The sequence below is a fragment of the Dasypus novemcinctus genome, chromosome 13, assembly GCF_030445035.2.
Source record: "Dasypus novemcinctus isolate mDasNov1 chromosome 13, mDasNov1.1.hap2, whole genome shotgun sequence".
Classification (NCBI taxonomy): Eukaryota; Metazoa; Chordata; class Mammalia; order Cingulata; family Dasypodidae; genus Dasypus; species Dasypus novemcinctus.
Window position 1 is genome coordinate 91,320,889 of NC_080685.1, and position 62,501 is coordinate 91,383,389.

Consider the following 62,501-nt stretch of genomic DNA (forward strand, 5'->3'; position numbering starts at 1 on the left):
CATGGATCCCTCAATCCAGGTTTTGTCCCAGACCTCTGCTCTTCACCTAGAATAGAAACTTTTTCATTCCCAGGAATGGGAAACCAGAACCTGGAGAGAAGCTGGGAGACTCCCAAAGAAATCTTAGCTCCTCGCTTCCCCCAGCATAGGGTCAAGCAAGGCCAGGCTTCCCTGAGGGTCACTAGTTTTGCCTCTCTGGAAAACCATCCAAAACACATTAATTTGTTCACATTTCAAAACCACTTTATTACCAAAATGAACAAAAGAAGAATGGCATTTAAATTAAATAAATTACACATATAGCTCAAGAGTCCCGGTCCTCCCCGGGAACCACATCAAAACAGGTCAGTTTCACTAAGAACATTCAAAAGTATTGAAATTCTGGATTATTCCACTACCTTGTCCCCTCTTCCTGCCTCAATCACATCCTGAAGAGTGGTCTGTGTCAATTTGTGTTATTCCCAACGTTTTCCTGCAGTGATGTTTTCCTCAGTGCCCTCTCTGCCCTGGGTGTTCCCAATCTTGCCTCCATGGTGGACTCTGTATTTCTACCTTTGGACATGTTGCAGGGTCTCTTCTAAGCCCTGATCATCTCCAGGGCATGGTGAATCATAAACCCCTTCAGTTCTGGGACTGCCCTGCGGGTTGATGGTCACTTTAGCCAAGTTCTCAAGGGAACCTTGGACTTGGGAGGTCCTGGGGCTTTGTGACCTTCAGACCCCAGGGCCTGAGCTGGCCTTTGAAACATGTGGAGTAGGGGAGGGTGAATTGTCACTGACTAATCTTCCTGTCTTCCCGGGGCTTTGGCACTTTGGGTGCTGGGCAGTGGCGAATCCCAGATAATATTATCTTCTGCCTCCCAACTTTTGAGTTCCTTTGGCAGCCAGATGGCATAATGAATTCACAGAGAAGCAAATGCCTGTGGGCCAAGAATGTGTTGGCTCTTTGCCAGCACCCACTTCTTTAACTCTTGGAAGACTTGCTAGTTGACTCACTCACTCAACACACAGACATGCAAAGCAGGTGAGGCTGACGTTAGAACTGCAACGTTTTCCAGGCTGGGCCCGCCCAACCTGCTGGGGCAGGGGACATTTTGCTGAAGGAGCTTGGGAGAAGCAGTGCGGAGAGGTTTTCTGTGCACTTCCAGGGAAATTTTTCTAGAACACTTGCACATGGAACCTATTTATTTCAAGTCTACAGCGGGGCTTCCTCTAGTTACCTCGCCTTACAGGGAGAGCTCAACCCCTCTTCTCATCTTTCCTAGAGCAGATGGCCTCAGGACCTGAGTTTGTTTAGGAGTCCCAGGGGAGGAAGACTTAGTCTCGGTGTTCTGCAGCCAGGTGGGCCTCGCTGGTGCCTGGGGGGCTTCCTCCTTGCCTGACTGAAAGGGCTCCACGTGGTGCTGCACCACAAGCCGATAACAGAGTTAAAATGACTGGCTCTTTGCCAGATGAAGAAGGAAAAAAGGCAGATTCCCCAAGGAGAGGAGGCGCCTCCCTGACCAGCCTTAAGGTCTGGGGGACGGTCAGGTTCCCCCCAGTTTGCCTTGGGTGGGCACTAGCACCTTCCCGCCTCCGGTATCAGGTACAAAGAGGATCTCCAGCAGCCTTTGTGCAGAGTAACCGGTATCTGTCGCTTGGTTGCCCGAGGATTCTGGCCGCCCCTTGGGTTCCTACCAGCCTTGAGTGGCAGGGAGCAGCTCCTGAAGGCAGGGGAGTGATAAAGCTTCGTGAGGCAGACCCTCCAGGGAGGGCGCCCTGGCGGTCTTGAGCATCCTGGTCACCCCCAGGCCAGAGTCCAACGTGCTGCGTAGCAGTGACCGTCTTAGCAGCCTTGGATGAGGAGGAAGGGGATACAGCCACCAAGACACAGATGCTGGCTTGTGGGGAGCACATGGTTCCAGGGGTGCAGAGCTGCCAGGGACACAGTTGGGGCAGCTGGAGGGAGCCAGCCACAGAGTCCTGATGAATTCACTCCTGAGCCTAGCGGTGGCCTGACACCTCCGGCCCAAGGACGCTTCAGAAGCATGCGCCATGTCAGCACTCTGGTACTTTTCCTTCTGCTCTTGGCTCACTCTAAAGTCCTAAGGTCAAGGGATCCCATCAGCCACCACGGGCAGGGCCTGGGTGGGTCGGGTGGAGTCAGCGGAGGCTGCTGGCTCACTGGGGCCCAGGACCCTCAGCCCAGGGCCCTGAGGGTCCGAGGAAGCGTGGAGGGGTGGGGTCTCCAGGCCTGGTTCTGTAGGAGCAGGCTGGACATGGTGTTGCCCTCTAGAGAGGCCAGGAGGGGTCAGGAGCCAGGAGGAAGAGGGTAGAGAGGCGCCGTCCTGCAGGATGTGCTCTCCACTCCCCGCCACTAGCAGCGCTCCCGGGCACATCCTTCTCGGAGGTTCCAGGAGCCAGGCGCTCTGGAGGCAGCAGGGGAAGCAGCTGGGGCCTCACAGGGCCGTCAGAGTCTCTGCGTGAAACATGCTCCCAAACATCTCCTTCGGGGCCACAGGAGGGAAAGGTAAGGGAGGAAGAGCGTTAGACCTGCTGGGTTCCGAGGGGCTGCAGCCAAGAGGGGGCCCTTTGGAAAGAGGTAGTGTGTGTGTGTGAGTGCGAGAATGAGCTTGTGTGTGTGCACGTGTGCGTGTCAGTAGAAGCAGGCGAAAGCCTACGGCAGCCGTAGAGGTGGGCTGGTAGGGCAGAGACACAGGAAGATGCTTGCAATCTAACTCTAAATGGCCTGGGGTGTGCTGTGTGACCTTCCACGGGTCTCCTCCCCCTTTTAGCTTCAATTCTTCATCAGGTAAAAAGAGAAGGTGGGACTAGAAAAATTCGAAAGTCCGTCCTCTCTGTGATGTTGATGTGGGCTATGGGTGGAAGGCTCTTTGTCTCTTCAGAGATAACTAAGTTGTTTGACTTGTGGGTGTGAAACGGTAAGAGGCTGCAGTACTGCTCTTAGGGACCAGCAGGCTCCAGTCCCAGGAAATGTTTAACAAAGCAAGGGCTATAAACTTTAAGTATTTAGGGGAAATGCAAAAACCAAGGCTTATCTAAAATGTCTGGAGTCCTTGCTAAAAGCTTACCTAAGATGTGAAAGAGATATATGCTAATTGAAGCCTATTGAGAACTGAAACAAAGGGACCATTTGGCCTTTCCTCTCTGTATAAAAGACGTTTGAAAATCTTGTTCGGGGCTCGGGATTCAAACTGAAAGCTCCTGAGTCCGGCCGGCCGTCAATAAACCATTTTTCCTTCTCAAAATCATTCCTGAGTCCTGGCCTCTCTATACTAAAATAATTGAACTTCTCTTAAATTCCACAACATTAATGGCGACCACGGAGGGATAATAAATGAAGGCCAGAGACGGTAGCATTTTGCTGCCCCTTCCAAATCCCCGAGGAAGCCGGGAGGACTCGGGTGAACCCCAAATCTGGGCGCCCCTGGATTAAATTTAATCCAGAAAAGATGTGGGCTCCACCAGAATCTTCCCGACAAAAATCGAGGGCAATGGAAGGTCTGAAGAGAAAGATTCTGGGAACGAAAAAGAACTCCGAACATGGAAAAAGGTAAGACTCCCCGGGTGAGCACAGTCTGGAAGGCCCTAGCTTTAATTGCTAGGAAGGGGAGGCTGATCACCTCCCGAGAGAACCCTAGTAGCCCCAGAAGGCTGGGGGGAAGCCGTTCTCTCTAGGCTTGGGAAAAGGAGGAAAACCGGGGAAAAGCCCTGGTGTTTTGGGTTTGTCTAACTGCATGTTAGAATCTGGTACTGGTCTTATATCCACTGAAGGAGTGGAGTCTCAATTTTAATAGGAAGGGTATTTATAGGTTCGAGTCCTAATATCCTGGAAATTGGTCTAGATTAAGGAAAACAAAACTTGGTTACAGGAAAATGGATCGGCTTTTCTGGTGGAGCTTGGTCTGGGTGTAAAGTTTAAACAGTGGAAAAGTCTAGCTGAAATCTTTTGTTATGGTGCTAATTTGTGAATGAATTTGCTTTATACCAAATGTTAAGTGTTCTGAGGTTTGTGATGGCTGTGGGGGCAGCCGTGGTGAAAATAAATATATAAACTTGTGGGTCAGATTAGTGACCTTTGTGCTTCTGTCTGTGTCAGCTCAATGTTAGTGTTAGAGTTGTGTCCTTACATGAAGTAGAATTACAGCTGAGCTGGAGCCCTCCCTTGCCATTGGCAAGGGGGTGAAATGATTCTGGGGCAAAAGCTGAGGAGTCTAGATGTTTGTGCATGTTCTGGTGTCTTGTCTCTGGTCTGGCCCTTTGCCCCGGCTGGGAGGCCATCTGTGTCCGCGCCAAGCACCCAAGTCTGTTGGGAATGTCCCAGTCAGGGTGGCTGGGTTCCTGGGAGAGTTGCCAAATTTGAGTAGGTTCTGTCTGCCCATTTTGGCTGAAAGCTGGAAAGGGGGGAGCGGCTTGCCCCTTTCCAGTGAGTCCACCCTTCTATTCATAAGCCGCATTCCTGTTTGTTGTGCACCCGACTGCCTGGAAGGGGGGGAAGTGAAGGAGGTGAAAAGCAGAATCAGAATAAATGCAGTAAAGTTCCCTCCTTAGGGTGTCAAAGCCAAAATACGTTTGCATTCTGCTCAGGTTCTTAGAAGGTATTGTAGTAACCTTAAGTAAGAGAATGTTCTGTGAAGGTAAACTTTGTGTTAAGGGTATAAATATAAAAGTTTTACAAAGCATTGTTTAAGGTATTTAAGTGGCTAATTGCAGAAAGTCATTATTTAACAAAACTGAATTGATAATAATAATAATAAAAGGCAATTTTATAACAAACTTATTCGGCAGCCAATCTCCCCTGCCAACTTGCTTCCAAAAAAACTGTTTCTGGTATTACATGCTACTAAGTATTTAAAGTGAAGAAAAGTTCATTATTTTAACAAACTTGTTTAGTATTAATGGCAATTATATGTTGCAAGAAGTTTGCCTGGTAACTTAGTATGTGGGATATATGGAGTGTGTTTTTATTGTTAAGGCAACAGAAGATGATTTTGTCCTAAGATAAAATGATTGATTATTGGAAAGAGTAGAGTGTGGGACAGAACCTGAATGAATACTGAAAGTGTAGAAGGTTTGTGGAAGGGAAATTTTTATGATTAAATTGAGTAAGATCAATATACAAAGAAAATATTTTATCAATAGCTTCTTGTGCTTTAACCTCATCATATCCTCAATGTTTGAAGAAGAGTCTTACCTCTTTTAAAAGAACATTTTATGTTCTAGAAATCAAATCCTGAAAAGTAGCCTTTTATTTCAAACTAACTGCAAGAGATTTATTCTTTCACTTTAAAGGAAAAATTAAAGTAATGGTTAAGTTCATTTAATATGTTATAAGTTGAATGAAAGGTATTTAAAGGTGTTATAAAATTAATAGGTTTTAAAAAATTAATAAAAACTGTAACTAAGAGTTAAAATCATTTATAAATGCATTTATATTGTAAAACAGTGGAAAGACAATAACTGAGATTATAGCTGGGTGAATTTAGCCTGAAACTATTATTTAAGTGTAAATTCTACACTAACCTTTCCTTTGTTTATGGTTGCTTCAGGCCTAACCTCGCCCTTTGCCTTTGCCTGTGGTTATTTCATAATTGAGAAGAGCTGGGACATCACTGTCTCCTCTTCTGGTATTAGTAACCCTTTCTCTCATGAATTCAAGTGTAAACTAAATAAATTGCTGCCTGATAGAATAAGGTTAAATGGCCACTGGAGTTTTATTATCTCCAAAATCAAAAGGGGGGTGGAGGGGGAGAAGTCTCCTGCCTTGACGGTCAGTGTTCCTAAGAGTGGCAATTCATGAGAGAAAGCAGTCTGTCTCCCTGAGGCTTCAAATAGCCTCAGTAAATATATATAAAACTAATCTTGTTGCTTATCCAAAATTCTGCTAATTTCAAGGTAAAATATAAAGTTCTAAAACAAAATGGTGCTAAGGCATTGAGAACATTTTGGTTATTACAATCCATTAAGTAAGAAAGAAAATTCTTGTGGTAAACTGCATGGTCATAGTGCAAATTAAGAAGAGTTTCAAAAGTCTTTGAAAAGTTTAAAGTAACTAAAGTCATGTTGTTGTGTCAAACTATTCATGTCTGCCTATTTGCTCAAATTGTTAAAAATTAAATATGCAGTTATATTTATAAATATTCTTAAAGCCCAAATTGAACTAAGCAGGATGAAAAAGTCAGAAATCTGATTATGGAAACAATTGGGAAAGGGCCTCCTCTTTGCAAGAGCTTTTAAGGCAAGACTAGGTGTGGCAGATTAAACCTATCTACTAGGCTAGGGAATTAAGAATCAGTTTGCCTGGTAATTTCCCAGTTTAAACCTTTGTCAGCCATAAATTGGAAAAAAAAAAAACACACAAAGATTAGGTTAATTTTCACAGAAGAAAAATGTTGATGTAACCCGGCGGCCTGCTGCCTCAGTCTCCCACTCCCGGGTTGGACAGCAGTGGAGGAGACCAGTTTAGGCCAGTCCTATGGGCAGTGGAAGGATGCCCAAGAAGGAGCTAACTAAGTCGGTGCCATTTCAGCACTAAATTCTATTCCTTATTTGAAAAAGGGGGGAGCAGGTAAAAACTAAAATGGTTGGAATGTGATAGAGGAAGCAGTTAAATCAAACTTTTGCGTGGGAAAGTTAAATCTCAGATAAGCTGTAACTTCTGAAGTATCCAATCTATGGAAAAACAGGAAGAGCTTGCATGCTAGGCTTAGGGGTATAAATTGTGTCATTTTTCTTTGTTCGGGGCACCAGCCATATCTGGCTCTGCGCCCCTTCTTGCAAGATTGAGAATAAAGTATTTTCTTCTCCACAATCTGGTGAGCCTTATTTTCTTCCAGAAGATTTCTTTCCAACAAAATAAGGTAATTAGTGGCTCTATTAACAAATTTCAGTAAGTAAAGGAAAGTCCATAAAAACTATGGAGAGATCTTTCCTGGGTTATGATTTTAAAAAATTAAGTAATTGTGTAATGTGTTTTGAAACCTGGAAGTCAGTTATGCTTGTGTTTTAAAACCTGGTAGTCAGTTATGCTTTTAAATTAATAATTTTCATAACTTAAAGAAAAGAAGTTTTTAGCTTCCTGTAAGGGAAAAAGAGAACATTCCTTGCATAAACTATTATGGTTTCAATTTTATTTAACTTGAGTGTAATCTCCCATAGTTAATTTATAAACTAAATTAACATATGTACAAAATCTTTACAGTAATGAAAATTGTAAGTTCACATTGGTGAAATTAGGCTAAAGGAAAAAGATTGTAGATATGCTCTCTTAAATAAAGAGTAAATTTCTTTCATTGGTAATTGTAATTTAGTAAGTTTATTTAAACATGAGGTGTCTAGTCAATGCGGTTATAGTCAATTATAAAGAGTTTGTGAAACATCTTCCAAACTGAAAATGTTTAAATAGTTCTAGTTGTAGAAGTCATTGTTAACTAAAGAAACTTAGATTGGTATTGGTAGCAGAAATAACTTCATGATAATAAACCTGTCTGAAGGCCACTGCAAAATACACATTTAAGTAAATGGTAATAAAAGGTTGTCTTGATTCTATTGGAAATATTCTGTTTTCATTCTAACAATGAAAAATAATATTTTTCCTCTATTACTAAAGTGAAGTACCTACTGTTATCTTCATAGTAAAATTGTGTAAGTAGATGGTCATTTGATATATGTATTGCGTTAAGTTGTTTAAAATATATAAAACAAGGAATAGACTTTAACATTGTCAAACTCTTGTGCATTCGAACCAGGCCTTGTATACATTACAGGTGGCCTCTCCATGTGAGTTGTTGGCTGGGCTGGTCACTGACCCCTCAATTGAAAATATGTGCTATATCAGTCTCTGGTTCTGCTCCTGAAGTTGATGGAAACTATATTGCAGTTTCAAGCTCCTGCAGCCAATAATGACTCGGTACAGCCAAGTGTACAGTGGATATCGCTTCCAGACTGGCACTGTTCCATGGTGCCAGAGAGCGCTATGCACCAGGCTAGTAGAATACTGGAAAATCTCTGGAATACTGGAAGGATGCTGCAACTTGCTCACTGCGTTGAAGAACATGCTAAGTGGAGCCATGATACCAGGAGACTGTAAGTAAAACTTAAACAATTGGCATTATGGCCTGCTCTCATGGAGAGATAACATGTAAAGTATTACAAACCTGAAACTCAAAACTAATAATGGCAACTCTGAATCCTTATGCATTAAGTAATACATTAGTTAATATTAAGTGCTGTACCTTTATCCTGTACTAAATATATGCCTAATAATTGTAATGTTATCTTTTCTATTTTGGATCAAGTGCAGAAGTATATTAGACATGTTAAATTCCTGGTAAAATCATTTTCTAAACAGTTAATAACATGTCTATAGAATAAGGTGGCAGTCTCAGCCAGTCTCAGTTAGCAAAAGTGAGGCTTGCTTGCTGATGGTGAGTCACCTATTGAACAAGTCAAAATTGCTAGAAATTGTACAATGAAAACCAAGGTGTAAAAATCTTTATTCTGTAGTTCTGATCACTCCCACAGGTGAAAACTAAGAGTATTTCCAAATTAGTGTTCTAATCCTGAGTGAAGCCAGTTGCCCAAGGAGTACCAGTTCACCAGGAGCATCTGACAGAGCGAATGAGTGTCAATCATTGAACAGCTTGGAATGTGTCTTCAGACAAAGCTAAGTGTCTGTTGCAATTTCTCTCTAAAGATGGATAACTTAAAAAAGAATATATATGCTGTTCCCACCAGCTTTTAAGGAATGCCATCTTTATAGGTACCTAACCTTGTCTACCTCTGTAATCCAATGTGTCCTCTTTTAAAAACAGGTATTCCAAAATTTTAATTAAGTTTGTTTCTTTCAGAGTGAACATCTTATTAACCATATGAAAACTTCATCCAACTTCGTACAGAATGCCAGATCCATCTTCCTCCAGTTAGAATAAATTAAAGAGTTTTACACCTTATTAGGCAATGACTACAGCCCATGGCCAGCAGGAAGCAGTTACAGAAAAGAGATCCGTCTCCCTTCAGCACCCCTTTTAAATTAAAGGTGTAAACTCTTTAAGAGTAAAATAAAGGTAATAGATGGATCTGGAACCTCACTGGAAATCCACGTGAGTGCCAGTGGCAGCAGAATAACTGCAGGAGGCCCCTGCCCAAGATTCTGCTGTCCAGAATGAAAAGCTCTAAACTTCTAAAAACGGTCCTGGATGCTGTACTAAAGACTGATAAATAATCAATCAAAACAACAAACAGCCATCCACCTCATAGCTCCAACAATAATTATGCCAAAGCTTAGCAAGTTAATCTTTGGCAGAAAGGGGGGAATGATGTGGGCTATGGGTGGAAGGCTCTTTGTCTCTTCAGAGATAACTAAGTTGTTTGACTTGTGGGTGTGAAACGGTAAGAGGCTGCAGTACTGCTCTTAGGGACCAGCAGGCTCCAGTCCCAGGAAATGTTTAACAAAGCAAGGGCTATAAACTTTAAGTATTTAGGGGAAATGCAAAAACCAAGGCTTATCTAAAATGTCTGGAGTCCTTGCTAAAAGCTTACCTAAGATGTGAAAGAGATATATGCTAATTGAAGCCTATTGAGAACTGAAACAAAGGGACCATTTGGCCTTTCCTCTCTGTATAAAAGACGTTTGAAAATCTTGTTCGGGGCTCGGGATTCAAACTGAAAGCTCCTGAGTCCGGCCGGCCGTCAATAAACCATTTTTCCTTCTCAAAATCATTCCTGAGTCCTGGCCTCTCTATACTAAAATAATTGAACTTCTCTTAAATTCCACAACAATGTTATTTTGGTCTATCCAGGATTGTGGGAATATGCTGGAAATTCCCAGAGGGCACAGACACCAGCCTGCCAGTTTGATGTAAAGTCTCCTACCTGCCATAAACAGGTGTTCAAAGAGGTCTAGAGAACTCTGCCGAAAAGAATGGGGAGAGGCACAGGAAGAGAACGCTATTTCTAACAGATGCAAAGCCAGATTTTGCTAAACCTAGTCATCTGGGTTTCTTTTAATTCAGGGCACTGGGCTGGTGCTGATTTTCCTGTCAGGCCCCTAGGGCGCTGGAGGGATAGTAACGCCTCCCATCAGCCATCAGCACAGCCTTTAGTTCTTACCGCCGCCCACAGGCAGCCATATTTCATTTGAACCCCTAGAATTCACCTGAGGCTATCTGTTTTGCTCACTGCTGTTGAATTAATGACAGAACCCCCGCCCCCCACCAACTCTGTGGGGAAAGTGGGGCACTTATTACCAATATTTCCTTATTTTACGGATGAGAAAAACGGGGGCTCAGCAGAGTAATGTGACTTGCCCCAAATCAGGTGGCTGATGTGCTGGAGAGTTAAGAATAGACACTGGTGATCTAGGACCTGGCCCAGCGTCTCCCTTCCCCCACGATGCCTTTCAGGGAGTGAGAAGGAGAAAGATCTGCCAGTGAAAGAAAGGCGAGAACGACACTTTGTTGCCTTGGAGGTGGCTGCTCCGGCTTGGAGGCAGAGCACAGTGACGCTGTCTCCGCTGTCTCCGGGGGATCGGGGGATCTCCTTCCTCCCCCTCCCACCCTGCCAGCGCCTTTACTCCCTCCTCCCAGCCCCTCTCAGCTCACCTGTTCTAAGTCCCAGTAGCTGGGGCTGGCATCTGCGGAATCGTATGAGAGCTCAGGGTCGACTGGCGCCTGGAAGGGGGTAAACCAGCAGAGGGTGAGCTCCAGGGGCCGAGGAAACAAGCCAGGCGCTCCGTGGCAGGAAGAGGGACATCGGCACTGGGTGGGCACCACATTTTCCGATGTGTACCTCTCCCTCTTGCCCCTTCCTGCATCTCCCTCGCCTGCCTCACAAATAAAGCACAGCTGGGATCTTCCCCTGCCACCAGGCAGCTGGGCCTCAGGTCTGCCCTCCTTTACCGGGCATTTTCGAGGCAGGGAATGTTTACCAGCTTATAGGGAAGAGCCGCCTAACCCTGGAGATTTCATTTCCCTTTTCTGGAAATCTGTTTCCTCATTTGTGATCTGTAAAAGTAGGATAACCACATGTGCTTTGCCAGCCTTCTACTTCGTCATGCTGCTGAAAAGGTACGTGTGTGTGTATGTTTATATACATATACATGCATACCTACATGTATGTAATTTATATATGAATATTTTGTGAACTGAAACAGTTGGAAATTATTATGCAATAATAAGTGACCAGGATTCTTCAGAACCTCCCTCTTTTTGCTCTATGGACAAAGTTCATGAAGTAGCAAAGTCCATTGCTGCCCCCAGTTTCCCTCTAAGCGTGGCGGGCAGGCACCCAGGCCCTGTGTTTTCCTGGGCAGTGTTTCAACACTTAGAACAGATGGCTTCACCTTCATCAGTCTCTGAAAGCAAAGAGCAAATCGTTGCGCAAGGGCCAGAAAAGCCTTTCTTATGACTACAGAGGGCAGGGGAGGTGTTTTTATTGAGGGCTCCGGCATAAACAAGGTTTGGGAGGTCAAGGGCAGGGGCTGAGCTGGGAGGGGATCCTTAGGGGCTGGGCAATGGCTGGCAAGGCCTGGGCAGGGACCCCAGGGGGTGGGCTTTTTTGGGTTCCTCAGGTTTCTGTTATTTGAATCTCATTGGCATAGCCCTCGCTGAGCTAGAAGCTGGGACAAAACTCAGACCCAACCTCTTCATCGTCACCTGCCTGAGATCTTCAAGCTCTGTTAAATTAAAATGGGCAGGCTCATTCCCTTCCCTTCCCCAAACCCCTTTTAGGAAGAGTGAAGGAGCAAGAGGATGAGCTATCCCAGACACTAGGCAGAATGTAAAAAAAAAAATTTTTTTTTGCCTACGCTATACAGTCCCATGTTATACTTTTTAGCTTTCCTTCCAGTAATATACATGACCTTAGACTTTCCTTTTCAACCATTGTCATACCCATATAATAGCAATGCTCCTTACAAATACTATGTTGTGTTTTCACTTTTTCTATTCATTCCAAAGATTAGCAACCTTTTTAGAAATTCGGACAGAATGTAATTTGCTTTGGATGTTCCTGTGGCCAGGGAATTAATGTTTATACAGGATGTCCCAATATACAAAGTGCTTTCAAGTAACATGCGAGATATGCTTATCAGTTAATCCTAAAAACAAAAGCAGAAAACGAAAAACCCCATGGGGCAGGTAATGTCATTTTACGGTGCCCGATCTATAGATAAGGAAATCGAGATTCAGAAAAGTTAAATGACAGAACCACAGCTGAAACTCAAACTCTCTCCTGTGTTTTTTCTTATGCTCCTTGGTCCTGCTGTTTCATTGCCTGGGAGCCCAGGATTTCCCAGGTGCAGGGACCTTACCCCTTGGAAGTCGTGTCCTGGGTCCACTTCTCTGGCATTTGCTTGAGCAAAGAGGACTGCATCGTGTATACTGGGAAAGACGTGATTGCGCTCCAGGCCCCCATCGTCAAAGACACCTCCATGGCTAATGTCGTTGTACACCTGGGCTGGAAAGAGGAAACGACCACCTTCAGAAAGATAACAGCCGTGACGGGTGGGGGTGGGGGAGAATGAAGAGACCAGAGCAGGGAGGGAAGGAGAATCAGAAAATCCTGAGGGTTGTGTTCTGGCAGCGGCGGCCATCGGCATTGCAATACCAGCTATGGGCAGCAGAGGGCGACACGAGCTTGGGGATGCTGACGCTTCCACCCAGGGCAGGAGGAAGGGGTTTGATTCAGGGGGTGACTGGGGAAGGAAAGGCTTAAACACCCACTAGGAGGCCACTGCTAGTTCTATCCTGGAAAGTTACCCAGATCTTTCCTGCAATCTCCATGTGTGGCAGAGCCCTTACTCTCACCAAATTCTAGAAAATCTGAGGAAGCTTCCAGAAAGAGCTGAAGGGATTCCACCTGATTCTAACTCTGGAAGTTGTTGCCACCCCAGAACTGCTCTCCCTGAGCAAGGTCCCCACGGAGACGGGGACGTGATCAAGCCAGCTCTGAAGTCGGGCAGCCCCGCTGGAAGGGACCTGACCCTCTCTGGGAAACTGGGTGTGTGTTATGGGACCCTTAACGTTTTCTTGTGTATTGTGTGTGCTCCTGTTTCTGTATCCGCACGCTTTGCATACATGCTAATGAAGTCAGTGCATAGTGTTCTGTGGACATCTCCTTGGGGTGTGTACATGCACCCTCTGGAGACTGGGTGCATATACCAGTAAGTGTCTGTATGTCCCCTGAATAATTAGAATATCTGTGTGCTCTATGCTCAGAGAGATTCATGGACCTTCGGATTAGGAGAGGACCCCCAAGTTCATCCGTCAGTCCCCTCATTTATGGATGAGTAACTTGGTCAAGGTCCCTTGACAAATTAGGGATGGGGCAAATTGGAACCTGAGTTGTTCTTTCTCAAGTTCATGGCTATTGGGACCCCTAGTAGGTTGACATAATCTGGCCTCAGCCTGCCCTGACTGGTGTTTCTTTTTTTTCTTTTAGAAGGTATCGGGGATTGAACCCAATGGCCTCGTACATGTGAAGCAGGTGCACAACCACTGAGCTCCCCCTACTCGACCTGACTGGTGGCTGAAGCTCTCATGAGCATATAGTAGTTTGGGGGAATTTTGGATGCACTTATCCCCACCACCACCAGTATTCAGGGCCATCAACCTGCCCCCATCCCACACCCTGGCCAGCATTTTGGTCCCCTAAAATAGCCTCCTTCTCTTACCATGAATGTTCACCAAGAAGACTTTCACACCGATCTTCCCGTAGGTGGAACTCAGCTAGAGGTGTTGGAGAGGGTTTTGGGGTAGGGAGACAAGAGGAAAGGAATGTTCTGAGTGGGTCTCAAAGTGATTCACAAAATGTACTTCAGCGGGGAAGCCAAACAAATAAGCACCTCTGAGAGGCCTGGCAGCCCAGGATAAAAATAGCACAAAAGCACACCACTTTTCCCTGGAGTGTTGGCCGAGAGCTCCTCTGGGAAGCGGAAATGTGGCTTTGCCAATGTGGCAAGCACTTAAAATCACCGTGGCTCCTTCCTATGTGGTCAGATCTGTTCTTTCAGTAGCTCAGATTCCCAGACTCCACCTTTTCTCCAACTCTGTGGCTTCAGGCGGAAGCTGGAAGGGATGACCCAGGCTAAGAGAGCCTAAGACTTTCGGCTGAGGCTGCCGGGACTCCAGCTCCAGGCTGGGGAAGCAGGCTGAGGCCCAAGGCTGGGGCTGGATCCTCCTCTGCAGCACTCTCTTCCTCTGTTTCCCCTCAGCGGCCTCTGCAGGAGCAAGCTCTGAGACTTGCTGACTCTGCAGAGGCGGCCCTGATAACTTATCTGATGGAATAATTTATTCAAGGTGTCCCGTGGGCTGCCTGTTTGGCCTAAGGGTGTGGGGCACTGATATTATTTCTTCTTCTCTTCTCTGTTGGCCGGAACTGGCTGACTGCCAGACTGTCAAGGTGAGTGTGGGAAGGAAGCAGACCATGGCCCAGGGCCAAGCTGGACTCTGCTCCTGGCGTGGAATCCTGGCGGCCTAAGCCGGAACTTGTGATGCTTCTGCCAGGGTGGGACAGGGCCTGAGGCTCTGGTACCCTTTCCAGAGACTCATTCTCAGGCTGTTCCTGGCCTGCTCTGCAGAAAGCATTCCCCCCCTGGTTACACCTGGGGGAAGGAGGGATCCTAAGGAAACTTCAGCCTCCTTGGCGAGCTCCCTGCTTCAGCTTGTGGAAACGAGAGCTCCGAGGAAAGGCCGAGAGGGAGCGTGGGGGCCGGCCCATGCTCCATCTCCCCGAGGGACTCACCTTGGCCAGGGCTTTGATGCCCATCAGGTCCACGAAGCTGACCCCGCTCATGTCGAGGATGAGTGTGTGGAAGGTGACGAAGGGCGGGACACTGGCCAGGGTGTCGCTGGGTTCCCTGGTGGACTCGGCAGAGGCGGGTGGCTCACAGTGGGCGGTGGAGGAGGTGTCAGGGCTCAAGGTGATGTAGGACACGCGGGCGCCGTTGGCAGGCGTCTGGTTGTTGTTGGGGTCAGTGGGCGCTGCGTTCTCAAAGTCCTGCTGGAGCTCCTGCAGGGAGACGGTCTGGAGGGGTGGGGAGTGGGGAGCGCAGGGTGAGGGACCTTCGCCCTGATGCAGCAGGGGCCAGGAGGGCAGAGGTGGTGGTGGAGGGGAATAAGCAGAGTGGGGGGAATAAAGGCCCTGAAGACCCCACTGCAAAGGCCTCGCCCCAAGCCCCTTCCTTACGCAGGGCCTGTGAGCTGGGGAGGGGCCTTCTGAGAGAAGGACCACAGCCAGCTCTCTCTGTTCTGGAAGGAAGCCCCTTTGGAAATAACCCAGTGTCTTTTTGTCTTGGTCTCTGTCTACCTGCTTCTCCCCAGACCTCCCATGCCCACTCCAGCCTTGGGTTTGCTAGAATACCAGTTAATTCACTCCTGCCCCCCATGCAGGGTTGTTCATAAGTTCAAGGGCAAAGCCCTATCTTAGCCAGAAAATGAGGAGGAGCCGAGGAAGTTTCCCTGTTACCCTGGGAGCTGGCAGCCCCTCACCCATGGAGAAGAACCCCAGTGGCCGCCAGGCACTGGTCGCAGAGTCTGTCTTTGCCTTGTAGGATGCTGAGAGGTGGGACAGGAGGGGACAAGATCAGGACGGGCAGGGGAGCAGGACATGGGGGGCTGTTCCTAGCCTCAGTTTACCTTGGTCTTCATGAAGAGAGACTTCCTCTGTTGCGTGGCCATCTTTATCCCCTTGTCATGCTTCTTCAGGTATTTCTGCTTGGCCAGCAATACTTTCTGAGGGTCCACACCTGTCTATAGGGAGAGACCCAACAGCAGTTTTCACTTCTACTCTCTTTGGAGGTGGCCTGCTCTTGGTTCTCTGACCCCTTCTGCTCCCATCTTTGGGCCTTAATCTCCATCCAGCTCCTCTGGTCACCAGAGGACCGGGCCTTACCTTGGCAATGACCTTTTGCCTGAAGATCTCTGAGTTGGCAAAGTAGAGAGGGGAGCAGTAAGTGACGATCTTAATCCCATGAATTTCCTGGACCTATGACAGGGAGACTGAGCTTAGGGGGAGTCATGTCTTTACTGGCATCCTTAAAAACCTTTTCACCTGGGATGGGGAAAGAGCAAAAGAGGGAGATCATAAGCATGGGTTACCCACCCTATTGTAGGTCTTGGGATTCACGTAAATGTCAGTGTCCATGACCTGGGCCAGAGCGTGGCCATTTCGACTGGACGAAGAAGGAAAAGAAAAACATAAGAGGATGCTCATAGCATTTGGGCCTGGGAGAATGTTTGGAGGTGGTGGTGGTGGTGGTGGTGGTGGTGGAGGTAGGGCAGAGCCTGCCCGGGCGGGAGAGGGCCCCTTCCTCCTGCCCTGCCTTGTTTTGCTTGTCTTTCTGGACTGTAGGCACATGTCTGCCAGCCTGGGCTTGGACTGTAACTAGGGGATGACAGGCAGGCCCTTGACGCAGCTCTCAGACTGGGGCTCAGGGGAGAAGAGGGATGGAGGTATACAAGGTCACAAGCCTCAGTGGCCCCGAAGTCATCATTCCTGGCTCTGAATGCTCAAGAAGAGAAGACAAGCTTTCTCCAACATCTGGCATTCTGTCAGCCTGGTCTGGATCCCACTCCCCACTCCTCAGTTTGTACTGTTTAATCTTGTTCTAGGAAGGATATAGCCTCTGTCCTGTGGCCTGGTGTCTCCTGGGATGGGGATCATATTTGATCTGGGGTTCTGGCAGTGCCTTCGGGAGGACTTTGAGTCTTGCCCACCTGCTCTTCCCTACTTCCTCGGCCACTTTATCCCCCAGTCCCCAGCCCTCCAGGAACTCAGTGACTTCCTTCCAGGTATTCAGGGTATAGGAAGTCACACAGCCCAACCTGTGCCCATGGGCCTGGCTGCGTTGGGCTTGGGAAGTCACACAGCCCAGCCTGTGCCCATGGGCCTGGCTGCGTTGGGCTTGGGGAGTCACACAGCCCAGGCTGTGCCCATGCGCCTGGCTGCGTTGGGCTTGGGAAGTCACACAGCCCAGGCTGTGCCCATGGGCCTGGCTGCGTTGGGCTTGGGGAATCACACAGCCCAACCTGTGCCCATGGGCCTGGCTGCGTTGGGCTTGGGAAGTCACACAGTACAGCCTGTGCCCATGGGCCTGGCTGCGTTGGGCTTGGGGAATCACACAGCCCAGCCTGTGCCCATGGGCCTGGCTGCGTTGGGCTTGGGAAGTCACACAGTACAGCCTATGCCCATGGGCCTGGCTGCGTTGGGCTTGGGGAATCACACAGCCCAGCCTGTGCCCATGGGCCTGGCTGCGTTGGGCTTGGGGAGTCACACAGCCCAGGTTGTGCCCATGGGCCTGGCTGCGTTGGGCTTGGGAAGTCACACAGCCCAGCCTGTGCCCATGGGCCTGGCTGCGTTGGGCTTGGGGAGTCACACAGCCCAGCCTGTGCCCATGGGCCTGGCTGTGTTGGGCTTGGGGAGTCACACAGCCCAACCTGTGCCCATGGGCCTGGCTGGGTTGGGCTTGGGAAGTCACACAGTCCAGCCTGTGCCCATGCACCTGGCTGCGTTGGGCTTGGGGAGTCACACAGCCCAGCCTGTGCCCATGTGCCTGGCTGCGTTGGGCTTGGGAAGTCACACAGCCCAACCTGAGCCCATGCGCCTGGCTGGGTTGGGCTTGGGGAATCACACAGCCCAACCTGTGCCCATGCGCCTGGCTGGGTTGGGCTCTCCTCAGGTCTGGAAGCACCTCCAGCATCAAGCCCAGGAGTCAGGGTACGGTGGGCTGGGACTCCCCAGCAGCCTGGTCCCAGGGACCCTGCTGCTGTGCCATGGTGGGAGGAGAGTGTTACTTACAACTGGGTCTGGAAGACCACGACCAGGACAGAGAAGGCGACACCCACTGCCACACCATACGGCAGACTCAGGAAGAAGGAGGAAAGGAAGCTCACCACCCAGACACACTGTGAAGAGAGAGATGTCAAAAGCAGGCTGGGGAGAAAACTCCCTCTTTCAGGAAGTCTTCCTGGATTAGGCTGTTCTCTGCTAGTACAACCTTTCCTTTTTATTGCATTTTTGTGGCATTTTATCTATTTGTGCTTAGTTACACTCCTCCATTTTCCCTACATTGAGTGTGGCTCCCTGATTTTGTCTGTATTCTTGTTTCTAGACCACCCTGGCACATGCAGGAAGGTAGCGTGGAGTAAATCATAAGAACATGAACCTGGTCAGATATGCCTGGGTTCAAAGTTTGGTTCTCCTATTTACTAGCTCAATTCTTTTTTTTTTTTTTAAAGATTTATTTATTTATTTAATTCCCCCCCTCCCCTGGTTGTCTGTTCTCTGTGTCTATTTGCTGCGTCTTGTTTCTTTGTCCACTTCTGTTGTCCTCAGCGGCACGGGAAGTGTGGGCGGCACCATTCTTGGGCAGGCTGCACTTTCTTTCACGCTGGGTGGCTCTCCTTATGGGTGCACTCCTTGCGCGTGGGGCTCCCCTGCGTGGGGCGGCACTCCTTGCGCCCATCAGCACTGTGCATGGGCCAGCTCCACACGGGTCAAGGAGGCCTGGGGTTTGAACCGTGGACCTCCCATGTGGTAGACGGACGCCCTAACCACTGGGCTAAGTCCGTTTCCCTAGCTCAATTCTTAATCCACAATTTCTTAATTCACAAAGGGGAATAATAATATCTACTTCAGAAAAGGATTAAAGAGTTGAGGAATATAAAGGTCCTAGCCTAGTGTTGGGCACCAATGCATGAGCAATAAGTGCAATAAATGCGAGCTCCCTCTCTCCAACTAATCGTGAGCTCTGTGAGCCTCCACAGATGCTCAGTGACTGCTCCTCACCCTGACTGCCTGGTGCCAGGGTGTGTGGGTGGGTTGCAGGATTGGAGGCAGTTTTGATAGTTGCCTCTCACTTCCCCCGCTCAAATTCCTCTACATGAAATAAACCAGTCCTGACACCTGTATAGAATTGCTGTGAAGCTTAAACGAGGCCATAGAGACACAAAATGCTATGTGACTATAAGGAACGATGGCCATGTCAGGGGAATTGTTGCGTGTGTTAAAAGTAGATCCTTGGGTTGGGGATTGGGACATAAATTTTTCTCCCTATTCTCATCACCCATTACTCATTTGGGATCCTGGATGGGCTACTCAATTATCTGACTTTAAGTTCCTCCCCTTTCCCATGGCGGTAAGCCTCCCTCCCATAGAGACAGTACAACCCAGAAGTTTGGAATCTAAGATATTAGGTTCAAATCCAGACCCTACCACTTATACCTCTGTGGCTTTTGATGAGTTACTTAACCTCTCTGAGCCTGGGTTTCATCATCCTTAAATGAGGTTAGTAAATCCTCTCTCATAGTTGTGTTTAAATGGAACTAATGCAATGTCATCAATACATGGTAGCTTTTATTATTGTCTGGTGGAAGATGAGTGACAGATGTGACTAACCATAACAATAACTCATGTTTGCCGAGTGTTTTATGATTACATGGTACTTTCCCATTATGATCTCATTTAATCCTCAGAACCAGTATATGACGCAGTCATGACTGTCACCCCAATTTTCAGATGAGGAAAGAGCTCTAGAGAAGGTCAGTAACTTGGTCAAAACTCTGGTTCTCTGACTTTATGTTCTGGGCTTTTTTTTTTTTTTTAATGATATCCCTCTGCCTTTCTGGAACTATACATCACAAAAATAATAGTAGCTAAAATGATAGCACATAAGATACAATTCAGACAATGTGCTGTTTACTTGTATTACCTCATTTCTTCCTCATAGCAACCCTAGGGGAGAGGGAATATAAAATTCCCATTTCACGGATAAGAAAGCCATGACTCAGAGAGGTTAAGGGACTTGCTGTTGGTCACAGAGCCAGTGAATGGCTGAGCTAGATTTCAAACACACAGGATCTTACTCCAAAGCCTGGGCTCTTAACCATTCAGCTATGCTAATAAGGGAGCAGCGTAGGAACGGCCGAGTCAGGAGAACAGACACGGCTGGGCTGCGGGGTTGGAGGAGAGGGCAACGGTTTGGACGGGGACCCCGAGGCTGCCCAATACCTACACAGTCCAGCTTGCTCTTCTTCCACAGGTGGTAGGGGTCGGTGAGCTGTTTGAGCGAGTTCTTGAGGTTGACAGCTATCAGGGCTCCTAGCACAGACTGGGGAAGCAGAACCATGTCCCATGTCACCTGGAGCTTTCCTTGGCTTCTTGTCCTTCCCACAAACACCTGGCCCTGGAGCCTGGTGGAACGGAGCTGGCGTTTCAGAACACCTCCCCTGCGAGAAGCTCCCACACTTGTGCACCCAGTTTGGAGAACGTGGGCACTGGATTCGTGGGGCTCCATCCTATCCCCCTGCCCCTTCTCTTCCTGTTCTTCCCACATTCCTGACCGGCCCTTGCCTCGAGCCCTCCTGGCTGGGCCGTGAGCGTGCGCTCCCACGTGTACAGTACTTGCCAGCACTGCAGAGTGGACTCCAGGCTGGAGTTTGAGCCCAGCGCTGCACTTTTTAGCTGCCTCTCTATGGACAAACCAGCCTCACCTTCCCTCCCCTCTCAAACGGGGAGAATAAGTCCTACTTTGTCTACCTCTCAGGGTTGTGACTGGGATTCAATGTGACAAATGACAGCACTTCGTAATTTGTGAAGCAACAATCCCAGCGACTCTTAAGGATTCTTTCAGTCTCCAGCCCCCCCTGGCCCCCAGTCCCTTCCTGGCCTCTGCTAGCGCTCTGGGTTCTTACCTTGGGGAGAGGGTACAGATAGGACCCCAGGACCAGCATGGTGACCATCACCACCAGAGACACGCACAGGCTTGCCACCTATTCAGAGCCGGGAATGACAGGGTCGGTGTGAGGCCCCTGTTCTGGCCTTCCTTCCAACTGATGACTTTGGAGGAGTGGAGGGTAAGGGGGGGAGCAAGGTCGGGAGGCCGCTGGCCTGGCTTGCCCGTGTCGGGGGGTCCCTGTGGCAACTTTTCTGTATCCCCTTCAGCTCCCCGGTCCCTCCCTTCCCTGGCACAGAGCTCACCTGGGATTTCCCTCCAGCTCCATCTACAGCCAGAGTGACCGAGAGAGCACAGCAAATGACATGGATTTTAAAGAAGGAGCCAAAGAAGTTGCTGCAGCCCAGGGCGATCATCTCCTGCAGGGAGAGGGGCAGCATTGGAACCTGGAGGTCCGACGCCAGGGGCGAGGGCAAGGAGACCAAGCCCAGTCCGCCGCCCAGCCCGGCTGGCTCTCGGGCCCAGGACCTGGGCGCTTCCGGCTGGCAGTCCGCCTCTTGGGGTCGGGGGACCTCTCCACCCCCCCACCCCCAGCCCCTGCTGAACGGCAGCCTGCCTCACGTCAGGCTGAAGGGCCCCTCTCCCGACCTGGGCCTGCTCTTCCCAGTCTTGCCAGGGGCGGCCAGAGCTACCTGGTTAGGATCCACGTCATAGCCGTGCTTGTTGGCCAGGGTCCGGCCCATGGCCAGGTTGATGACATAGCCCACGATGGCGAGGGAGAAGGCTGTGCCCATCATGTCCTTCCACTGTGACACCACAGGCAGCACCGCAGTGGGGAACCTGCCAGGAGCCAGAAGAGCGTGTGAGGGACGGGAGGGCGCTCAGCCTTCATCAACCCCCAGGGAGCAGCCCCACGTGCCAGGGCCTTTACATCAATCGTCATCCGCACAGCCCCGGAGGATGGGTACCGTCACTCCTGTGTACCCAGGGGGGAAGCTGAGGCTTAGACCTAAACGACTTGTCCGGGGTCACAGAACCGGGAGGAGGTGGGGCCTGGTTTGTTCAAGTCCAAATTCTGGATCTGCAGCACTCACTAGTCCACAGACCCTTTCAGGGCCACGGCACTGCCATGGGCTCCCCACCCCCCCGTGCCTGCTCCGGCTCTACAGGGCAAGCCTCGTCCCTCCTCCCAGCATGGTGCTTGGCAGAGAGCGGCTGCTCTGTGAGTTCTGTTGATCCTAGTAGATTTCTCTCCACGGGGATAAAAAGAGCCAATACATCAGCGCAAGGCAAAGAACCCGCAAGGGCTGACCAGAGAGGCTCCAGTAGCCTGGGTCTAATGAAACTTTAGCGGGGAGGGCGGCAGTGAAGATTGACTTTTCATCAAACCACCAGCATTGGCCGGCTCTTCTTAATAATACATGATAGGAATAATTCACATCTGACCAGTGTCACGCAGTGTAGAGTGCCTTTTCTAGGGTTCGTCTCATCTCAGGCTCTCTGAGCCCGGGCTGAGGTGGGGGGTCTGGTGGGGGCGGGGCCTGGGCTCCTGGGTTGCCTGGACTCACCCATGTTGGATCTCCCCCACGATCTGCATGTGGTACTTTTGGGGCATCTTACAGCCCCCGGAGATAGCTGTCGCAACCACCACCTGCAAACCCCAAAGTGCAGAATGGGGATTGGCCCTAAGTTGGCTCTGGGGCAAGGGTCCTTCCTAGGCCTCCCTTTCCCCCAAGGGCCCCAGCCCCACTCCCCTGGCTTCCTGAGAGGGAACGATCTGATGAGCGGGAAGAGCGGGAGCCGTATACAAGGGGATGGAGGGGAGGGCATCAGGCCCCGCTTCCTGTTCTACCGGCGCCCGGTGGGGTAGGGAGGGGGGTGGGGCTGGCCTGGCCCCTGCTGGGTCCTCTCTCACTGCCTGCCCAGCCAGGTTCTCACCACAATCATCTCCGTTGGGATGGGGAAGCGGATCTTGTGCATGTAGCGGGCGTTGAGCTCCTTCACCAGCACCAGGAAGGCGCCGCTGATGAGGGCGAAGACCAGCGAGGCGATGTTGGTGTGCGGGAGGTTTTTGCAAATGTCAATGAAGGTCTAGGGGAGAGAACACCACAGTCCCAGGCTCCCACCCCTTCTTCCCATACTGTCCCCATCCTTGGGTGCCTGGCCCAGTGAAGGGATGTTAACGATACCTATGGGACACACAACCAAAGCAGAATTCAGGCTCTGGTCAAGAACACTGTCCCTTCTGCCACCCCCCTCCCCCAAGGGCACACCAGGAGCTCATGCTGGGATGGGGAGGCTGACTCCCTTTCTCTTTTTCTAGCTAGAAGAAGAGGAATGGGTTCAAATCAAAGGGGGGGGGGCGGATCAAGATGAGATGTATAGAAGAACTTCCCAGGCAGGGAAGGGTTGAAGCCCTGGAATGGGGCACTGATGGAGGGTGAACATGGTGTTTCCTGTAGGGACTAAGCGCAGAGAACCTTGGCCAGCCCTCTACGTCACGTGCTCGACTCTCCCTCCCAAGGTGGGACCCTCTCGCGTTCTTCTCTGAACCATGGGTCAGACAGCCCTTCCTGAGATGGCCTCACCACGCGGCACTCGCCCCTTCTTCAAACAGCAAACTCTGTTTGTGCGTCTCCCCAAGCCCCTTCCTGTGCACAGAGGTGCGTCCCCAGACTCACAAAGACGATGGACCCTGGGCCGGCGTAGGAGGGGATGGTCAGTCCGAAGATGTACTTAAGCACTGAGATGAGGATCTGCAGGCCAGCGGCTGTCATGAAGCCCCGGATGAAGGACTCGGAGAGGTAGATGGCCACGAAGCCGAACTGCACGAAGCCCAGGCCCATCTTAGGAGAGGAAGCGGGGCGGGAGGGGAGCCAAGTCGGGTCGGCAGCTCTCAGAGCCTGTCTGACCGAAATCCCAGCAATCTCTGGGACAAGCGGTAGCTCTAGGGAAATGAGCCTTTCTTTGACCTTGTCCTGCCCTTTTACTGTGTCCTATGTGCCCTGCCATCAGACTTTCTGTTCCTTTAAGGCAGAGGACTCTGCCCCTTCACCTCTCCGGCGGCTTCAGTTTCCTTATCTGTAAAATGAGTGTGTTTCTCCTCCAGTTTTTCTTCCCTCAGGAAGTGACTACCCACCCAATTGCCCAACCAAAACCTTGGAGTCGTCCTACTGCCTCCCTCTCCTTCCCCTCCCACATCCAGTGTATCACCAAGCCCTGTTGATGCTGCTGGCAAAAATGCTCCTTAAACCCACACCCACGTCCCTCTTCACCGCCACCTCCCTGGTCTGGGCCCCCTCTGCCTTGATTCTAATCTAGCCTCCCATCCAGCATCTTCTCTGCTTCCTCCACGAGTCTTAAAAACTACTAATCCGACCCAAATCCACAGACCCCAGACTTCATTGTCTGACCCTTGATTACCTCTCTAGTCTCGTCCCCGGCCTCTCCTGAAATGGCCCTCTACCCTCCAGCCGCACAGAGCGCCTTGCCACTCAGCTCAGATGAGAACTTCTCAGGCCTCGGAGCTTTGGGTTCTGTTCCTCCTGCCTGGACCATCCTCTGCACTGTGTTCATTTGGTTATTGATTAGCTTCTCATCCTTTAAAACTCAGGCCAAATGTCACCTCCTCTTGGACGCCTTGCCTGACTTTCCCTTCTGTGTTCCAACAGCTATTTGTATAAAGCTCTATTATGCTGCATATCTTATCGCACACAAATTTATCTGTTTACATGGCTACTTTCTCTGCTAGGCTGTGAGCTTCTGGAGAGCTGGGTCTCTTTCTTATTTATCTTTGTTTCCCCAGGGCCTCATCTAGTTCCTGGCACCATGAAATAACAACAACAACAATAACAACAAAACCCATAAAAATTAGACTTTGGCAACCAGGGCTTCCTTATACACAATACTTAAACTTTGTGTCTTTGATTTTTTCAATCCTCATTTCTTTCACTGGGTAAATAGATTTCTATCACTTCCAAGTCATTATATTTCATTCAAAAAGAGCACTTGGATACTTTGGAAAAAAACCCTCAAAAAAATGTGAACTTATATCTTAAAAAAAATACAATTTACAAAAATGATGGGGGTTGGGGGATGGGAGTGGGTTATATGGGAACCTCATATGTTTTTTAAGGTAACATTCTTTGTGATCTATTAACTTTAATTTAAAAAGTGTAAAAGAAACCCAAAAACCCAAAAATCTGTGGAATGAATGAATGAATGAATGAATGGCTGCATGAAAGGTGCTCTTTGAGCTTGCTCCTGGCTTTTGGCATTCTGTCATGCGGTGCTTCCCAGCAGAGCTCGCTGCACCTGGAGGAAGCTCAGTTGATATTGGGCAGCTAGTGTGTGGCTGGGAGCAGAGGAGGCTGGAGGGGGAAGAGGGCGGTTGAGTAACCTGGTAACCTGGGAGCATAAGAAGGCATGGAAGGGAAGCCTGTGCTGGCAGAGGGAACTGCTGGGCGCTGGGAGAGTTAGTGGAGAGAGTCTTTTTGTCAGTCTGTAAGTCTGGAAGAGTTGTACCAGGTGTGAAGTCTGGTTTTATGGTCCTGCCTGGAGGTGAGTGAGGAGCTAACCCTGATCTTTCAAGATTCCTTTTTTGGCCCTGGAGATGGGGAAGAGGAAGGAAGTAGAATCCGAAATCAGGCGGCAGACTTGGCCCAGTGGTTAGGGACGTCCATCTGCCACATGGGAGGTCCACGGTTCAAACCCCGGGCCTCCTTGACCCATGTGGAGCTGGCCCATGCGCAGTGCTGATGTGTACGAGGAGTGCCGTGCCACGCAGGGGTGTCCCCTGCATGGGGGAGCCCCACATGCAAGGAGTGCGCCCCGGAAGGAGAGCCGCCCAGCGCCAAAGAAAGTGCAGCCTGCCCAGGAATGGTGCTGCACACACAGAGAGCTGACACAAGACGCAACAAAAAGAAACACAGATTCCCGTGCCGCTGACAACCACAGAAGTGGACAAAGAAGACACAGCAAACAGCCACAGAGAACAGACAACTGGGTTGGGGGGAGGGGGAAGGGGAGAGAAATAAATAAATAATAAAAATAAATCTTTTTTTAAAAAAAGAATCCTAAATCAGCTTTAACATCAAAATGAACTGGGGCTTTGAGGTAGGGGCAGGGTGGGCTGATGATGTGCCCCAGCCGGCCCTGCAGGGGTGGCCGCCCCTCACCTGGATGATGGCAGTCAGGCAGGCTAGCGTCGCTGACACGTGCAGCCTCTCCGCCTCCATGGCCGCCGTGTCCACGATGCTCTCATTGGTGGCGTTGTTGAAGACCCGGAATTTCGACTCTGGGGCCAGCTGCAGACAGATGTTACCCACCAGGATGCTGATAACGGCAAAGGTACCTGTGGTGCCCCACCCAGCCGGCAAAAGTCAGAGGTTTGGACCACGCCCATGGAAACCAGAGAGGGGCCCAGGAGTGCCCCCGACCCCCAGGGTGACGGATCCCCACACGTCCGACGCTCCTCTCCAGCATCACAGCCGCCATTCACACCCCTCCGTGGTGCGCACTTTGCAAGGTGCTTTCTCCTCCAGGGTTACTCTCACCTCATGGGACCACATGAGGAAATGAACTTGGAAATATAAGCGGAGCCTGAGCCAGAAACCAGGTCTTGTGACCAGGCCCTTTGTTTCGTCCCACTTAGTACCGGAGAGCACCAAATGTGTCCACAGAGGTCTGCTGGGACCAGCCTGGGAGTTAGAACGGTCCCTGGCATATGGTGTGCCATGTCCCACCCAGCCAGAGCCTAAGGAGGGAGGAGGCAGAGCAGGTAGCACTGAAGGAGCTCACAGAGGCTCAGTGGTTACACCAAGGTCACAGCGGGCTGGACAGACACAGTGGCGCTCCCTCCAGGACCGGCCTGCACCAACTCGAGGAGCATGCAGGTGGAAAGGCACCTGAAGCCCCTTGCCATGCCACCCGTCCCCAGGCTCCAGGGCAACCTGACCACCGGGAGGGGAGAGGCCTTACCTGGCACCATCTGGTGCACGCCCCCCAGGAAGAAGTAGGTCAGGAGGGGGAAGAAGGAGGAGTAGAGGCCGTTGACTGCAGGAAGGTTGGCCAGCAGGGCGAATGCCATGCCTGGAGAGGACACAGAGGTGGAAGGCTTAGCCACATGCCTGGGTGATGGAGGCCACGGACTGTAGGGGGAGAGGGAAGGGGAGCAGCAGGCCAGACCTGGCTGAGGGACCCCCGCACCTTGTGGGACCTGGATGGATCCACCACTGAGTCCGCCGAGCAGGTCCGGGACGAGGTAGCTCTTGATCTTATATTTGGGGAGCCAGGAGAGAATGGGGAGAAACCCGAAGACCGCGGTTTTGATCTTGGCTGAGGAGCACCTGGAGGGGAAGAGGGCAGGTTTCCATTCAACACTGCCTGGCTTGGACACCCGAATTGGGGAGGGAATTTTTTAATACCCTGCTCTTGGTCATTCATTCATTCATTCATTCATTCATTCAAAATTCATTTAAAATTCAAGTATGACCCTGGGCACCCACCCTAGGCTGTGTGCCAGGGATACTGAGAAGAAAAGCCAAGAACTTTCTTTTGAGAGTCTGTCACCCTGGGCATCAGCTGCAGGGCTTCAGATCTCTGGCTGTTCACCCTGGGATATCTATATGACTCAGCTTAAAGGTGGGGATCTTATGGTGGCTTAGCCTTCTGAGATATCAGGTCCGTCTCCCGGCTCACAAGGTGTTTCTCCAGAAAAGGCTTCTCTGAATCCCTGCCGGCATGGGCCCCGCTGGCTTGGGCTCCCACAGCCCCAGGTGCATCCTGTACCGTAGCTCGCCTTTTGCTGTCTCCACCACCAGAGAGCAAAGCCCACCATGGCAAGAAGTCCGTTTCTTTTGTTTGTCTTTGTTTAACTCGTGCATGTCACAGGAGTGCTTTGTAAATATTTGCTGAACAAATGCATGAAAGAATAAGTGAAATGATGGGCTGGTATTGAAACTCAGTCTGAGTGGGAGCTGCTGCCATTTTTCTTAGAACTTCCCCCAAAAGGATGGCTCCATTGTCCCCACAGGGTGTGCCTCCACTGACCTGCCATCCTTTATGAGTCCAGTACCCCAGTTCTTTGCCCTCTTAATTCACTGGCAGGGAAGGAAGAATGGGGGAACTGTTCATTGGTGAACTCAGGGCGGGGAGAGTTGATCCCTTCCCTGTTTGTTGAACACCTCGAGGTCCTTTCATAGAAACGCAGGAGCGGCAGGAACAAGGGCCTACAAACTCAAGGGTGACAGCTGGTGGATTGATGACCGGAGGGGGTGCCTTTCTTTTCTTCTCCCGGTTGAGGGAGCTCAAATATTTAGGCCCCATGTGGTGACTCATGGCCTGCTCTGATCAGGTCTCTTTTCTTTCCCGGCACCAATTCCTGCTCTTTGCTGTTGCTCAACAATAGTTTCCCTGAGACTGGGTCCCCTGGATGTCACCCAAGACTGAAACGAACATAGACAGTGCTTTGTACCCTGTGAAGTCTGAGCAGATTTTTTGTCCTTACCAACACTCTATGCAATGCTCATCACTGTCACCATCTGCCTCCTTGGTCTCTTCTGGGGCTGGTGGGTGCCCATCCCATCCTTGGGTTAGTGGAAGGGGAGTTGCATTGGTGGCAAATAGCTTAAAGCATTTCTAAAGTCTTGTCCTAAGAGAGAACCAGCCCTGCAGGGGCTCTATCGGGTTTTTGTTTTGTGTCAGAGAGAACTGAACTCATGAATAGAGAACTGGCTAGGGAAAGAAAACAACTCATTTGAGGGCTAGTACTGGCCCAGGCTTACTTGCAGGCCTGCCATATTTTGGGCAAAGCAATCTGAAGCCAGAAAGAAAAGCTGGAAACCAATGCCAAACAATTATACAGAGGCCCCAGAGGCCTTAAAGAGGGAAGTAGAGAGAAGGATTAGCTTTCTAGACATTCATTCACTCACTAGACAAATATTTATTGAGTACCTTCTGTGTGCCAGGCACTGTTTAAGGCTCTCGTGCCAGCCTATGGGAATTGTCAATTCCCTACATCCCTTTATAGCATTCATCGTGCTAATCATTCAAGGCAACAACAGACTCCTCCATGCCTCTAGCACAGAAACAACCCAAACTTAAACTCTTTGGGCACAAAAACTGGCAGAGTCTACCCACCCGAGGAGCGAGCTGTGGCTTCAGTGTCCACACTAAACATGCCTTGGGCTGTAACCGGACAGAGATGGAGCCTCCCAGCAGAAGCAGGGCTGGGCCAGGTTTTTAGTAAAGGCTCAAGTGGGTGATTCCCCTGGTCTGAACCTGTTCCACCTGCATCTCTACTTCAGCCATTGCCAGTGACCTCAATCCAGGTAACTGAATCAACTGTTTCCCCTGGGGAGTGAGGGAGCGCGAGCCAGCCCGGCTAGGGCTCAGTGAGGTCTGCCAGGAGTCTGGGGAGGGGGAGGGGGAAGCTCATAGCCTCAGGCTCCTGGGGGATGAGCAGAGATCACCCCACGGAGCCCCTTCTTAAGAGGCACGGCCTCACTAGCCATCCTCGCAAGCCAGGACACAGAGTGGTGGTCGGGGACCTGAGAGTGTGCAGAGCCCAGGGGCTAGCCGCACCTCATTCAGACCCCCTCGGGAGAGCCCAGGAATTTAGGGCCTCCTTTGGGTAGTTCTCTGGATCAGCAATACCCTGCAGGGAAAGAGGACAAAGGTCATGGGGTGGTGGTGGTTTCAGTTTTCCTTGGATAAGAAGGGAACATGACTTTGAAGCCCTGCCATGCCCACCTACAGCTCCCTTAAGAACCCCAGGAAGTCTTGGGTAGGCTGAGAAAGTGGCGGTTCCCCATGTGGGGGCTTGGGCAGCCCTACGTCGCTTCTGGAGCTGTGGATGGTTCTTGGTCCTCCTTCTCTCCTCCCTGGGGAGTCTCGCAGGACAGATGGGGCTGCAGGATCTTAAATCCCCTCCCCAGGGCTCCCCCATGCCTGTCTTAGGGTTACTGGCGTGGGAGCCATGTCCTGGTACAGAAAGGATTTTGGAGGGAGAGTGGGTGAGGGGAGCAGAGGAAAGAGGAATCTGGGCTCTGGGCCACGTTACCTGAAGGCATGGCGAAGTTTCTCTCCTACTGGGTAGGTCCGGTCCTTCTTTTCAAACTCATCATCGAAGAGGGTGAGAGAGTATGCGGCTCTGTCTACCACGTAGCGGGGCCTGGGCTGGCTCATATCTGGGGCATTTACAAGCTTCGGGAGAAGCAGAGTAGTGGAGAGTGAGGGGGCATCCCTCCCCAGTGCCAGCCTGGGGCCTTCTCCCTCTGGTCCTTGCTGCAGCAGTTTTATCCTGGTCTTCCCCGCCCCCATCCAGGAAGGTGCCTCCCTTCCCTCTTTCAGGTCTTTCCTCCAGACTCGCGTCTTCGGGTGGCCTTCCTTCCCCGGCACTGATGATGCACACACTTGCTCTGGCTGTTTTGCTTGGCGCCCGGCACGTGGCTGGCACTCCACACCTGTGACATCACCATCACCCCCGCCGAACACCAGGCAAAGAGGAGGTGGGAGTTCAAGGGCAGGACAGCTGGGACTCAGCTCGTTGAACCTATTCTCCACTGGGCCCCGGGTGTCCCCGCAAGCCAGTTTCTGTCTCCAGACCTCAGTTTCCCTGGCAGAAAGGCTCATACCAAGTCAACCAGTCAGCTGGGAAGAAACAGAGGAAAGAGCCTGCCCGGAGGCAGGGGGATGGCCGAGGTGACCTCAGGAGGACCCTTCCTGAACGCGATGTCTGAGACTTCACCAACAGGTTTCCCTGGGGGGACGATGGGGCGTTTGGGGAAATTGGGATGATCTGTTGCCGACTCTCTCTCCCACGGCTTCCTGTGCCTAACTTTTCCCCCACCCTTGTGTACTGGCGCCTCTCTCCTCCTCATTTTTGCGCAACCTTGCTGACATTCCGGGAGCTGAGAGGGACAGAGCTAAGTGCCAGGGCCCCTGAGGCCCGGAGGAGCTTCCTGTGGGAACCTTCCGCTCCCCTCTCACCTCCAGTTCCTCCTCTAGCTCCCTGCCCCTCCGAGCTGGGAGAAGCCCACTGACGGGCCTCAGAGGACAGAGGGAGAGATAAAGAAATGGGGCAGGCTCAGAGGGAGGGCTTATGTTGGGGAGGTAAGGAGTGTAGGGTGCCTGGGGCCCATTTGGAAAGACATTTCAGGTGGGGTTGAAGGTGAGTCAGCACATAGGGGTCGGAGAGGAGAACCTGGGTGAACGGGAGACGTTATCAGAGGGAAGCAGGCTGGGGGATGCCTTTTGGGGAAGAGAGCACTGGAGAGAGATAGAAAGAGCATTGACTAAGGGCTCAGAAACCTGGCTTTACTGGTGAGGAGGAGCAGGTGGCACTACTGCGCTGAGCCTCAGGCTGCCCCACGGTAAAATGGGGGTAACATACATTTCTCACAGGGTAGTGAGGACCAAGTGAGTTAATGGATGAGAAAGGGTTATATGAATGAAAAGAATGATGCAAATGAGTAGTTGCTATTTTTTTTTTTTTTCTGTTTCAGTTAGGCCAGTTTATTATGGTACTGAAAGAAGAGAAATGGGAGAAAATAACAGATTATGGGTCCCTGGAATCCTTATGGGTTAGTCCTGGCAGAGAGAGGAAAAGGGCTAAAAAAGGGCTGAAAGGGCTGCTTTACAGAGTACAAGCTCCCAGTACAGATTACAAGTCCCCAGGTCTATTTGCATGCTGAGTCCAAGAAGGGAAAGAAAGAGCATAACGGGGAAGAAGGGTAAAAAAAAAAAGTAGTTACTAGCAAGAGGATTGTGCTTGAGTTGATGAAGGTCAGGCTGGGGCGTTCCGTTCTTCTGGTCTTGGGACCCCGAGGCCCATAGAGAACTATGAGCAAGGGCTGGATGCCTGGCTAAAGCCCGCGGCACTGCCCAGGCTGGATGGCAGGGTGGGGGAATGAGCCCACCCACAGACCTGTGCCCACTCCAGTGCCTGGCACTCAATAAATGCTGGTTGAATGAATCAATCAGTGACGTTTTGGAGCAGACATGGAAAGAAATGAGTCAGAGCAGTGCCCTGTGTGCCATTTCGGTGGGAGAGGTAAGAGGCTGGAAGGCCTAAGGGGCACAGCACAAGTTTTGGAGCTCGAATGACTGGGGTTCAGAGATTCAATTTCTTCATCTGTCAATGGGGATAATAACAGTCCTGCAGGTTTCTGTGAGGACAAAATGAGATCATATGGGCTGAGTGACTGGCCTTTAGAGGCACCCAATAAATGGTAACGGCTATGATTACTATGTTTAAGACGGGAGGGTGCTTCCTTCCTCTTAGGAGGGGCTACTCAGAGGCGTGCAGCCCTCCACTATCTAGGGGAGGTAGAGTGGCCTCGCTCCTCCCTCCTGCCCTCTCCGCGGTCCGGGGGGTCCGGCTGTCCAGGTGGTTTGTCTGGCAGGCCCCTTGGGAGCAACGAGTGGGTTCCTCCTTGTGGAGGAACCAAGAGCTCCAGGCTTTGCTCAAAGATCATGGCTTGGGAAGTCTGTCCCAGGCCACTGAACACAGAAAGGAATAGCCAAAAGTTTCAAGGGGGCGTGAATCAGCAGAGGGGAGCCTCCTGGAAGAAGGGTGCTGAAGACCCTGATGCCGACCCCAGGGGTTGTTCCCTGAAGACAATCCCAGGATGCTTTTAAAGCCTGAAAGCTCTGGTAGCAGATGTGTGGGGCAAGGGGGGTGCTAACATCCGAACCCCACAGGCCAGCTCCCCCTCCTACCTGGCCACTTCCTGGGTGGTACCTATTTCTCCATCACCAAGCACCCCACCCCCACCCCCAACCTCTGCATTCAGCCATTCCTCAAGTCCAATAGCTATTTCCTCCTAATTTCTCTCCTGCCCATCCCCTCCTCTATACGGTGTTTCCACCCTGCCCCCATGTCCTCAGTCTGCTCCAGTCTTTTCACCTCACACCTGGACAGTTGCAATAACCTTCTAACTGATGTCCCCAGCCTCCAGCTCTGGTCCCTCCAATCCAGCCTACACGTGCTGCTTAGAAATCTCAGCTTTCCTCCTTGCCAGAAGGATCAAGCCCAGTCTCTTTATTTCGGCATTTTAGTCCTTTCACCATTTGGCCCTGTTTTGGTAGATTCAGTAGATTTGCCAGCTGAGAGCCCCTATACCTTCCTGGATGGTTTGTCCAGCAGCCGGCAAACAAGCTTTGCTCAGTTCCACCTCCGGGTCTTTGTTGCCACTTTCCTCCTTTCCTGAGATTGCCTGACTCATCCCTGTCTTTCTAGACCTGCCCATCCTTAAGACAGACTTATGTTGCCCCCGCTCCTCCTTCCCCCTCCTTCTCTTCTACAAAGACTCTCCTGACTGCCCCAGCCTTGAAGGATCTCTCTTTCTCCTCATGTCTACTTTAGCAGGTACTGTAGTACTTCTCCAGCCTGAACACTAGCCATTCCTGGCTGACACTTTCAGGGGACGGAGAGAGGAAAGAGGACAGCTTGGTGGAAAACCCTTCGAGAGCAGGTGCATGACTCAGGATGGTGTCTGCTCCCCGGGCAGGCTTCCCTACGGATGGGTGGCTAGAAACCAGGGGAGTCCCCTCTGACACAGGGGAACAGAGGAGAAAAGCTGCCTTGCTTTACTGGAATGCAAAAGCAGCCCCTTTCCCCATACACTCTGCCCATTCCATTCCAGAAGTGAAGTTCGGGGGGAGAAGGATCTAGGCTTTTTCACAATCCTGAGTTTTAATACACGGAAAAGAAGAGTCCAGCAGCCACTCAGACTCAGAGAAAGTTTTGTCTAGAAGGGAACTTGAGGACTCTGCTAGTCCAGTCCTCTCGTTTTACAGATGAAGGAGCTGAGTCTTGGAGAGAGGCAGGATGGGACTCTGAGCCAGGCCTTGACTTCAGTTCAGGTCCTGCTGGAAGGAGCCCTTCCGGGACGATGCCGGTCCCTGCCATCACCTGGCGCTGGCTCCCTGAGCGGCAACCGGAGTGCTCCTTTCAGACCACCCTGGTGGCCTAGCTGTCCCAGCTGATGACGCTGGACTTCAGGTTCTGAATTTCCTTTCAAGGGCTCTGCCTCCCTTCCTGCCTCTGTTTTCCCAGGACAAGGGCAGCCTCAAATCTGCAGCCATAGCTCCTGGCGAGGAGGTGTCCTTGTCATACTCCCTTATTCCGAGAATAGAGGTTGAGGTGGGGCGGGGCTTAGAAAGCCTACTTCACCCCAGCCAGTCCTTCAGGCCAAGGAGCTGGTGGAGGAGAGGGGGATGGGCAAGGAGGAAGAGGAGAGCTCAGTGAGGGGAGGGCCCTGCTTCTTGTAGACCGGCTCCTGGGGGTCTCAAAGGGGGCCGTGGGATCCCAGGGACCCCCAGAGAGGGCTCCTCACGATGCTAGATTAGGGGTGGGAAGGCAAAAGGGGGAGCAAGAGAGGGAGAAGTATAGAGAGTGCGCGGACTTGATCCCCAGTTAAGCAAACACCCAGCCCTGCTGAGTGATGTCAGCAACGCTGAAGAACAGTCAAGTGCTCTGCTGCCTTTTTAGGTGCCTTACAGTGGGAATCAGCAAGCCCGCCACCGACCCCTCCCCCCACCAGGGATTAATAGCAGGTGCCATGTGACAATATGGAGGAACAAAAGGGTGACCCTGCCACCCTCCCCCTCTGTGGTGGAAAGGAAGTGTGGGTCCCGATGAGCTAGAGAGACTTAGACGGAAGCTGGGGGCCTTAAGGAAAGAAGAGGGAGAGAAGGCAAGGCAGAGGGGAGGAGAGGAGGGTGCTCGGGAATTCCTACGGCTTGGCGAGGAAGTGGGGTCAAATCTGGTGCAGAGGGGATCCAGGGATCTTGTAGAGCTGAGGATTGGGGGATTGGGGACGAGGAGAGATGGAAAAAGGGAAATGGACTCTGGGGGACAGCACAGACCAGAGGAGGCCTCCTGGGCTCTCACGCCCTCTCATCAGAATCCCAGGTCTTCCCACAATGAGCTCTCGCAAAAGAAAGCCCAGTGGCACCTCTTGCCCATCATTTTTCTGACTAGAGTTTGTCAGCATTATCAGAATGCTGTGGGCAGAGGTGGGCTTGGACATAGTGCCTGGGTTCATGCCAGGAAAATCTTGGAACAGTGCACAATAAGGTCTGACAGTATTGCTAATTTTGCTGCTCGCACTCGGGAGGATTCTCTTCCTGGCTCCACAATTTCAGGCAAGTCACTCTGCCTTGCCTCCTTCTCCCATGCGCCCCATGCTTCCCGTGCCCTATTCCCTCTAACGTTTCCCAGGACTGGCGAGGGGGAAAGGCAGGAAATCATTGTAGGAGAACATCTGGGAGCAGGGAGGTGGGGGCTCTGGTCCAGGCCTGGAGGTGATGCCCTCACCGTGGCCCTGGCTGACCTCCTCCCCCAGCCCTGCTCAGGGCGTGTGCATGGGGGGGTTCATTACACACCCGTGCCAGGCACGGGCGCAGCCCTGGCTTGGCCAACCCACCCCTGGCGTCCTTATCGCTGGCCCCGACCTGGGCGATTACTGCATTCTGGGGAAGGAAAGTCACTTTGAGGTTTCCCCTTTGCTCTAGCTGCCACCCCACCTTGTCCGGGCGGGGAACCACAGGGAAAGAGCGGTCTCTGAGGGGCCCAGGTGTGGTTGGGGGCTGAGGATGGGATAGGAGGGACAAGGGAGTCACCAAGCCATTTTATAAGTGCTCCTTTTCTTTCTATTATCCCCACGTTTCCTGGTCAAACCTCCTGCCCCTTCCTGATCCGAGTCTCATTTCTTCATCAGTAACATGGGGGTTATGAGATGTCCCTAAGGTACCTTCCCACTCTGTTCCAGGGACTTGTACAGAGAGATTGACACCCCCCCCCCCAATTCCGGACTCGTATCTGCAAGCCCACTCTGCCCTCTCTGTTTCCACTGTTGGGGATGAGTGGAGGGGTACATGGCTGGATGGATGCTAGGCTGAGAAAATAAGCTCGAGCAAAAAGAACTAAAGCTGGACTTTGAAAGGCACTTTCCAACACCGCGACCTGAGCAAGGTCATGGGATCCCTGAAATGGACACTTAAGATTAGACTCCTACAAGTCTTGAAGGAGACCAGGGCAAGTCTCACTTGGAAGCAGGGAAATGGACAAGGAGACCAATGAAGTGTCTGGCGCTTCTGTTTCAAGGAATCCAGGTGTCCAAACAGGCACCAGGTGAAGACCAAATCTCCTTGAGAAGGTGGTCCAGCGACTTCTGTGTTCCCAGGGCTGAGCTGCTTAGCCTCCGGAACTTGGCTGGTATTGCACTAGCTCCCCATTCCCTAAGGGGGATGAGTGGTGATCAGATAGACTCTGCTTGTTTGTTTCGGCTCAACACACTCATTAACTACCTGCTATATGTGTCAATCCACGGGAAGGTGAGGGACTTAAGGAGGTAAAGAATATTCTGTCTCTGCCCCTAGGATTTCATACAAATGAGCACCAGAGCCTCTGCCTGGGCTCTGAGAAGTGTCCGGGAGAGCCATCCTGGTGGTGGGGGCAGTGAGTGTGCTCACCTCCCTGCGGCCCTAGGAGGTTCTTGCCAGGCTTTTGATCGCAAGGGTGGAGGCGAGGGAATGGGGAGGATCGTGGGGCTGTGGGAAAGGGCTTGTCTGTGTGAGGGAAGCCATCCAGCAGTGAAAGTCCTCTCTCAGTCTGCTCTACTCGGGGGGAGGGGGAGGGGCCTTGACACTCTGAGGGGAACCTGCTCTTAAAGCTGGTCTTCTCCTTGGTATCAAGACCCAGTGAGGTCAAGTATATGTGGGGTGTTTATTCTGCATGATAAATATTATTCTTGGCTGGGGACCCTGTGGGCCAACTTTGAGGAATGGGGGTACAGCCTGAGGGTGGCTTGGGACCCCTCAGAGCTGCAGGATGAAGCCTAGAAGCCTGGGAACCAGTAGAGCTGACTTGACACCCATCGTCCTGGCCCAAGCCCTTGAATGTGGAAGCATTCGCCTGGGAATCAGGCCCCCTGCCTTCTGCTCCCCCCTGCCTCACGGAGAGCTGTCCCTTGCTCTCTCCCCCCTTCCTCAATTTTCCCTCCTGTCACTTCTTCTGACTTCCCAAGATTAGTGGGACAAAGTGGATTCCACGCAGTCCTTGTTGGTGCCCGAGCTGATGAAGAAGTAAGTGAAGGAGAGCGTGTCAGGGTTGGAGGGAGAGACAGCCAACAGAGCAGGCTGGTGACCGAACCTGAAGGGACTTCTGCCTCCAGGACTTGAAAGGAAAGGGAAAAGGTGCAGCCATCAGCTGCAAAGGCTGGTGCCCCGAGGAAGGTCCAGCATATTTGCTCCTTCTTTGCCCTGGAAGCCCTTGCAAAGGAGCTGGTTGTTTTGCCCCACTCTCTTTTGGGATCTAGGTGACCCTAATCTACCAGAGCCTTCTTCTGACGAGCTCCCTTCAGCCTCTTGCCTTGCAGCCAAGGTCCTTATATGGAAGTGGGACCCAGTGGGTTGGCTTAGAGGTAAAGGGCTGGGGGCTGCTCTCAGACTCAGGGGCCAGAGCGTCCTCTCCACCTGTGCAAACAGCCCACCCCCATGACCCAGCTGGCTCCTGTTATCCCTTCTCGTGGTGCCCGCCCTCTGCAAGGCATGACCCCCAGCCCCTTGAGGTGGGCTGGGTGGGGCTTACCGGTGGGTGAGCAGAGCTGGGCTGGGCAGGGCTGCAGGTGTGTCTGGGGAGCGGGCAGCGAAAGGTGTTCCAGAGGTGTGCGAAAGGGCTCTGCTCAAATAATACAGGGAGGCGTTTATAAATAACTTTACCTCAGGGCTACGGGGTGAGCCGGGCTTCTGATTGGCTCGGAGGGGAAGTGGTTTTGAACACTACACCATAGCTAAGCCTGAGGAGATAGGAAAAGGAGATAAGGGGAAAAAGGTCCCAAATGAACAGCCCTTTTTTTGTTTTACCTGGGGAGCAGGGCTGTTTGATGGGAGCTTGGCACTTCCTAAATCCACCCTGAAGACAATAGGTCACATTCAGCGGGGCCCCTGCTCCACAGGCTCCCCCAAGGCGGCCAGTGGAGGCAGAGGAGGGGGATGCGGCAGACTCCTTTCTGAGTCTGCTCTCCTGCTGCTTCTGGGGCTGGGGGTCAGGCCAAATTGCCTCTTGGACAAAGGGCCCCATTGAGGCTACCTCAAGGGGTGGGGTCCTAGGACTGCTTGCTTTGAAGGTTGGCGAGCTAGGATGGGGAGGGGGCCCCTGAACACCCCTGGGGAAGGGAATGAGCCATGCCTGGAGGCACTGAAGGCTGTGGGAGGTTTGCCACTATGTTGGAGACCTGGTTCCCCACTTCTGTCCCCGACCTTAAGTCCCTGGTAAGCTCTGTGCTTTTGTGCTTTGGTCTATTCAGCAGAGCAATGGGGAAAGTATTCATTGCCCTCCTAAGTTCCCAGCTAGGAAGTAAGGGTTTGGGATCTGGTGGAGGAGCTCAAGAAACTGGACTTAACAACAATCGTGTGGGCTAGCAAGTCTCCAATTCCCAGGCCTCTGCCATTTCTAGGAATTAAAGTCCATTAAGGTACACCTGGGTCGTGGCTCTGCTCAAGCTGCTGTCTGCCTTCTGGGTTGGAGCTGCCCACCCCACACCCATCCAGCACTTTGGAAAAATCTCAAGAAAGTAGTTCTGGAGACTGCTGTAGGTGGGCTGGTGGGGGGTCTTTTCAACATTGTCTTCTGGGTGGCAAGGGGGTAGGGGCAAGCTCCCACCTGACGCCAGGTGCTCCTTCCTTCACAACATCTGGAAGAGCACTTGCCCCTGTCTTGAATTGTGCCCCCTACCTCTCCAAAAGAAAATAGAGGGTTTGAAGAGGGTTGGGGTTGGAATCAGTGCAGGAGGCTTCAGTAAGGCACCCCTGGTAGTTAGGGTAAAAGTGTCCCGGGGAAGGTGAAAGGAGTTAGCTACATAATAGGAATTCAGCAAATATTTGTTGAACGAATAAAAGAACGAATTATCTGCACACCCAACCCAAGGGATAGTTTGTAGATGCATTCATTGCTTGTGGGGACTTGGGAAACACCTAAGTTCACCCAGAGTTGTCAGGGGAGAGCCAGGGATCTACACATCTCTGAAAAACCCAGAATGCAAGTGACCTAAGCATGCCCTGTTGCCTACTGAGGCAAGGTTATTGGATACTTTCCCTGGAAGATCCTCCCAGGCCATTCCTTTGGCTTAGCTGCCATGTGGCCTGTTTGTCCCTGTGCCCCTGCTTCACCATTGTAACACTGATCATGTGTGGTGTCTACATGCTCAATTGTCAGTCTTTCTTGCAAGACAGAGAACTCCATGAGGAGGTTGAGGCAGTGCCTGTCTTGTTTTCATGTTTGTATGCCCAGCACCTAGCCCAGTGCCCAGTGCTCAGCAGGAGTTCAATATACGTTTGTGGAAGGATGTGTTATGGAGTCTTTAAGCAAAGCAGAGCCATAGGGCAAGACTTTATTGATGCGTCTCCAGCATTGTCCAGTGGTGTGGGTAGCCTGATGGGTTCTAACCTTTGACCACACAATTCCTAGAAAGCAGATGGGTCATCAGGCTCTCCTTATACTGGGTGACAGTGGCCATCAGGACAGAACAACGAGGTTGCCCTGCTGGGATACCTTGCCCACCAGGGAGTCTTCTGTTTGCAATTTGAATTCCTACAGGGCAGAGAATGCATGATCCAGCTGACCGGAGCACTTGGGGCTGCCTTCAGGTACATTTCTCATGTTTAGATGTTCCGTGGACATTCTGGCTGATTTGTTGGTCTAGTGTGAGCTTTGCCAGTGTGAGTGAGCCTGACCAATTTTCTGTAGTAACGGTTGGCTTACAGAGGGCTTTCATTAGTTATTTGGTTCCAATCTCATAACAACCATATGAAATGGGTTTGCCACCATCATTTTTCAGATGCTGAAACTGAGGCTAACTGAAGTGAAATGGTTTGTCCAGGGTCACAAAGATCTGGGGAGGAGAGACTGGGATCTAACTTGGATAGCATGGATTCAAACCCTATGCTTAATCCATTATATTGCTTTAATCTTTGAACCTGAAAACCTAAAGATGAGCTCTGACAAGACCCTACCCACTAGATACTTTCAGCTTTCCTTTCAGGTGCATCTCCCAAGGTAACTGGGATAAAGCTGATTGGGGCAGGACACTTTCTGGGGTTGGGAAATGGAGAAAAAGAGACACAAAAGGCTCAGAAACAGAGAGGAAAAAAGACACCTCAAGATCCAGAGCAACTCTTCTGGGCATGGTTCCTAAATGCATTTAAAATGGCCCAGTGTTTGCTGTACTGTCATAGGCTATCCTACAATACTGCTTCCAACAAAATTAGGCTATCCCAGACCCCTGGTAGTAGAATTGTTTACTTTTATACCAAGAAGGTTGGAAAGCACCAAAATCCACATGTGGTGTGTGCCCAGGCCGACTCTGAGGCGTTTGTGCTGTGAGACCTAAAGTTCTGATGAGGTTATCTTAAACAGAAAGACAGGTCAGCAGAGCTTGTGGTGGTTCCGTGTGTGCTAAACGTGTCTATGACAGGATCAAGCGTGCTTTCCTGATTGAGTAACAGAAAATCGTTGTGAAAGGGTTGAAAGCACAAGCACAGAAAGCTAAATTAAAAAAAAAAAGGAATCTTTTTTGAGGTTCAAAGGCTTGTTTAAAAAAAACAAACAGAAAGATCCAAAGCAGTTTACAGTCATGAATTTTGTTGATGATTTACGAGGAAAGCAGGTAAGCATCTACAATATCCCTCTGTCTGGAGAGGTATAGATTCTCCTTGGGTAGCAAATGACTCCACCCAAAAGCCTAGGGTTGAAAGCTGTATTCATCCGTGCAATTATTTACTTTTTTAAAGAAGTGTTTTAAATTACTATTTATTTATTTTACTATTACTAATTTTTTTAGGAGTTACCAGGGATTGGACCTGGGTCCTTGTTCACGAGGAGCTAGCGCTCCACCACTGACCTGTGCCCACTCTCTGATGCATTCATTTAAAAACAGGAGTGCCAGGAGAATATCCTTGTGTGGATACAGAGAAAAACAGGACCTAATCCCAGCCCCGAAAAGGTCTCACGGTCTGGTGGGGAAGACAGGAAAGTGAAGACCGTTATGCTATGGAAACAGAAGCAGGGAGCACAGAGGAGCGGTGCCGAGCTCAGCCCAAGGGGTGGGAGAGGGCATCAGGGAAGGCTTCCCACGAGAGGGACACAGAGGGACTGCCGCAGGCGAAGCTTGGAGACCTCAGCTCCCACCCCAGGGTGGCCACCTGCAGGAGGCAGCAGGATGGGGGCTGCTCCTGAAAGCACTGTCTCTGCAAACGTTTTCTTGCTTGTCCCCAAGCCCTGTCTGACTTCTGAATCCATCCAAGTTTCTCTGCTTTAAAGCCCCTCCCTGTGTGCCCCTCTGACCCAAAACACGATCATCCTATCATCCTCCCTGACCCTGTTCTTCAGTGCATCACACCACCCTGTGCCTGTATGCACACACAGACACACGAACCCACGTCAGACAGGTCTGGGGATTTACAGAGTTAGGCAGATAGAGCCAAAGTGTTTATAAAGTACTCCCCTGAAAGACCTCCCCCTTGTGCTAGTCCAGCTAAGGAACAGCTCTTTTGCAGATGAGCAACCTGATCTAGACCCTGAAGGAGACAGTCTGCCTTAGCTCTACCTGCTGGCTGGCTGTGTATGTCCTGTGCAGGGTCTGTGCCAAGGGTGTGGGTGGGGTCATGGCTTGGGCAGTGCAGCCCAGCGACTTAAGCAAACACCTCAAGGCTGAAGAAAGAAGAGTCTCCAGCACCCTGCCCTGCAGCGGCGTGACCTGACCCGGCCCCTTGGCTGCAGGTTTCACCCACGCATGGAAACTAACAGGGCTGCGGAGATAGCCAAGTAGAGCCCAGTTCTTGCCCCTTACCCCAGGGAAGCCCAAGGGCTCAGTGCCCCAGCTATGAGCCTCTTAGGCCGGTCCAGGAGACCTGAGGGGATGGGGCAGAAGGGGTGGAGTGCCCAGGGCAGGCTGGTCATTTAACAGGCAGAACTCGAGAGGCACCATATGCCTGCTGGGCTGCAGGGATACCAGAGCAGGTGAGAGCCGAGAACCTGAAAGCAGCAGGCGGGAGGAGGCTCCCAGAATATACACAATGGCAGAGCTTGGGGACAGTGTGTTGCAAAGCCCCTTCCGGTGGACTCTGGGTGTGGAGGGTGTGGGTGGGCCCTGTCTGGAGAGCCTCAGGTCAGAGTTGGCCACCAATCCATCAGCATCTGAGGCCAGAGGAGAGGAACTGTCACCAAACCAAAGAATGGGGGGAAGAGGAAGGGGACATAAGGCTTATCTGGTTCACCTCCCTCACTTTACACATGAGAAACCTGAGGCACCGAGAGGGAGAGGCACCTGCCCAAGGTCACCCAGACAGGCCACTGGCATTGATGAGCAGACAGCTTAGGTCAGCCTCCACCCGGGCCCCGGGGTATGAACCCAGCTCTCCCTGCCCAAGTGACCTCCTCTCACTCCGTGTTCTCAGCGTCCCTCAGTCGTTACCCAGAGGCGGGCGTGTTCCTTCGCAGAGGGGCTGCTCTGCTCTGCTGAGCTCTGGCTGGATTTGTGGAGGGAGAAGTTTGGGGGCGAGCAGTTCTGCAGTCTGGGGACCCGGGAGCCCAGGGTGGGACCTGGCTCATGCAGGGGTGGGGCATGGTCCTGCAGCCTGAGAAAGAGGAAGCTACTCTGCTCAGAACCAGAAATGTGTGGACTGGGCGAGAGTGTTGGAGGCAGTTCACACTGCCCTGGGGATGCCAAGAAGGGGGCTGGAGGTGGGGAGGGGTGGGCTCCAGACCGCTCGCCTTGGCTCATGGACCCCTTGGCTGTCTTTCTGACTTTGGGGCCTAAAGCCAAGCACATTTTAACCCGAAGGTAGGGGCTGCCTCTAAGAGGAGGGTGTAGGGGGCTTCAGCCCCAATTCATAGGGAAGTGGGACGGAAAAGCATGGCCTTGATAACCCCGCATTGGACCTCACCCTATCTCCAGGGTCTAGCAAGACAATTAGATCAGATGTAATTTTGTGACCTTGGGAAAGTCGCTGGGGAAAAGATGCCTTTCCCAGCTCCCCCCTCTTATTCCATGTTCTGCACCCACCACCCTGTCCAATCCAGCCAGCTCTTCCTCCCAGCTGCCCCCACCCGCACAGACCTCTCTTCCCTGAGTGCTGGGAGCTATACTATCTGAACCCCTTGTTGGCCCCAGGTGAGGTGGTCTATGTCTTCTGTCTTAGTTTTGTCTCCCAACAGCTACTTTTATTTATAAAGATTTATTTTTTAAATTAATCTCTCTCCCCCCACCCCCCAGTTGTCTGCTCTCTTTGTCCATTCGCTGTGTATTCTTCTATGTCTGCTTATATTCTTGTCAGCAGCACCTGGAATCTGGGTCTCTTTTTGTTGCATTGTCTTGCTGCATCAGCTCTCCATGTGTGTGGCGCCATTCCTGGGCAGGCTACACTTTTCTCGCACTGGGCGGCTCTCCTTACGGGGCACACTCCTTGTGCATGGGGCTTCCCTATGCGGGGGACACCCCTGCGTGGCACGGCACTCCTTGCACGCATCAGCACTGTGCATGGGCCAGCTGCACACGGGCCCAGGGTTTGAACCTTGGACCTCCCATGTGGTAGGCGGGCACCCTATCTGTTGGACCAAATCTGCTTCCCCCCAACAGCTTCTTGAGATCAGGGACTGTCCTAGATGCACTTGAGAAGCTTTAGGATATAGTGGGAAGAACAAAGACTTTAGGCTCCAGTCCTGACTCTGGGGTTTGCTAATCATGTGACCTCCAGCAAAGAGTTAACCTCTTGGAGGCTCAGTTTGTTCGTCAGTAAAAGGGAACACCTGGCAACAAGGGGGTGCTTTTGTAAAACGAGTTCCTTTCTCTCAGGCCCAAACCCCTGCCCCACGGATGACCATGAACTGCATGGCCGTTTTACTTCTCTCCATCATCTCTCTGACTCCCCGCTCCATCCAGCCCTTCAGCCATGCTCCAACCACGTGGCACTGTTTCTCATTCTGCACAATGAACGGCCCTTGCCCCCTTATCCCAGGGGGCCTGGAGGATTGAGCTCCCACTTGCTGCTTTTCCCCAGGGAAGCAGCGAAGTAGCAGAATGGGTCAGGAAGGCTTTTCTCCCCAGCTGCTCTAGCACAGCAAATGCATGGTGGCATCATCTGCATCTGAGTCTCGTGACTCTGCCCCTGCTTGTCCCAAGAGGGCCTGCTGGGTCCTCTGGGTCTCCCAGCGTGACAGGCAGGCCTTGAGAATGGTCTCATGGAGGCAGGCCGAGGGGCTGTGGGGTCCAAGGTTCAAGGAAGCACATGTCCTAACCCCGAGGCTCCTGGGGGGTTGGGGGCAGAGCACAGGAACAGGCCGGGCCAGCAGGTTCTGAGGAGTCTTCGGGACGCCTAGGTCGGCTGGGGCTAGTTCCAGTCAGCGCTCTAAGGGCTGTGCTCCAGCCTGGGCGGCTCACAGAGCCGCATTGTTTCCCGGGAGCCTCTTGAGCATTTTGGCTTGTCTGGTCCTCCTGGTACATTCGTTGGCTGCGATTCCCGCTGAAGACATCTTAAGGGGTCAGGCAGGAAGCCAGGCTTGTGGGCAGGACCCAGAGTGCTCCACCAAGCAGGGAGCTCAGCAGCGGCAGAGGCTCGTCAGCCCGGGGTGTGACCATTTTGGGCTATTTGCCAACAAGTCCACCTGAGAAGTTCTGACATTACTGCTGGCCCTGGGAGTAGGCTGTGAGCTCAGACTCTGCAGCCAGGCGATCTGGGATTGCACCCTGACTCCCCTGTAATAAGCTGTGTGATTGTGGTCAAGTAATTGAACTTCTCTGAGTCCCCAGTTTCCTCATCTGCAAAATGGGGATAATAGCAGCACCTTCCTCAGAATGATGGGAAGATTAAACAAGATAATGCATAAAAATTCCCTCGCACTTCCCAGCTTGGAATGTTCTCCTTTACCTTTTCTGTTTTCCAAGTCCTTCAGCTCAAGCTACATCTCCTCCATGAAACCTGCCCTGCTTTCTCTGGTTGTACCCACACTCCTGTACTGTTTGCAGGTGGTACCTGCAGCTAATGTTGACCATGTGCCATCAGAGATTTGACGCTAATGATTTACAAGAGGCCACATTTCTGGCGCATGGGATTTGGATGTTTTGCTTCTTTTGTGTCCTTCATGGGCCAGAACCCACCAAGCATATGAAATGGGTGCTTACCTTTTGGCTGAATGAGCCTACCCTGACTCCGACCCCAGGGGGATGAGAAGAACCATAATTTATTGTGGTTTCGGCCATGCTGTGTGAGGTTCCAATGGTCCCAAAGAGGTGTTTCAGTTGCAGCTGCTCCCCACCAGCTGCTGAGGTCATATTAGTGTGATTTATCCACATTTCTCTGGCTTGTGCCCCTTCCCTCTGACTCAGAGACTTGTGTCCCCTCTCTGGCTGCAGCCTCTCATGGTTACGTTTGGGAGTCTCTGAAGTGTCCCTGGGTAGGTTTTTCTGCTCCAAAACTTGTTCTTGCTGTCAATTGCTCAAAAGCCACAGAGAAACGGCCCCTCCCAAGAATGCCACTCTCTTATTTTGGTGCTGCCTCCTGGAACTCTGACCTGCCAGGGACCAACATCTCAGCGCATGCCATGACCCGTCAGCCACACCATGCTTCACAGGCTTCTCTCCCCTCTGTCGTCCCAACCCTGGTGGCGCTGTGGCACAGACCACTACCTGTCTACCCAAATCTATTCTACCATCCTTCCACAGAGACAGATGATGGTTGGGTGCTTGGCGGTCAAGTGGACTCCACTTCCCAGGTTTGCTTACTAGAAGGTGTGGCCATGTGACTGTACCCTCACCAGTGGAGTGTAAGTGGAATGACATGAGCCACTTCCAGGTCTGGGCCTTAAGATGTTGGCTGGACCTCCTCCACACTCTTTCCTCTTCCTGCCGGCTGGAGTCGAAGTATGGGGGTGACCTTGCTCCCCCCATGCATGATGACAATGGCCCGGCAAAGGTGAAAGCCTCAGGACGGCTCCTGGGCATCTAGGAAGAGCCGTTTGTCAGAAGTCTGCAGTCCAGGGAGCTGGGGGTTGGGACACACTCTTGCAGTGCAGGTGGCCCAACCACACCAGGTGCCTGGGTGGAGTACAGGACAAAGGGCCAGTGAGGAAGAAAGGTTGGTTTGACCCCAGTGCCCCTGATTTTGCTGCCCCACCAATTACACAAACACAGCCCCATGCACCTGGCACAAGCATACCCCATGTTAGAGCCACAGACCCCAGGCCCCACTGGCTTCGATAGAAAAGCAGCATGCAGGACTTAGGTTAGACACAAAGGAGACTTTCCCAACATGAAGATATTAGATCAGAGACTAATACAGAAGACATTGTGGCATCTTTTGGTGGGTATACGATGGTCTCTGTAATGTGAAAGAAATGCTTATCCCTCTGATGCTGGTGGCATTGGCGGGGGGAGGCAGTTAAACTGGACTTCCCAAAGGCAGCGGGCTGGATGAGGTGGGGAATCCCTACTGTACAAGCCTCCAGGCATAGGCAGGTGGAAAAGCAAGAAAAAAACAAAGCAAGAGGCACACAGGAACTATGCCCCTTACCTAGCTGTGTCCTTTGAGTAGGAGAGAAAAAGGTAATTCTGGGCTCTGAACACAGGTGAAAGGGGACTGCTTGCTTGCTGGGCAAGAAGTTATCAGGGATGCAGAACAGGGAAAGGGCTGAGGGGTCTGTGAGCTGCATTATTTCCCTGGGTCCAACCTCCAAACTGGTTGTCAAGTCTGCCCAGGCAAGTGAGCACTGGGGACAGAGCAAGAGGGGAGCAAGTGAGGGCCACAGAGTGGTCGCTGGCCCCTCCACTCACTCAGCTGGAATCCACCAAATCAAATGAGCCACACCTGTGAGAGGCTCCCACCTGAGCGTGTAGTGTGATTTCCTGAGGCCTTTATCCTTTCTATTTCTACATTTCATTATGAAAAATTTCAAACATACAGAAAAGTTGACAGATGTCTGCAGTGAACACCATATATCCACTAACATTTTGCTGTATTTGTCACACATCTACCCAACTAGCCATCCCTCTATCCATCCATCAATCCATTCTATTTTTCGAATGTATTTCAAAGGAAAAGAAATTGCAGACCTCAGTTCATGTCTACACCAATACCTCAGTGTCATATCATGAACAAGAGGTCAATGTTTTTTGCAGTTTTTTTTGAGAAAGTTTTACATACAATGAAATGCACAAATCCTACCATGCAGGAGTTCTTGCTAATGCCCACACCTGTGCAACGTAACCCCCCTATCAGTGTCTAAAACATGCCAATGACTCCAGAAAGTTCCCTTATGGTCCTCTGCAATAAATCCTGCCCCCACCCTGCAATAACTGTTTGAACTTTTTTCTTACCACAGTTAAGTTTTGCTTGTCCTAGAACTTCCTTCATATACATGAAGTCGTATAATTGTCCTCTTTTGTGAAGGCTTCTTTCACTCAGCCTAACGACTCTGCATTCTTTGGGAGAGACTCTGTTTCACGTAAAACCAGATCAAAAATTTTTTTAACCACAAAAAACAACATGTCCCCAAATCTAATCTTCATTAATCCCAGGGAAGCTGTGTTTACAAGGGCATAGTCAACACGTCAACACACCCGTTCTGCTTGTCCTTGGCTGACGAAAGGTAAACAGGGCTGGTAGAGAGAAATCTGAGGCGCACAGTTTTCAGCCCCCAGCTTCCTCTTTGGCTGCTAACTGCCCATCTGGGACCCCCTTACACATTCTTTGCACTCTGGGCGCTCAGGGTTCTGCCTCCTGCACACCCTCCCTCACCTCACTCACCAAAACCAGGATCTGATAACCAGTCATTTACCCTAGATAACTGATAGTCCGGTTACACTGCAACTAGACCGCCTTCCACCGAGGTGTTGCCTCCTCCGGGTATTGACTTGTTCCCACTTTTATCTCTGAATGGGGCCCGGTAGACGCTCCCCAACCTGTGCCCCTCAGACACCCCCTGAGGCTCCCTAAGGACAGGGAGATGCCAACGTGTCCCCTCGGAGGTTGAAGGCGGAGCTCAGCAGCACTCAGGGATGTGGCACTTCTTTAAAAAGATGTCTTGGATTTTCTTCTTCATTCTTAGAATCAATCCATTGGCCAAGCTTGGAAGACTTAAAACCTTGATAATGTTAGAGTAACGCCGTGGCTGACAGAAACAGGGAATGACGTGCTGGGATGCCAACTTCCATGTCCTTCCCAGAGGGGAGGCGATAGCCACTATCAACAGTGGACACATAGGGAAACGGACTTTGGCCCAGTGGTTAGGGCGTCCGTCTAACACATGGGAGGTCCGCAGTTCAAACCCCGGGCCTCCTTGACCCGTGTGGAGCTGGCCCATGCACAGTGCTGATGCACGCAAGGAGTGCCATGCCACGCAAGGGTGTCCCCCGCGTGGGGGAGCCCCACGAGCAAAGAGTGCGCCCCATAAGGAGAGCCGCCCAGCGCGAAGGAGGGGGCAGCCTGCCCAGGAATGGCGCCGCCCACACTTCCCGTGCCGCTGACGACAACAGAAGCGGACAAAGAAACAAGACGCAGCAAAAAGACACAGAAAACAGACAACCGGGGGAGGGGAGGGGAATTAAATAAATAAAAATAAATCTTAAAAAAAAAAACAACAAAAAAAAAACAGTGGACACATAAATAATACTATTATTATTATTAAATGACACTTAAGCAAAGGTAGAAGGTACCAGAAGAACCAAAATAAAAATTAGAAAGGGCCGGGGGGGGGAGGAGTCAGAATTGTTTCCATAGAAATGTCATGAAAGAATTGTACATTACCTCAAAGGTGCATGTGAATGAGGCAAGGCATCCCTCTCCGTCGCATGCTCATGTTTGTAATATGAGAGCAACCCCTCCCTCAAATCTCTGAATAAAAGTGAGGCTCCAGGATATGTGCCCTGCTTTCCCCCTGGCTTGGGCTCCCTCGATCTCCATGGAACGCCCTGGTTTGGGAGACATGGCAGAGGTATTTCGGGCATTGGTGGGAAATGGGAGGTGATGTGTGGGGTCAGAGGGACCCAGAAAATCTGTCAGTCCATCCTGCTGGTCCTGAAGGCAAGCAGGGCCTGCTTCCTTCCCCTCAACCCAGGGGTTCTTGGTCCCAGCTCCCCGTCCTCATTTTAACCACAGTTAGCTATCTCCAAATTTGGCTTTACTTCAGAACCATCTGGAAGGTCCTAGAAATAAATGTACAGATTCCTAGGCTTTGTCCCTAGATATTCAGATTCAATATGTTTCTGGGGGACTTGATCATATGCACTTTCAAAAATCTCTTCAGATAATTTGAACACATGGCTAGGTAAGGTAACCCCCTGACTTACCCTAGATCCTGCCTTCTTTCCCCCAGCCTCCCAAATATATATCTTATGTTTTCTAGCATGAGGGATGTAATTTTGATGGATAATCTATGCGTTTTCCTATCATCACTGTTTATATCGAACATTCTCTGAAATGTTCCTCTGTCTCTTGTGCTATTTCTGCCCATCATCTTTGTTATCAGCGGTGTCATTGTTTACCACAGGTCACTGTCTCCTGGAGTTATTTCTAATCTATGGAAGCTCTAGAAGGCAGGACCATACTCAGAGGAGAGAGAGAGAAGCTCCTGTTATATTTTTTAGTCCAAAGGGAAGTGATCAAACTGGGGGCTGGCCCCTTATGAGACCCTGGTCTCAGCCCCAAATCAAGCTCTTTCTCCAAAAAACTGGCTTCTCTCATATTCTTTAGGGAAGGCTCTCCACACTCCCCAAAGTGAGGAGGGGAACGCCATCCCATTTTGAATTCTTCAAGCAATGGAACTCACATTATCGTCGATCTTTGATTTCTAACAGAGGAGAAGATGCACCAACAAACCTGCATTGACTTTTAATTAAAATAAAATATAACAGAAAGAAAGAAAGAAGGCAAGAAAGAGAGAGAGAACGAGAGAGAGGAAGCAGGTAAGCAATGCCTAATCCCGAATAAAATTCCAAGCATCAGTGAAGGAGAGTTGATTCTGATTTGGAGCATTTTTGGTATCCCTCAAATTGCAGTCACTTCCTGTGGATGCCATTGAACAGATGAAGACACTGTATGTGTGTGTGTGTGTGTTTGAATGACCTGCTTGAGTTACACCTTGCAAGTTGTTTCCTCCCTATCTAGAAAAGAACAAATAGAGGAGGATCTTCCTTGTTCTTTTCAAAATTTTTTATTTATTTCTCTCCCCTTACCCTCCTCCCATTGTCCACTCTCTGTGTCCATTTGCTGTGTGTTCTTCTATAACCGCTTCTATCCTTATCAGCGGCACCAGAAATCTGTGTTTCTTTTTGTTGAGTCATCTTGTTGTGTCAGCTCTCCGTGAGTGTGGCACCATTCCTGGGCAGGCTGCACTTTCTTTCACGCTGGGTGGCTCTCCTTATGGGGCACACGCCTTGCGCGTGGGGCTCCCCTACGCGGGGGCACCCCTGCGAGTATCAGCACCTTGCGTGCATCAGCACTGCGCATGGGCCAGCTGCACACGGGTCAAGGAGGCCCAGAGTTTGAACCACAGACCTCCCATGTGGTAGACGGATGCCCTAACCACTGGGCCAAGTCCGCTTCCCGGATCTTCCTTATTCTGAGGGTATTCATGAAGAATGACTCAAGTTTGTAGAAAACTCCTTTGAAAGGTCAAAAAGATCAAAATCATCGCTGGCTTTTGACAAATGACCTTGTTCAAAGAGCTTCATGCATTTTGTCCTTCACCAATCTAGCCCAGGCCTGGGCTGGAGCATGAGATGGTGGAAGAGAGACAGGCGCCAAGAGAAAGATCCCAATTGGGAGTCTGGAGCCCCCTGATCCTATACATGGGGACTGTGTTTCAGCCTTACTTTAGCATAGCTCCCAGCCCCAGGGAAATTGGGAAGTGTTAGCTGGGAAGAGGTGGGGACACCACAACCCCAAGGATCTGCCTGGTCCCTAGAGCTCTGGCTGGAATCCGTCAGCCCGGGCTGATGGATGTGTACGCTGGACTGCTCTGCAGAGCTCCAGGAAAGGACTCCCCCAATTGCTGAAATCTCTGGACCACTGCCTGTGGGCTAGAATCAGACCAGCTGCCTCCCCAAGCCCTGGGGACTTGCTCCCTGACCGTCTCCTCTTCTACCAGCATCCACACTCCAATTTTATGCTTCTTAAATTTCCATTTTACACAGCACACTCTTTCTTTCTTTATTATTTCTTTTCTGCTTAGGAAAGTAATTTTACATGTTGTGAACAATCCAAATGAAACAGCAATGTACAGAAAATAAAGCAAAGGTCTCCATAATCTAATTTTCCAGAGATAACCAGCCCTAGCATGTGGGCGTATGCCCTACCAGATCTTTCTCTAAGTGTGTACAAACCTCATATATGTGCCATGCTCTTTGTTTCCCCACACCTTTGCTCATGCTTTCTAAGCTGCTTCCTGGAATGCCCTTTCTTCTCCTTTGCTAGGCTTACTTCTACACTTTCTTCTAACCTCAGCCCTCTTTCTCCTTCCATCATCCCCCAGCCTGGGCCAGGGACCTCTCCCCGGGGTCCCTGAGCCCCTGCACTGCCTTATCATAGCACCTACCACAACTGGTTATTAATTCCTTGATTACATCTGTCTCCCCCAAGAGAATATAGATCAGCAGCCAGGAGGCGAGGGCCAGGGTGGACACTATCCCACAAGGAACCCCATACCCTCTGGCTCTGCTGGGACATCTTCTCCACTTTAGCATCCTCAGTGCCTATAATGTGCCTGGCATGTGGTGGCCACTCCATAGGTGTTTGTTGAATGAGTGACTTATATGCAGGTGGGAGAGAGTTGACTGTCCAGAACAAAGACCCCACATTACCTGGTCCCAAGGATTGCAACTAACTTACAGTAATTGTGTTATCCGGGGGCAGTCCCCTCAGGAGACGTGAGGGTAATAGTCTATGAAATGAGGTTCCTTCCTACCCTCCACTATCACCATGTTCCCACTCCCACTTAGAGCCCTTTTCCCTGGTGAAATATAAGGAGGACAGGTCTCTAACACAGCTTGGCATGATTGGCTCCCCAGGGACAAAGCTCTAGTCACATCAGTTGTGTAACCTTAGGCAGGTGCCATACCTTTCAGAACATCATTCCTCGACAGTAAACTTAGATTGCTACTAATAATACCTACTTCACAGGTTTGCAGGGAAGACTAAATGAAATATGAGTGTTAGAGGACTCTGCAAATTCCATAGTCCTTTTTTTTTTATTTAAAGATTTGTTATTATTATTTTAAAAATTTATTTCTCTCCCCTTCCCTGCCTCACCCCCCATTGTCTGCTCTCTGTGTCCATTTGCTGTGTGTTCTTCTGTATCTGCTTGTATTCTTGTCAGCGGCACCAGGAATCTGTGTCTTTGTGGCATCACCTGCTGTGTTAGCTCTCCATGTGTGCAGTGCCACTCCTGGGCAGGCTGCACTTTTTTGTGCAGGATGGCTCTCCTTACGGGGTGCACTCCTTGTGCGTGGGGATCCCCTACATGGGGGACATCCCTGCGTGGCAGGGCACTCCTTGTGTGCATCAGCACTGTGCGGGCCAGCTCATCACTTGGGTCAGGAGGCCCTGGGTTTGAACCGCGGACCTCCCATGTGGTAGGCAGACGCCCTAGCAATTGAGCCAAATGCGATTCCCTCCATAGTTCTTTACCTGTTATATTAGTCAGCTAAAGGGGTGCTGATGCAAAATACCAGAAATCAGTTGGTTTTTATAAAGGATATTTATTTTGGGTAGAAGCTTGCAGTTACCAGGCCATAATGCATAAGTTACTTCCACATGTTCTACTGCCACATGTTGGCACAGATGGCTGCCAACATCTTTAAGGTTTCAGGCTTCCTGGGTTCCTCTCTTCCCAGGGCTTGCGTCTCTCCAGGCTCAGCTGCTCTATCTCCACAAGGCCAGCATAGACTCTTAGGTAAAGGGCTTGTTTCTCTTCCCCGGGCCTTCTCTCTTTCTCAGGACCAAGCTACTCTGTGTACTTACTTCCTGGGTCTCTAGCTCAAGACTCTCACCTCCCTTCTCTGTGATGCAGTTTTTCTGTGAGTCCCCACCCACCAAGGGGACTCACATCCTACTGATATGACCCAATCAAAGTCTAAATCATTATTTAATCAAGTAAAAGTAAAACCTCTGAATCCAATACACTCTCTTTTTTTTAAAAAAAGATTTATTTATTTATTTATTTCTCTTCCCTCCCCCCCACCCCGGTTGTCTGTACTCTGCATCTATTTGCTGCATCTTCTTTGTCCGCTTCTGTTATTGTCCTTGGCAGGGGAATCTGTGTCTCTTCTAGTTGCATAATCTTGCTGCATCAGGTCTCCGTGTGTGTGGCACCATTCCTGGGCAGGCTGCACTTTCTTTTGTGTTGGGTGCACTCCTTGTGCATGGGGCTCCCTACACGGGGACACCCCTGCTTGGCAGGGCACTCCTTGCACGAAACAGCACTGCGTGTGGGCCAGCTGCACATGGGTCAAGGAGGCCCGGGATTTGAACCGTGAACCTCCCATGTGGTAGATGGACTCCCTAACCGCTGGGCCAAGTCCGCCTCCCCAATACACTCTAATATGCCCAAAGGAAAAGACCAGTTTACAAACATAATCCAATATTTCTTTTTGGAATTCATCAATAATATCAAACTATTACACCTGCCCACAGAGGCAGACTGAATCTAGGGACCATGGTGGTGGTCCCAAGACTTGATAGGTGTGAAGGGGAAATGGGGAAGTGATTGTTACTTATCTTCAGCCTAGAGGATATGGAGGGAACAGGAAGGTAAGGAGCATGAGCTGGGCTGCTGGGTTCAGGGGCTGCAATGAATCCCAAGAGTGAGAGAGGCAGAGAACCTAGAGGGACAACTGGTCAACCTTATGGTTAGTGAGGGATCACTCACTTGGGGTGGAGAGAGTCATTACTCCGCTTTCCCCTGCTTTGTGTCGCAATCAGATGTCATCAGCAAGGCAGCCAGAGTCTCTGCTCCTTTGGTGCCCTGGGACTGAGTGGAACCTCATCACTGCAGGAGCTCCCCTTCAAGGATTTTGTCATTCCTTCCCATCTCCAGGGCTTTTCTGTCCCTCCCTCCTGCTCTGAGCCCTGAGGTGTGTGTGTGTGTTTGGGGAGGGGGGTGGATGATGGGAGAAGTTTTCAATTTCCTTCTGAAGCCAGATCAAGGCCCTGACTCTTGTCCTGACCCTACCTCTCCATCTGGCCCCCACCTGCCTTGGGTAGCAAGACCATGGCCTCGCAGGAGCCTTCCATCTTCATTAGACTCTTCGGTTTCCTGGGAAGGTGGTCCATGAACAGTATTCTTGGCCCCCCAGCCTCCTCTGGGGGGCTTATTAAGAATGAGCTGGTTGTGCCTCACCCAGGTCCTTGAAATCAGAATATGGGGGTGGGAGAGGGAGAATGAAACTTGGGAATCTGCATTTTAACAAGCTCCTCTGGAGTTCTCAGGAATAGCTAAGTCTCCTCATGAGATAATCATAGCAGTCTCCTGCTGGGGATCTCCCAGGATGCCAGGAAGGAGTCTGGGTTGGTGGCAGTAATTTAAGCCTGGCTGAATAAGCAGAGTTTGGGAAACCCTGGCTGCTTTCTCACCTCCCTGTCCCCCACCCCCAAACTCCCCCCACCTTCAGGCGTCTTTACACAAGCGCTCTTTCCCAGTCACAGAGCCAAGCAGGAACGCTCAAGTTAGGGTCCAAAGCGGAAACTTGAGGAAGGGCTTGGAGATGGGCCAAGAGGAGGGCCAAGGAAGTGGTGAAAGATATTTTTAGGATTACTTCTTCCAGAAAAGTCTGAAGGGGCACCTTATCACCATCCAAGAACTTGGAGAGGCTTCTTTATTAGACTCTTGACCAAACAATCAGAGATTAAACGACAGCTGAAAGGATTGGGGTTGGATGAGAGGAAATGACTTGTGAGATACTGACACGGGTCCAGGGGGAAGGCTGTGGATATTCCTCTATGGGTGTGTTTTGAAGACAGTTCATTCAATTGCTCCTCAGGTATACTTCAGTGTCTACTCTGTGCCTGGCTCCTGCTCAGCATAGGGATGAGGGCTGGGAGCAAGGGACCCATGATCTCTGCCACCAGGGCTTCAAGCTCAGGTGGAGAGCCCCTTCTGCCTGGAATGCCTGGAGCAGTCCTGCCGGGGATACTTGGGTGGTACACAGAGGCATGGCCCTTGCCCACATGGTCCAGCATGGCTTGGATACCCAAGGAGGCTTGGGAGGTGAGGATGGGCTAGATCCTGGGTGGGAGTGAGAGGTGGAAGGCTGAAACGCCCCTCTGAGGAGTTACTCTCACTGTGAGTACCCCGTACCCCCTGCCAACCACCCCTCACCCCCTGCTTACGCAGGGACACATCTAGAAGGTTGACGGGCGGCCAGCTTTCAAGCATGTTGTCACATTTCCACAGAAGCTTCCTTCCACGTGACCGAAAGGCCCATCACCACGCTGAGCAGCCCAGTTGAGGCCGCCCTGAATTCTGACTGTCTTGTTAGGGAGAGCTCCTGCCTCAGAACCAGTGACCCCAGCCTGACTTGCCCTTCCTGAGCCTGCGAGGCTGCTGGAGCCACCTGACTCTGCCTGCCTGGATCTCTGGGCCTCTGATACCCCTGTTCAGTGCTGGGATCCCCAGTTCAGGTCGGGGTTCCTGGGAGCCTGGTGGGTTTAGGGAACTGTTCCTGCCTCACTCTCCACCTCCTGAGATATCAGCCTGATGTATTTTCTTTATTTCCCTTTGGCCCAGCACTGTCACAGGGATGAGGGGGACACGGGAGAAGCTTCAGTTTCTGCCTTGTAGGGTGGCTTGAACCTGTACGCATGAAGCAATGAGAGAATGATTCAAGCCCGAAACCACAAGGAAATGGGAGTAGAAACCCAGGCACCCCATGGGTTTGCGTCCAACTCCCGTTACTGAGTCACTGGCAACCTCTGGTAAGTTCCGGAACCTCTCTGGGTTCTCCCTCTGTAAAATGGGGAGGATGATCTCTGTGCTTCTCCGAACCACAGCAAAGGTGAGTAAAAGGGACAGACCGGAACAATGGATTGTGTTTACAGGTCACTTGTTCTGTGCTGGGAGCAGCGCTAAATATTTTATATAGTTATCTCATTTAAGCTTCTTAGCAACCCTGTGAGGCAGTCTCTGTTATTACTGCTATTTTGTAAAGGAGGAAATTGAGGCCAAGAGAAATTGACTGACGCCCAGCAAGAGGTTAGCTTCTACCTTGGGCCGGTCTGACGTGAGCCCAGGCTCATTACTTACAGAAACTGGGAGGAGGGCGAGCAAAAAGGCAGCAGGAAAGCAGGGCGAGCGGCTCTCAGGCCTTCCGGCAGGCTCCCGAAGCTCCCCATCTTAGAGACCCCCGAGTCCTCTCCCACCAGGGCTTGTTTCAGTCGCGGCTGTGTGGTTGCCGGAGCCTCCACTCTCTGGACCAAACAATTCCAGTTTCTGTAGGGAGGCGGCAGCTCTCCTGGAGCCAGAACCCCGAATGGGTAACAGCTCCGGCATCAACTCAGCACAGCCCTGTGCCGTTTTCAGAGCATTCTCTTATTTTGTCTTTCGAGAGCTCTTCTTCCCATCCGTCAGGTGAGGGAACTGAAGCTCAGGTTGGGAAGACCAGCCCCGGGTCCCATGGTGGTGAACTCTTAGCCCAGTGCTCTTTTCACTCAACCGAGGAGTCTCCATAGAAGGCTCAGGTCCTTCCCTAGCCGCATCCTCCTCATGACTCAATGCCACTTTAGCCAGAATGCTGAGGACTCACGGGCATAGCCTCCAATTGCTGAATCCACTCATTCGATCACTAAGTCATTCAAGCACATCGATCTGCTGTGTTTTGGGGTTGTGCTGGAGGTGGGGGAGGGCATCGTTGTGTCTTTTTTTTTTTTTTTTTGGCTTTATTTGTTTGTTGTGTCTTCTGTACCCAGCTGTCCTTGGGAGCTCAGAGGCTGCAGTGGCCGAGGGGCAGGAGCAGAAAGTGGGGAGCAGTCATAACACAGTGTGCGAGCACCGAGGAGGGACATCTAAACATGGGAGGCAGGGATGGCTTCCTGGAGGAAGTGGTATGGTGAAGTCCAAGCTGAGAGCCAAAGGAGGGATAATTAGGCTGGGCAGCTCGAGGCAGGAAAGTTTCAGGAAGCGGAAAGAGCATTTGCAAAGCTCTTGATGGCAAAGGGGCGCCTGGTGCCAAATCCTGGCTCCACCACCCCCAGGGACCCAGCTCCCCAATTCCTCTCTGATGGACAAACCCAGGTGTGGGTACCATTGCAGCCGCTCTCTGCCTGCCCACTCCCTTGGCACAGAAATGCCTGGTCTGGATGTGGATTATTTCCCTCCAGGGGGTAACTGGAGAAGAAGCGGCAGGTGAGGCAGCAGGTACATCCTGGCACTGGCTCTGTCCTGGAGACCTGTGGAAAGCTTTTGTCCCGGCAGCCTGAAATGGGCTTCAGGAGAGAGCTTCAATATTTGCTGCAAACAGAGGCACAAAGGATGTGGAGGGCTATTGTGAGCTCTCCAAAGAGGAGCTAATCCTCCAGCAAGAGGGCTGGGCCAGAGGGGGTTCAAGGGCTGGACAGGCCGCTGGGGGTGTTGTCATTTAGGAGCAATTGTAGGAGATAATAGCAGGAAGGGAGGTGGCTGAGAGGCACTCCCCAAGGGCGGTGAAGGGGGGCAGCACCTGTCGCGAAAGCAACCCCCACACCCCCATATCCGCGCCGGAATCCTCAGCTCTCCCCAGGTGTCCTGGATGGCCTTTTCAGCTGTCCTTCGCGCAGAGGTCACTTGAGTCTGGGGAGGGGTGTCAGCCAAGCCTCTCTCCGGCCCCTCTTTCTTCCCTCTCCCTCCCTCCAGCTCTGTCTCCTGGACTCCTTTCAGTCCACTGCACACAGACAAGGCATTTCTTGGCTCCAGCGGGGCCAAGGAAAGGGAAACTGGCGGTCTTTGCATATCATTAGCATAAAGAGATTGCACGAATCTATTTTCAATTCGCCCCTCCTCTCAACCCGCCCCATCCTCTCTAAATACAGTATATAAATGTCCCGTCTAGCACCAGGGCAAGGGAAATCTGGGGTAGGGGTGAAGGGGACTTCTCAAGATCTGTTCCTGGGCTGCTTCGTGGCCAGAGTGGAGGGAAGCAGGGTCAAAGAAGGAAATCTGCAGTCCTAAGGATGGGAGGAGTTGGAAAACTCAAAACTATAAGCGTTGAGCCAGCACAGGGGGCTCTGCCTGATGCCCTCACTCTCCAGACACCTCCAGGGGTGCAAAGGAGTGGGTTGGAAATAAAGAGAAAATGTGCCTGTGCATTGTTTTGCTTCGTATTTTGCATAATGATATGGAATTTGCATAGATAGAATCAGTCCGTTTTCCAGAAATTTTCAAATTCGATCTTTTTTTCATTCTAAAAGTTCCTTTCTTCTTGGTGCTTTCTTTCCTTTGCTTCTTGTCACCTCCTCAGACACAGCTCTGCCTCTTCTCCAGGAAGGAAAAGGCTTGGCAGGAGCGCGGTGCTGGATGGGGAGGGCAGAGGGGCGGTGTAGACATTGGAGATCTTGGCGGTGCCCCAGGCAGTGCCATTGCCCCTTCCATCTCTGGGGCCCCTGGACACCCAAGGTTCCTAACGTGTGTGGGGTGCTTCCCTAAAGCCTCCCCTTTCGCATAGCTCTGTGGGAGCTTATTTCCACTCACGATTCATGGGAGTGGAGCAGGGATGAGGCCGCATTTGGCAGAGACTGAACTACATCTAGAAACCAAGGGCCTTGCTCCGGGGAGAAGGGGCGGTGCGAGGAGCAGCCTCTAAACGGCTGGCAGAGGCCCCACCCCAGCAGCAGCAGACAGGCCTCCTCTGCCCGCCCGCCCCATCCCTGGCCTCCAGACACTCTGGAGAGGTGGAAGAACTGCCCTTTACATTTCATTTGAAGTAGCCACAATGCCAACCAGAGCCTGAGTCCCAGAGGTGATTCCGGGGAGGGATGTGGAGATGGGAAGAGAATTTATGAGTTATCTCATTTGTCCATTCCTTGGAATCCTCAGCTTACAACAGGCGTGCCAGAGTCCTCTGCCTGAATTCACAAACAAATTTAAAACAAACACTCCTGCAATGGTTCCTGAGCCAGTAACGATCACCATTTATTTAGCATCGACTGTGTGCTAGGCATGTTACATACATCACCAGAGCCTTCAGGGTAAGTGTTCCCACGATATAGGCAAGACAATGGAGGTTAAGTGACATGTCCAAGGTCACAGAACTACTGAAAAGGGGAGTCAGCTAGTAAAAAGAATATCTTCAAATGCATGCCTGTCCAACTCCAAAGCTCAGGCTGTGTTTTACATTTTTAAATTTGAGTAAAAAAATAAGAAAATACGTAACATATACCTAAGATCTAAAGCATAACAAAACGACTGTCTTGAACCAACGGCCCACCTTGAGGAATCAAATATTTCCCACACCGCTGAGCTACCCTTTGTGCTCTGCCCCTATTATATCCCCCTTCTTCCCCTTTCAAGGTAACCACTATTTAAAATTTGGGTTTGTCATTCCTTTGTTTTTATGTTTTTTGCTGTTTTATGCCTTTTTTCTTCATGTGTTTATGACAAATGCATTAAGATAAATTGTTTAGTTTTGCTTAAAATTTAAAAAAAATTGTGGTAGCAATAAAATTTTAGTGGCATTAATTACATTTGTGATGTTGTGTTACCATCACCGCCATCTAGTACCCAAACTTTTTCATCATTCCAAACAGAAACTCTGTACTGATTAATTAAGCAATAACTCTTCATTCTCCCTCTTCAGCCCCTGCTTACCTCAAATCTACTTTCTGTCTCTGAATTTGTTTATTCTAGATACTCCATATAAGCAGAGTCATACAAGTGTTTGTCTTTTTGTGTCTGGCTTATTTCACTTACCATAATGTTGTCAAGGTTTATCCACATTGTAGCATGTATCAGAACTTCATTCCTTTTTATCATCAAATAATATTCCATTGAACATATACTACATTTTATTTATCCATTCATCTGTTGACGGATGCTTGGGTTGTTTCCACCTTTTGGCTGTTGTGTATGATGCTGCTAAGAATGTTAGCATACAACTATCTGTTTGAGACCTTTCTGTCCATTCTTGTGATTATATACCTAGGAGTATATAGATGGAATTAATTTTGCTTGGTTTTGAACTATAATATGTCTTCTTTCGGCGTTTGCCATTTTCCATATGATTCTGGGGTTCTCCCAGTTGATATACATGTCTTCAATTTGTTCATTTTTATTGCTGTGAAATTCCATTTGCATATTACTACATTTAATTATCCAATTTCCTGTAGAAGGATTGTTGGGTCATTTCCAATTTTATTTTTGCTATTACAAACAATGCTGGAAAAAAAATTCTTGATCATGTCTTCTAGTGCACAAAAGCAAGGACTGTATATGCTGAGGGGTGCAATTACAAGGTCATAGGGGTGGTTTGTGGTGCATCTCACCCAGTATTGCCACAAAAGTAGCTGCTTCAGTTTACCTTGGATCTTATGAGCTCAGGGAGGGTCACTTCAGAGGCAGTACTGGGCTTTAGAAAGAGTGTTCCAGGCTGTTTACTGGCTTAACCTTGGGAATACTCTAAAGGTACTCATCTACATGGGAATTCACACAGCAGTGCACATACTCAATAGTTTATCTCCAGAGCTGAGCCTCCAAGCTGGGAAATACTTGCTCAGCTATTGACCAACAACCTGGAAGCAAAATGGCCTTCTTGGGTTCATAGGAGAGCCAAAAAAAGGAGGAGATCTCACCCTCTCCAGGAGAATTGGCATCATCTCTAGAATGTACTAGTTTGGGGGATTTCTTGGGTGCATAACCTTTCTCTGCTGCAGAGTCCAAAGTTGTCAGCTCTGGGTTCAAGGCAGTGTGGAAAACTGACTTGAGGCAGCTGGGTCCTGGTTGCAATCCTGCCCCTGCCCTGCTTGTTCTCCCTCCCTCTCTTCCTCCCTTCCTTCCACCAATATTAATTTTCTTTAAAATTTTTTTTGAATATGTAGTACATTTAAATAGTTCAAAATTTAAAGTGTAAAATTATATAAAAGTCCTGCTCCCACCCAAATTCTACTTGCCCAGTATACCCCTCCTGAAGTAACCATTTTTATTAATTTCTCTTGCATCCTTCTAGAGTTTTCTTTATGGTCTAGCAAAAATGAATTTAAATTCTTATTTATGCCCCTGGTATATAAAAGATAGCATGTCATACACACAATTGTCTTTGCCTTTTCAGGTAACAATGCATCCTGGATATACAGTCCATGCCATTAAATGGAGCATTTTGTCTTTTTAAAAGAGCTTAGCTGTAGAGTAGCCTAGTGTAGTCTACTAAAGTTTATTTATCACCTAATATGAGCCACTCTCTATGCCAAGTATTAGGGCTAAAACGAGGAATAGAAACAGGCCTTGCTGGTGTAGGTAGTACAACACTGTGAATGTCATTAATGCCGCTGAATTGTACGCTTGAAAGTGGTTAAAATGGGAAATTTGAGTTGTATGTATGTCTCCACAATAAAAAATTAACAACAACAACAACAAAAACAGGCCCTGCCCTCAGGGAGACAACAGTCTAAGGACAAACAACACACAAACGAGGTGAAGTATTGCAGGTGCTATTCATGTGTTAGGTGCTTCCTGAGTGCCCACCACTTCCAGGCATTGCTCTGGGCACAGGGAGACCCTGGTGGGTAACCCAGATGAAGCTCTGCCCCGAGTCTCTTCCTCCCCAGTGGGGCCGACATTCTGGCACTGTCATAAGGGAGAAGGGGTTGTGGGGACACAGGGGTCCCCTATCCTGGCCTGGATGGTCAGGGAAACCCGGCTGGAGGACAGGATGTTTCAGCCGATACCTAAACAGCTAAGGGATTAGCCACGTAGAGGGTCAGAGACGGGCCAGCGCTCCTGGCAGAGGCCCCCGCACTGGCCAGGCAGGGCCCTGAGAGGCAGCCGGTGGCCTCGGTGAACGAGGGAAAAGCATTTGTTTGCAGCACAGGGAGGGAGGTGGGTGGCGGCCAAGGGTGGAGGGTCATGGCCCACAAGGATTTTGCCCTCTATCCCAGGGACTCGGTGCGCCACTGGGATGGCTGCCGCATGGAGCGTGGCTAGTAAAGGGGCAGAAAGGGGGCTGGAGGCCTAGGGGGGGCAGAGCAGGGTCCCCCGGACTGGGAGGAGCTGGGGGCGGAGCAGAGTGAAGGTTAAAGCGATGGCTTCGGCCATGACGGCAGGTGCAGTTGACAGGCCTGGGTTGGGAGTGAGAGGAAGCCCTGGGACTCGGTCAAACGAGGCCAATGCCCCGCTCAGGGGCTGTTCTGGGGAGTCGCTGATACAAGCAAGGAGCTTAGCGCTATTCTTGCCCCCACCCCCAGACTTTCTTTGCCCCCTCAATTATTCCTTTTATTATTATTCTATACTTGAGAGAAGCCTACTTTCTGACCTAAACAGCTCCCCGTCACACAAACACACCCCACACAAACACCAAACCACACAAACACTACACACACACACCATACCCCCCACGCCACACGCACACCATGTCTCACACACATGCCATCCACAATCCACACCTGCCACCCACCATGCCCACCACACATACACACCACGGTGCCACACCACACTATGCCACACCACACGCACCACACCCACTACCCACCACAGCCACCGTACCACACACACCCCACAGCACACCACACACACCACACACACACATACCCGATGCCCTCACATCCTCCACACGCCACACCACACACACACTATACACACAGCACACACACACACACCC

The 62,501-nt window shown here is 50.8% G+C and overlaps 1 protein-coding gene and 1 long non-coding RNA gene across 3 annotated transcripts; one reads left to right on the top strand and one right to left on the bottom strand.

Annotated features, from left to right (window-relative positions):
* Positions 1-221: 221 nt before the first annotated feature.
* On the bottom strand, positions 222-37,347 carry SLC26A9 (solute carrier family 26 member 9). Of its 2 annotated transcripts, XM_058275098.1 has the most exons (21): positions 37,268-37,347; positions 29,732-29,874; positions 26,878-27,017; positions 26,650-26,760; positions 25,848-26,023; positions 23,352-23,516; positions 22,609-22,761; positions 22,239-22,321; positions 21,363-21,510; positions 20,976-21,089; positions 20,690-20,767; positions 20,011-20,106; positions 17,796-17,902; positions 16,101-16,170; positions 15,891-15,983; positions 15,635-15,748; positions 14,742-15,023; positions 13,672-13,726; positions 12,310-12,455; positions 10,601-10,669; positions 222-2,485 (listed from the first exon to the last, which is right to left on the bottom strand). In XM_058275098.1, exons 2-21 carry the CDS (start codon positions 29,854-29,856, stop codon positions 2,438-2,440), a joined length of 2,373 nt encoding a protein of 790 aa, XP_058131081.1. In that variant the 5' UTR covers positions 29,857-29,874; positions 37,268-37,347; the 3' UTR covers positions 222-2,437. The 2 variants fall into 2 exon arrangements, with proteins under 2 accessions (XP_058131081.1, XP_071063795.1); XM_071207694.1 differs by lacking the exon at positions 37,268-37,347 and having other exon boundaries at positions 29,732-30,064.
* LOC131273083 (uncharacterized) lies at positions 2,426-9,716 on the top strand. Its single transcript, XR_009180217.2, has 2 exons — positions 2,426-2,508; positions 7,766-9,716. It is a non-coding gene; the product is annotated as an uncharacterized lncRNA (long non-coding RNA).
* Positions 37,348-62,501: the final 25,154 nt, after the last annotated feature.

Excerpts from the sequence above, each read along its gene's own strand:
- SLC26A9 (XM_071207694.1), bottom strand. The coding sequence starts at position 29,991 with ATGGGGGCGGGGAAGACCAGGATAAAACTGCTGCAGCAAGGACCAGAG. Across the intron at positions 20,768-20,975 it reads GAGCTGGAGGGAAATCCCAG|GTGGCAAGCCTGTGCGTGTC; the intron begins GTGAGCTCTGTG and ends GGCTCTGAATAG. Across the intron at positions 15,984-16,100 it reads ATCCCAAGACCTACAATAGG|GTCCAGGAAATTCATGGGAT; the intron begins GTGGGTAACCCA and ends TCCCTGTCATAG.